The sequence below is a fragment of the Martes martes genome (genome assembly GCF_963455335.1).
Source record: "Martes martes genome assembly, chromosome: 8".
In the NCBI taxonomy this organism is placed as follows: Eukaryota; Metazoa; Chordata; class Mammalia; order Carnivora; family Mustelidae; genus Martes; species Martes martes.
Window position 1 is genome coordinate 51,361,958 of NC_137895.1, and position 72,089 is coordinate 51,434,046.

Below are 72,089 nucleotides of genomic sequence, written 5' to 3' on the forward strand. Positions count from 1 at the left end.
AGGTTAGATTGACCGGTGGTGGCCAAATCTAGCTCAGTGTCAAAATTACTTGGATTTTTGTTTGTTTTAATACAGATTTCTGGATTCCTCAGGGGTGGGGAAACATCTGGGTTGAGGTATCAGTTAGTTTCCACCCAGCGCTGTTGGTCCCTTAGAGGGAATTGATTCACCTTCTTCCAAGAATCAGCACTGCCTAAAGGAAAACTTGGATTGTAGCAGGAATGCAAATATTGAGTAACACTCAACTCTCTGGTTTTCTTAACTCCAAGATTGTTGAGGCCCCTTGGGTGCAGAGTGGGGCTATCAGATAAGGATTGGCAGTGCCAGAAAGGGTGAGGAGGATGGGATGGAGCATGACTTTTCAGGTCATCAGTGGGTCCGACCAGAGATGAGCTCCAGGAAGAATGTAGACTCAGGTTCAGGAGATGGCCAGCTGGGAACCTCTTGAAAGTTGATCCCACCCAACAGTCTCCCAGTCCCCACTCAGCCCCCATTTGATTGAGCACCACTGCCTGGTTCTTTCTGCCTGCTTTTCACCACCATCCAGTAAGGGCTTCTCATCCACAACTGTATCCCACTGGCTGACTTTGCTAACTTTAAACTTCTTCATGTGGGTAATAGATAACAATCATTTCAATGGGCCACTCATGGGCCACTGCATTTCCATCTTATGGATGAGCCATAATTCACCCAACCAACCACTTCCCCCATTCTCAAATGTTTACATTCTTTCCAAATTTCTACTAGTGAATTTACTGCAATGAAAATCTGCACATAAACTTTTACTGCCATCACTTCCAGCTCTAAAATATCTAATACTCTTCGATGAAACCTGGTAATGGTTATTTTCTCAAGTTCAAGTTCAAATCTCAAACACCACTTTCTTCTCTGAGCAGGCAACTGGACATCATTTGAGAAAGTTCAATACAGTTAACCATTGAGGAATGGGAGAGTTAGGGGCACAGTCAAAAATCCACATATAACTTCTGACTCCCCCAAAAACTTAACTACTATTAGCCCACTGTTGACCAGCAGCTTTACCAAAAACATAAAATCAATCAACATATATTTTGTATGTTATATGCATTATATACTCTATTCTTACAATGAAGTAAACTAGAGAAAAGACAATGTTAGGAAAATCGTTAAGAAAAAATGTATTTATGGTACTGTATTTATCAAGTAAGTCTACATATAAGTGGACCTGAGGAGCTCAAACTCCTGTGGTTCAAGGTCAACTGTACCTAATGAGGACTTTTTAAAAAACTCTTAGCAAGCAAAGAATAATCGGTACTTTCTTTAACCTGATAAAAGATACCTCCCAGAAATCTCAGCAAACATCTTACTTAATGGTTCCCTTAAATGTCAGGAATGAGATATGAATGCCCATTATCACTGCTTCTATCAATACTGGATGTCCTAGAAAAAAAGATAAAAGAGAGACTGCTGCCTCACCCAAGGGTGGAGAGAAGCAGGCATTCTCATTCACAGCTTGTATGAGAAGGTCAGCCTTTAAGGGTAGCAATTTGACAATACAGGACTTAGAAACGTTCATACTTTCTGACCCAGCACCACCACCTCAGTGCACAGACCCGGAGGAAACACTTAAAGCTGGTCACAAAGAGGTAAGTATAAGGTGTGCTGGCTCAAAGAACCACCTGTGAACGGGAACGACCCGTCTGACAAGGTACTGGTTATGTGAATTCTGGCATGAACACGGGATGGTCTACTAGTCACTGAAAATGCCACTGTGTAAGCGCATTTACTGGAAAGACAGCTTAATCTACCTTTTGTCTGCACACACACATACACACAAACAAGAACATACTGGAAAAGCCCATACCAGAATACTGATGATTCCTTATGCTCTGGTTTGCAAATTTTCTTAAAATACACACTACTTTTCTTATTAGGAAAAATACTGTATTTTAAATACTGCCTCAAATGATTGCTGTAGACAGCAAAAAGAAAAGGGCTCAGAAAGCATAAAGGGGGACTTCGTGAGGGGGTCAGGCTGCAGCTACACACTTGATCACAACTCTCTGTTCATCTAGAATCCATAAGACCAGGAAGCTAAATTGCATTCTTATTGTTTTGTTTTATTAAAACAAAGGAAAACGACAAATCTAAGGTTAATTTTATACACACACGAACATTCACACACACATTCTTAAATAAACTCTCCATTTACTCATAGGAACCCGCTATTCTGCCAAGTTCTCCAAAGGTCACAGGCCACCTTGCAACCCAGTGATCAGACTGGAGGAGATGGAGCTTATGGGGCGGGTTCCCTGGATGGTGTGACCACGGAGGGAAAAAGGCTGGAGAGGAAGGGAAATGTCAAGGGCACGACAGTATTCTACGCATGCGCTCTGAGAGAAAACGGCACAACAGCTACAACAATGAGACTCTTTATGCACATATCTCTGTAATCAGTACAATTCTTCAGAACAACAGAGACCCAAAAAAGGAATACAATATTTCAAACACTGACAGCCCAGAGGTCAACATTACAAACTAGGGTTAAATCATCTGGAGGCTTTTGTAAGAGGTCTGAGGTGCAGAAGCATCGGAAGGAGTCGACTCCCCGCGCAAGTGTTGACAGGGGACAGATGTAGCTAGAAATAAAGAAACCGCTACCCAGTAAGTACTTCTGGTAAGTAAGTACTTCTTGCATACAGCGTCTAGTCCACAGGGACGATAACAGGTCCAGATTGGTCTTTGCACCTGCTGTGTGGTAGAGGCGACGGCACCTGTCTTCATTTTCAGAAGCAGGCACGGCTTCAAAATTGCCCGATTCACATCATGAGTACATGGTACAAGGCATGCATGTTATCGGTACAGAGAGCGCTTCAACAGAAATCCTCCGGTTTTTAAAATCCTGACAAGGTCATTTTTACCTCAAAGGGCTATTACAGTTTCACATCTTCGTTTCTTCATTTGGGGTCAATACTTATTCCCAAGCCTGTGCTGGCTCATCCAACCCTTTCTTAGAAAGACCAGCGCCAGGAATGGGCAGGGCACAGGTTGGTAATGCCAAGATGCTTTACAGGCAGCAAGAGCGGCAGCCTAAGGATGGTAAGCAGCCTTCTCCCCAGACCCCACCCCCCGAACCCAGATCCTCAGGGAGCTGCGAGCTGCCTCGAGAGAAAAAAGAACAATTCTCTATTGGAGTCAGACATCCCTCAAAGGGATGAGTCTGTTCTGACTCATGCAGGTCGGGGGAGGAGACAAGAACCTAAGGTGGAATGTTCTTGTCTGTCAAGTTTTAGCAGATGGAGGAAAATCATGTCATTTGCTTAACTTTGGAAAATATAGTGGGTCTCGTCCCCCCGAGGGTGGAATGCAAAGTAAGCCCAACATTCCACCTCCGCTCTTCCCAAGACAGAGGTGGTGGGCAACGCTGCTTTTTAAGAAGCCGCATGCTAACTTCAGATGGCACAGAATTCAAGACCAGAACCGCAATGACTTATTCGTCACATTTTCCATCTTTAGCCCCTTTGGCGGTAAAAATACCACAGAAGGAATAAAATGGCTTTTCTCGCTGTATGTCCTTCTTGTGTTTTGCTGTTCCAAAGAGCCCACACAACCACATTCTCTATTACAAAAATTAATACCTCTCCTAGTAAAAGCCCTCTCTAGAATTACAGCTTTGGTTTCAGAATTGGCAACCCAATTAGCTCGAATTAACATCGAATGCATCAACGATATGCCAGCCAGCATGGCCAAGGTCTTTCAAAGATGAGGGTAATGATGCCGCGTCTATTCTTCTAATGATAGTAGGAGAAGGAGACTGAGGAGTGAGCCTTTGTTCAGAGGAATGACAGCTGCATGAAGCATTTTTAAAATAAACGACTTTGGGGGTTTAAAAGGTTAGTGCTGGTTTTGTGAAATGCCATCACAGGGCTCTGAAGCATCTGAAGGGATGTCTTCTGAGTCAGGAGGAAGCAGAACGAATGGCTTCCCGGTGGTGGTTTTCAGAACCTACGTACCAATGCATCTGTGTACAGGGAGCATTAAATCCGCCTCCGGAGACGTGAGGGAGTCACACCAAATACCAGGAGAATTCACCTTGCGCGTCTGACCTGCTCCTTCACCTCTGCCGTGGCTCAGAGTTCCCATCTGCATAGTGGAAAAACAGGTGTCGTCTCTGCCCGCGGGGACCGGGGGCCAGGTGGGGAAGAGAGAGCTAGAAAGCACGAGTGCCTTCTCCAAAGAAAGGCAGGGTTCAAGTAGCAAAGAACTCAACAAAGCACTTCGATCAAAAAAGCACAAAATTCAAGTAACAGAACCGCAGGGGCCCCGCTGCAACCCGCGAGGAGAGCTGGTAGGTGAGTGACTATGGGCCGGAAGACGCAGGACAAGCTCCGTGGAGCCCGTCACGTCCTCCCCCCACTGAGGACCGGAACTCTTCACCAGAGGAGAGAAAGCTTCGTGGAATCAGCCTGCTGTTCGGGCCCATGGTTGGATGCCCATCCCATGTGTGTTCTCTGCATAAGATCTTCAAGTTGTTGGGCCAACCAAAATTTCAGCAGATACAGGTTTTCTTCATTTTGCAGGTAGAAAGAGAAAGAATGGCTATCTACATTTTTCTCCTGCACTTTAGCGTAAGAATTAAAAAAAAAAAAAAAAAATCTTGAGCCTGGCTGAAAGAAACTACTGAAGAAAAACTCTCTCTCACACACAAACACACACACACACACACACACACACACACACACACACACACACACACACACACAAACATTCCCTCGGTGGGACTGGAAGAGGGAAATTGAGAAGTTTTTTGCAACAAAGAAATTTACTTCCTTTTTACAGTTTCTGTTCTAGCAAGCTAGCGTGTGCGTGCTCCAGGGTCGGAAACACCCAGGGAACCAGAAGATTTGAGGGGAGGGTGGTCACAGGGACCACTGAAGGTCCTCAGAACAGGAAGAAGGAAGAGGGGTTAACAGTCCAGATTCACAGTCTTGTCTAAACACGTCACAATGAAAAATTGGGAAAACGTCACACTTTAAAACTACAATATTTATTCTGCCACAAGAATTCACTGGATCCGTGATCAGTAGGTGGGGAAGATATACCCTTTCTAGCTCCCATTCTCAAAGTTCTAGTTCCCAGTTTCACAGCCTGGTGTTCATCTCTGAGCCTATCTACTCGTTTTCACTGGGCAGTCAAAACACTTTTGGAGCCATTCAGCTGGAATCCTTAGGCCGTCGGGAGAAGGTGAACGGAGATTCAGCTACCAAGGGCCATCATCGTTTCTTTGTACCACTATTTCCACCCCCCGATTTGCTGAAGCTCCTGCTCATGTGAGGAAAGTGCACGGTGGGGGTTCTTTCGGTAGGACCATACAATCCCAAATTCCTGGCGGTGGCTGACTTCCGCAGCGGTTTGACGCTGGGGAAAGGGCTGAAGATGGGTGCTTTCGGGTGGCTGCCCTGGGGAGGCTTGCTGGGGGCTCTGTTTTCACCGGGGGCCTCAGGCAGCTCTGGGAAGGGTGGTGGGCAGGGCTGGTGTGCCTTGGGCTCTGGGCCCACAGCTGCATCCCTCTGGCTCAGTTCCAAGGCTTCTAACTTCACCTGGACCTCAGATACGTCGGCATCGGCCTCCCCGAACACGGGCTCTGGGGACTGCCCTTCGATCGTCCGCCCTGTGCTGCTTCCGGAGCAGCTGCCCTCCCTTCCAGCGGCTGCCCCACTGGAGGAGGCCTCTGCTGCCCCCGGGCTGTTAGTCTTGCAGCCCTCATTCTGCTCCTCGATCAGCCCGACGGTGTCCCCACAGCCCAGCTGACTCCTGGTCCTCGTCATGGTCTTTTTGTGGACTCGGATGTGAGTCCGCCATGGGGAATTGAGCTTTGTCTTCAGGTCTTCGTAGGGCACAGGAGACATCTTGCCTCCCGTGTGACCGGGGATGTGGATGACGGCATTCTTGGCAGGTCTGTTTGACATTTTCATCTTCTTTCCTAAAAGAAGGTGGTTGATAACTGGAGAGTTGTTTACCTGAGACGGGAGAATGCTGGTCACTGGCCCTTTGTCTGAAAGAAATGGTGAAAGGTTGAATGAAACGTACCACAGAGAAACCAGCCATCACAGTCCAAGAATCACATAGAGCTTGTCCCCCAATCTCGCCCATGTATTTCCCAGATTTGGGCAGAGCCATGTGACTGAAGGTAACAAAAACTGAATCAACCTAGCCCGGCGGACCTGTCCCCTCCTCTTCAGAGAGAAGGAGACAGGAGACTGAGAGTACACAAGAAGCAGACTCATTGGCCCCTTGTTGCTAATTCATGGGCAGATGCCCTGTTTCTTCCCAAGAGTTTTTGCCTCCGAGAAACAACCTCAGAGGTCTTGTATCTAGAAAATCTTAGAAGACTTTTTAAAAATAAGTCAAACACTATGACCATTTGGATGATCAGCTGTTAGCTTCCGAGAGGTAGGAAAAGAACACACACCACGTATTATGAAGTGAGAGACGGCAGGATGAGAGAAGTGATTAGGAAGGTGGTAAAAACACAGTGAAGTCACTGCTCCCCGATGCCTGGTCCTAAGTATGAAAATCCATCCCTGTGTCCTCAATGGACTTTGAAAGCAAACTGAAGACTGGAGAGCACTAAAAGCTGTGTTCTCCTGGAGGGCACTGTCAGTAGTATTATTGTCCTCCTCCTCCCGTCGCTAAAACCAAGCCTCTCTTTCAGATGATGCTCAAACACACATGGCCCCAGGGAGAAGGCCCCACCATTGTCGTGTGAACGACCTTTGTCCTGATGTCCATGTCATCTGCTGAACTCACTTCTATGCTTCTCGACTATTGTCATCTACCTCTGGTCACACTCCAGTCCTTACTGAAGATGCTGACGACTGTCTCCTCTTTGCTCCATATCCTATTACCCACCCTCGGTCGCTTGACTGTTTCTCTGACTGACCCATCCGCACGCTTCCTTCTACCACCCCAATTCCATCCTAAACCTCATCACTCAGATCTACCTTCCCTGAAAAATATTTAACTCTCCTATTCTTCTCTTTGACTCTTCTAGCTCTCTCTCAATATAGCCATCAACGGTACTGGGCCAAAGAGACTTTGGGTCTTTGATCTTTCAACTTCCCATAACCCCTCATCTGTCTCTGGGTCACTCACACCCCTACAGGCTAGATGCGTGGCTGATCACTGGGACTGGTGCCTCACCAATAACCAGACATTCCCAACATCCCCATGCCTTTATGCCTGGCAAAATCCTAATCCTGGAGCCACAAATCACATTATCTTTTTTAAAAGTGGGGTGGGAGGTGGGATCACACAGACATGTGGACTGAAAGCCCTTCAGATTCATTAACTTCTTATTTTATTAGGTCCTCAAAGACACTGAACAATCCTTTTCTTTCCTTCTTCCATTCCATCCCATGACCTTTATCCAAATCTTCCTTACTTTCTCTACTCTCCCACCTAGTCCCCCGACTTACTCCCAAGCAAATGACTTTTCCTCCAATTGCTCCACAAAAACAGAAGCTATCAGATCCAAAAGGCCCTAACTTCCTGTCCTCCCTAACCTGGGAGGTTGGTGCCTCAACCACCATGCTCACCACCTTCCTTTACATCTCAGGAGCTGAGGTCAGGTGCAGCCTCTCCTGCCCACACTGCTGATCCCACCTTATGCCATCGCCTCTAAAAGCTTGCTACTCAAAGCGGGATCCCCACCCAGCAGTACTGGCATCACCCAGGAGCTTGCTGGAAATGCCCCACCCCAAACCTGCTGAAACAGATCCTTCATTTCTAACAGATCCCCAAGTGATTTACATGCACCCTGAAGTTTCAGAAGCAACGCTCTAGAACATTGCCTTTGAGCAACAATCTCTCCCTAAAAAGAACCATGTAAACTGTGATCTAGAGGAGTCAGCCAACTTTTCCTGAAAAGGACCTGATTCTAGGCAATTTTAGACACTGTAGTGTATAAGCAGTCATAGACAATATGTAAATAAATGGGCATGCCTGTGTTCTAATAAAACTTTATTTACAGAAACAGGCAGCTAGCAGGATTTGGCCTGTGGAGCATAGTTTACTGACCCCTGACTAGAGCTCAAGGCACTGGGCTGACCTAATAACCACTGGAAATACCAACTGTTCACCATCCCACCCAGAGATGTGTACGGTGCAGCTGAAAAAGGACGATACAAGGAATCAGAACACAGGGATCTAGCCCTGGCCTGACCACCCACCACAGCTACGTAACTCTGCGAAGCCTTCCTGAGACACCATTCCCTCATCTTTTAAAAGGACATAAGAATATCCATCCTTACCTTCCTCACAGATCTGCTTCAAAGACAAAATGAGGATACGCATGAGCCAATACTTTGAAAATTAAAGTGCTACCTTTGTTTCCTTTGCGCCTTCTTTCTTAAGGATTCAGGTTGAAGTGAGACTCTTTGGGAAGCAGTCCACTCCTCCCGCACAAGTGTAAGGTAAGTTCAGTTTTTGTGTAAGATCAGTCACACGCTCACACAAGCCTCTTAGAAACATGGCAATTTCCTATTTTGATTAATACTGGGCAGGCATCATAATCATTAGGATTTCACTTGGAACAAGACAAACCACTTCCCAAATCAGCATGTATTAAATAAAAAGCAGACTGTTCACTGGGATTTTTAGAATTAAAAAAAAAAGAGAAGAAGGCAGTTTGACAGTCCTTGGAAAAGAGCATTTCCAACTGTACTCCAATTACATTCTTCTCAGCAGACCCCCAAGACACTGCTAATCCATCAGTGAGGCACAGGGATAGTTTTTTTTTTTTTTTTCCTTTTTGTCTGACCATGACTACCGGTTATATTACTACCTACATGGCTGGTGGGTAGCTTCATGTACTAGCCCACAGAAGAATAGGTTCCAGAGGCAAGAGCTCCAAAATGTCTCAAGTCCAAGGACTGCTAGGCATTTGCAACATTTTCATCATTCGGCCACCCCTCTCCACAAGCACACAGAGTAAAGATGTGTTTACTACCATCAGCTGCCTGGTTCTTGGTACCTAAAAGGAACCCGTGGCCTTTTTCTTCTGCAGAGCCTGACAAAATAAAAAATGAGATGCCAAATGTGCTGTCCACTCAGGCCAGCCGTGTCTGTGGCTGCTGAGCCACAGCGAGCTGCCATGAGGAGGCCGTCCTCCGAGCACTCGTTCTTTCTTCCACAAGGTGACACAGACTTGAAATCGATTCCTAGAACCACATTACCTGCCCGGATGTACACCTGGTGGACCTGCTGCTGCTGCTTCTTCTTAATCCGAGAATACTGCTGCTTCAGCGCGTTGATATCCGTGGTCATGCGCTCCATCATCATGCTGTTGAAAGCCGCGTGGTACTCACTCCGACAGGAATTGATCGCTCCCGGACTCAGCTCCGCAATGTTGTTAGACCGCAGACTCTGCTCTTCATTCGGTTCTACTCCAGGGGAGAGTGATAAGGACATCGTGTCATGCGGGAGAAAGGGATTAATGAGCACAGGTGACACTATGCCCCAGGGTTCGAACCATCAATCAATCAATCAATCAATCAATCAATTTGCTACAATTTGTCTGATACGTGTTTTCCTTTGGCTCTGAAAATGGGTCTGCATTTTCTTATTCGCCTAACTGTGGATCTAAAACAAGCTGGGTGGGTTCACTGTTGGATTTTTATTACCACTTTGTTCATTACGTAGACCTAAGATCAACTGTTTCCACGTTAAGTCACTGCCATTTCCCACAATTCCCTCAGGGAAATGGAACTCCAGGTGTCTAAAGTGGGTTTAGAGATTTGCATGTAATTGTATGAGGACTTACAAGGAATTGATTACAGAGTTTAGTCAGTCATTAGAAGTGAGTTTTTCTTAAGTTAAAAATAGCAACACGTTCTATAAAATCATCAGAACTTCAGATCACTGCATCTCTAGCAACGAATGTTTTTTTTCATGTAAAAAACATTTCCTGCTGTCTACTCTATGTGTTTTGTCCGATGTGATTTCTCCTCCTATGATACCTACAACTAGTAGATTCATCTGAGATTACATCTAAGAAGCAGAAGTAAGTACAGTGTGAGGGCACACACACATATTGCACAAGCTTTTCTAGCACAATATAGAAAAGTGGACTGGGAACCAGCTTTTAAAAAATGATTAATGGGGGGGGGGGGCGCCTGGGTGGCTCAGTGGGTTAAGCCACTGCCTTCGGCCCACATCATGATCTCAGGGTCCTGGGATCGAGCCCCGCATCAGGCTCTCTGCTCAGCAGGGAGCCTGCTTCTTCCCCTCTCTCTCTGCTTGCTGCTCTGTCTACTTGTGATCTCTGTCTCTGTCAAATAAATAAATAAAATCATTTAAAAAATGATTAATGGGGCATTTCAATTATGTTAACATCTACTAAAAGTGTTATCCAGATAAAGCCTAAATATCAGATAAGCTTACTTACTTTTTCACAGAAAACACTTTTTTAAGGAGAAAAAAATTAAAACGGGCCTGCTAATCTGAACTTACTTAAAACTGACAAGAAAGGCTAATGATAAAACTTAAGAGAAAGTGATCCTATCATCCTGAAGCACATAACAGCTACCCAGACAGAAAAATAGAAGGGAAAAGCAGGGAGTGGGGGGGGGGGTACATACAGCCAGACTACAGCAATGCAGATGCAAAAATTTTGGAGTTAAAATACATACTGATTTCATGGCTACACACCAAAAGCTGAAATTCAGGTCACAGAGAGAAGGGGTGCAGGGCATGACAAAATCAAAGGACTCTTGCTGAGTTTAGGTGTTTTAAAAGCCATTTAAAGAGATGAGAGGAGAGGACATAGCAAAGACATACACGCAAAGTCACGCGAACCAAAACTATAAAGCAGGCTAAAACTCAAAACAAGCTAAGGCCTGGGGACCAGACTACCATGAAACAACCACAGGCAGAAGAAAACAGCCAAACAAAAAGAAACCTTCTAAACACAAATAACAAAAATGAGAAAATAGCCCCACGACTCTGAGAAGGCAGTAGGAAGCTAGCAGAGGTCAAAGAAAATGCAGAGGGCCTGCTAACTCTTGTCTCTGTCCTCTTTTGCAAGGAGAACAGTCTTCAAACTAGAAGACATAGAACAAATGTCCTAAAGGAGGAACCGCCACCCAAGATAGGAAAGAACACAGCGGGAGGATCACCAACTGCTTCCTAAGAGTTCATTCCATCCATGGTGTCCAGACCACAGGAAGTCCATTCTCCACAAGAAAAAAAACAAATGTAGCATAGCATCCAACTTAAAGGGGGACACCGCCAAACCGCAGGGCATTAAAAGGTGAATATACAGAATATTAAAAGTTCTAGAAGTCGTATCTTTTGAAAAACTCTGAACTGGGACGATAGGGAAGGATTTGGGGGACACGATGGCTGTTCTCAAAGATCTGATGAAATGTCCAACAGAAGAGGGAGTAGACTTGTTCTGTTTTGTTCAAAAGAATTATTAAAAGAACTGGTAGATGGAGATTATCTCTTCACAACTAGAAGTCATGGGCTGAGCACAGGATCCAGCAGAATGTCTTATGAGATAATGAGTTTCTAATCACTCAGATTCAAGTAGAGGCTATCCTAATGTTTCAGAGGACATTTCATTTCTATAGTGGAAAAGAAGCCAGTCTGTAGCAACTGAACTCAGATAGCATGTGGTACTAAGCATCTGTTCTATGCCAGGTTCTGAGCTAGGGAGCTAAGCATACCAAGTAGAATCAGATTAAGTGGGGGGCAAAACCCCTCAGAAAGAAAAAGAAAGATGTATGCAACACCTCACAGGGAGATCCTACTAAGTGATAAAGTAGGGATGCCTGGGTGGTTTAGACGGTTAAGGAACCAACTCTTGGATTTGGCTCCAGTGGTCATCTCAGGGTCATGAGATCGAGCCCTGCCTTGGGCTCCACAATCAGCACGGAGTCTGCTTGAGGATTCTGCCCTCGCCTGTGTGTGCACGCTTTCTCTCTCTCTCTTTCTCAAAAATAAATAAATCTTGGGGTACACCTGGGTGGCTCAGCGGGTTAAGCCTCTGCCTTGGGCTCAGGTCATGATCTCAGGGTCCTGGGATCGAGCCCCTCAGCAGGGAGTCTGCTTCCCCCTCTCTCTCTCTGCCTGCCTCTCTACCTACTTGTGATCTGTCAAATAAATAAATAAAATCTTTTTAAAAAAATCTTAAAATAAATAAATAAATCTTAAATAAAAGATAAAGTAACACAGAAGACACTTTTAATAAAGACGGGTAATCAGGCCAGGAAACAGCAGGCATTTATCCGACACAATAATAATACGTTTGCTATGGTGAACCAATACACAGAGATCACCTACACAGAAAGCCGCCTCTTTACCTTTGATCTGCTTTTGGTACTTCTGCAGTTCAGGCACCAGGAGCCCACTGAACGGCCCAAGACACCCCACTGCAGTAGCAATAGCATCTTCATCGTCTGGGTCGTTCTCCTCATCACTGTCTCTGACCTTCCCATGCCGTCTTGGAAAACAAAGAAGAAGAAGAAAAATACTCAAGGAAAATAGTGGTATTTTTAAAAAATAAATGATACAGTCACATGGCTTAAATGACATATACATGAGTTTTATATAGAAGTGGACATATAACTTATCTATAAAAAGTCTCCCTCCCCTCCCTGTCCAACTTCAGCCCCTGCCCCACCTAATTCCCAAAGGTGACCCTTGTGACTAATTTCTGATGTGTTCTTCAGTGTTGTTATGCATACGTAAGCCAATGTAACTATACAGTCTTATTGTTCTCTTTTTGAATAAATATCAGCATACTATCTACACTGTTGTGCACCTCACATCTATTTACCTAAAAATCTCTCCAGATTCACACGTAGAGCTTCCTCACCCTGTTTTTATCGCTGCATTAGATTGAATGCATGTGGCTCATGTTATGGGACCAGGCCACACACCTGAGTGGTCTCCACTCACATACTGTCTTTAAGCAATGCCGCTATAAATAACCCAATACATACTGGGTTTGGGCAGGTGTAAAAATATATTTGTGGGGTAAGTCATAAAGGTAGAATTCCTGGGTCAAAGGAAGTATGTACTAGTAATCTAGGGAAATACTGCCAAACTGCCTGCCACAAATCTTGTAATAATTAACCTCCAGCCAGCAATGTGCAAGAGTGTTTGCCTATAGCCTCATCAACAGAGTGCACATCAACCTTTTGAATGTTCATCAATCTGACAGATAAAAACAGAGTCTCAATCTAGCTTTAAGCTATATTTCTCTTAACACCAGTGATGTCATTCCTTATGTAAACTACCTATGCCCATTCTCTCATCATTTTTCAATTGGGTGTTCATTTTCTTATTGATTTCTAGGAGCTTTATATATGCAAGATATCAGTTACAAATATTTTTTCACAAACTTTTTTTAATTAATTTATTTACTTTAATAAACATATAATGTATTTTTATCTCCAGGGGTACAGGTCTGTGAATCGCCAGATTTACACATTTCACAGCACTCATCATAGCACATACCCTCCCCAATGTCCATATCCCCACCACCCTCTCCCATCCCCCCTCCCCCCAGCAACCCTCAGTCGGTTTTTTGAGATTGAGTCTTTTATGGTTTGTCTCCCTCCCGATCCCATCTTCTTTCATTTTATCTTTTCCTACCCCCCCAACCCCTCCATACCACATCTCCACTTCCTCATATCAGGGAGATCATATGATAGTGTCTTTCTCTGATTGACTTATTTCGCTAAGCATAATACCCTCTAGTTCCATCCACGTCATCGTAAATGGCAAGATTTCATTTCTTTTGATGGCTGCATAGTATTCCATTGTGTATATATACCACATCTTCTTTATCTAGTCATCTGTTGACGGACATCTAGGTTCTTTCCACAGTTTGGCTATTGTGGACATTACTGCTATAAACATTTGGGTGCACATGACCCTTCGGAGCACCACGTTTGTATCTTTAGGATATATACCCAGTAGTGCAATCGCTGGGTCATAGGGTAGCTCTATTTTCAGTTTTGTGAGAAACCTCCACACTATTTTCCAGAGTGGTTGCACCAGCTTGCATTCCCACCAGCAGTGTAGGAGGGTTCCCCTCTCTCCGCATCCTCGCCAGCATCTGTCATTTCTTGACTTGTTAATTTTAGCCATTCTGATTGGTGTGAGGTGGTATCTCATTGTGGTTTTGATTTGTATTTCCCTGATGCCGAGTGATGTGGAGCATTTTTTCATGTGTCTGTTGGCCATCTGGATGTCTTCTTTGCAGAAATGTCTGTTCATGTCCTCTGCCCACTTCTTGATTGGATTATTTGTTCTTTGGGTGTTGAGTTTGCTAAGCTCTTTATAGATTTTGGATACTAGCCCTTTCTCTGATATGTCGTCACAAACATTTTTTTGTGCCTGTTTATGGAGGTTTGTTTGGTTTGGTTCTGTTTTCAATCATGCAGAAAATTATTTTTAAAAGTACTTAACTTTTTCCCTGGTGTTTTTTAATCCATGATTAAGGTCTTCCCTTTCCAAAGAACTAAAGATATTTTCCCACATTTTCTTCTGTTAATTTTATTATTTCATTTTTTCCATTTAAATAAAAGTTTCACTATTGATTTGATATGCTAAGTTTTCAAACACTAAATTTCTATACATATATTTTTCAATGTCCGTCTTTACATTTCAAAATAGTTCATCTGTCTCTTCATGTACCTGTTCTATACTATTTTAATTATTAAAATGTTTAATATTTGATACTGTTAAATAAGTTTCTAAATATTCCCTTAGTTTATGCTTCAATCTTCTTTGGAAAGTACAGTTTTAAAAATCTCTCTCTTGAATGTCAATCAAAACCTTTGGGAAAGAGACATTCAGATTTTAAGCACCAAAATACTTCGGAGAAAAAAAAAATATATATATATATCTGGGAATTAACAAATACAAAGTTACAATAACACATTAAAGTACTAAGCCTCCCATCATGAAAACAAGAAGGGGGGGATAAAAAGACCTTACCCAGAAACAGAGGTGGGTTTAACTGTGGCTGGGAATGGTGTAATGTTGTAGGTGTACTTTTCCCTCAACTCCGCCAACTGTGGGAAAGGGAATGGGGCCATAGAGTAAACAGTCTGGAAAACAAAAGCAAAAATGCCAAATCTGGAACGGTGGCCTCAAACAACTCTTATCAATCCTGGGAAGACATTAGAGTTTTATGATTTGGATGTGAAGAAGTTGATTCTGCACCTTACCCAGCAGGTGGAGAGATTCTATTCAATACCTGCTTTAGAGAAAGCCAACAGTACTGATAAAGACAGGGGTGAGTTCTCAAATCAATCTGGCTGTCACTGGGCATTCCAAGTGGTGAACATGGGTGGCAGATGGGGGCAATCTGACTTCCCCCACGCCCAATGACAAGTGGGTTAATTCAGAAATTCACAGCTCCCTATTACTTTTTTTTTTTTTACTGAGGGCCCGAAATCACAACCCCTAGATGAAGACCCAAGCTGAGTTCAAGAGTCAGATGCTTAACCAACTGAGCCACCCAGGAGCCCCCTATTACTTCTTTAATAAAGTACCCATCGATAATATTCATACTAGTGCTTATTTTTCAAAGCTTTGTTTGATGATTTTATAGACATTTAATGTCAACCTTCTGGACAAAATTAAATCTAGTGGATGATCTCGTGATCAGCTGCCCACTTTCTCCAAAGATACCACCTTTTCAAATGCCCATGAATGAGTTCTAGGTGAAAATTGTTAGCTGTTATTTTTAAAGGAAAAAAAAAAAAAAAACAAGAAAAAAGTGACAGGGTGTAAAGCATAGGCTGCCAAAAATCTATAAATAAAAATGGGAAAAGCACCTGTGCTTCCTCCAGGATTCCAAAATTACATATCACTCTATCGGCAGGAGGAAAGTAGTCCTGTTTGCTTCCTTAATTGTATTAAAATTTAATTGCTCCAAACATATTACTTCAATCCTTCAAGCACATATTCACCAGAAAATGTGTATTAATCACAGTTTCATTTCTCCCAGGAAGCCATTAACCGAAAACTAACAATGTTATATGTCAACCATACCTCGATAATTTAAAAAAAGAAACCCATACCATTTGGATTCAACTTTAAAAGATGACGTTGTTAATGCTAGGAATTTCAAAATTCCTTATAAATGAAGTAAGACATCTCACTGAAGACAATTAGTAGGGCAACCAGCTAAAGATTCACTTGTGTTTTATTTTTGCCAGTCTTTATAAAAAGTTATCAAACTACTCCCTTCTCCAGCCTCATGAAGGAAGCTTGATAAGTAAGGAATGGGAAGTCCATCCTGCCCCGACTTCATCCCATCTTACCCCAGGGTAATTGGCCCGAGCTCCTAGAGATCTCCTTCAAGCTTCCACTCAGTTTCAGACACCTGAGCAAAAAGAAAACTGGCCCCACTGGTGTTTTCATTCTCTATTTTTGATCTTTCTTTCTCTATCCTTTACTTTCAGTTAGTCCTACATAGAAGACATCAATGCTCCTGAGACAAATGTGTTTATACTACTTCTTCTCATATGTTCACTCACGTATTTGAAGGTCTCACATCTGAAGGCAAGTTTATGCCAAGAATGCACACGACACATCACCACAGCCCTCAGAGTACCCGAGAAGCTCTAAGTTCCCAACTTCGTAAATCAGAGGTTTACAACAGATTCCAAGGAAGGTATGTTACAAGTCGCCTTACAGCCAAATATGGTACGCTAATAGGATCTTAGGGCTAGAAAGGAATGTAAACATAATTTCGCTAAACCTCCTTCTGCAACAGAGATTCCCTCCAGAACATCTCCTATAACAGATGGTCACAAAGGCACTGCTTACACACTCCCAATTACGGGCACACATTGTTTTGCAGAGCAGACGGTTACAATTTTTGACAGCCCTCATTAATCAGACATGATCCTTCTTTTGGACAAGCATCCACATTCTTTGTCATTTCCACACCATCACTGATGGGAATAACCGAATAGTCCAGGAGCAACTGGGTGGCTCAACTTGTTGAGTGTCTGACTCTTGGTTTCAGCTCAGGTCATGAAATCGGTGTCCTAGGATCAAGCCCCATGTTGGACTCTGTGCTCCCAGGGAATTTGCTTGGGATTTTCTCTCTCCCTTTCTTTCTGCCCCTCCCCACCTCTCTCTCATGTGCGTGTTCTCTCTTTCTCTCTCTCAAACAAATAAATAAATCTTTAAAAAAGGGATGAACAGTCCAAGGGCAGATCCCATGTGATGGCACTGGAGCGCCCCCGACAGGTAACAATCGTTACTGACAAGCACTTCCACATATGTTTTCCCAAGCACCTAGAGACCCTTCTAACAAAAGCACCTAATTTTTCTCTCTGTTGCCCTCAAGGAAGTCATGAGAGACTTCGTCAAACGTCTTACTGAAATCCATATATACAATTTCACCGGCATCCCCCCAATCTCTTTTCCAGACACTATCAATTTTTTTAAAAACCAGCCATTGCTAATAAAATTAAAAAATTAAAAAAGAGCGATGTGATTTACAGAAGGAAAAAAACGAGCAGATTATTCTGTGTGTGGCATTGAGAACTGAAAGAACGGAGGAAGACCACCAGGGAGAATCCTTCCACGTCTTTAGCTCGAAAATAAAGACCTTATACACAGTCCACATTTTTCATCTGGAGCCATTTCAGGTTTGCTGGCAGATTTATGGCCCACCATAATTGGATCCCAGCCACTGAATTAGTTTTTTTTTTTTTAAAGAGTGAATACAGGAAAAAGGGTGCCTTGAAATGACATTCACCATTTCTCTCTGTAACACCCTATGATGCCAAAGAAAACCAACAAGTCAATTTATGATCCAAACTATGGACGTGCACTTAAACCGGCATTTATATTTAGATACTGCTGGGAAAAAAATTTCTATGTCTTTTTTCATGACTGACATGCTTTACAAAAAAGCCTAAAAAAAAATAAGTTGTACAAAATTAAGCTCAGTTCATCTCCACCCAGATGTTTTCCTCAGCAGAAGAAAAGCCACTAAAATGGCTTCTAATCAGTCAAACCACAGCCTGCATTTTTTCCCCTGAGGATTCTCTGAAAGCAGGGGAATGAGGTAGTTCTCTTTTCTCCTAATTCCCAAGATTGGACATTTCTGTAGGACAAAGAGGGTGTATGTCAACATAGCTCTCCTTTGTTCTGGCAATGTTTAAGGGAAATAAAATGTTGCTTTATTTTTCTAAAGGGGAGTCCCGCTTTGAGAACGACATGGTTTGACTAATGCGGAAGCTGTGTGCTGGGCAGTAGGGGAAAAGCACCAGGCCAGGAGTGGAGGACTTGGCTCCCGACAGCCAAGGGAACTGGCCACACACTCACTCTCTGTCAAGTGAGAGGATTAGGGTAGTTGATATTTAAGCTTCTTTTGTTTTTCTTTGAAGATTTTTATTCACTTATTTGAGAGAGCGAGAGAAAGAGTGCAGGAGCAGAGAGGGCTGGGTAGGAACAGAGCTCTGACCAGTGCAGAAGGTTCTGGCCGTGAAGTAGTGGGAACACCTTGCATAGGTAAGGCCTGGGCAGTCAGAATGGGCCTCCGACACAACCTGTCTCCAAACAAACCCATCTTCCTCCCCCCATACACTTATGCTCACCTTCCTAAGCCAGAGACTTTTCGGTTGCCTTTGTTTCCCCATTTCTTCTTCCCTCACCGCATATCCATCTTCTATGGCCAAGTCCTATCAATTTCGCCTTCTAAGTATCGTCCCTGTTCCATCCTTGTTTCTACCTGTCACTGCCTCTCACAAGCTCCTGCTGTCAGACTTGACCCCTCAAGTCCGCCCTTCACAATGCTGCCCCCGCCCGTATCTGGCAGAAGTCACAACTCAGATCATCTTCCTTCTCTCCTGAGGACCTTTCAGGTCTTCTTTTTCCCTTTCCAAAGGCTCCACAGAAACCCTGGAATTCCAGCAAGCACAATTTCACAACCGCTGACCTAAAAGGTCAAGTCCAATCCTTACCACGGGCTGTGGTCTTCCATACCCACCCCCACTGCCAAACTCCTCGTAGTTTCCTTCACACACCACCAAGTTTTCCAGTGGCTATGACTTTGTGCATGCCACTCCCTCAACCATGAGTCCCCTTCCTGCTCTGCTCTGTACCACTGCCCTCGACATATACACACACACACACACACACACATACACACACACACTCTCACATGTGCAGACACCCAGGCGGCAGTGTGGACAATCACTCTGGCAGCAAAATGCCAACTGTATTAGAGCTGAGGGAATCTAGAAGGAGGGCCACCATCTGTGAGTGTTGTTTAATCCAACAAACATTTATTGAAAAAGAAAAGGCAGGAAACTAATCACAGACTCTAGGTGTTTGCTAAATGAAGTAATAAATTTATTGAGCCGCTCTAGTAAAAGGCAAAGTGCTAAATGTTTATGAGCAAAGCACAATCCCTATCCTCCAGGAGCTTAAAAATATCACCTAGGAAAGAAGATGGTCCTCAGTCAAGGTCGAATATGATGAATGCTCATGAGAGATGTACAAAGAAAATGCCGCAGTGGTCCAAAGAAATGGGAGATGCTTTTCTTTTTTGGGTGGGAGATGATTTTCGTTGAGACTTTCAGAGAATGTTCCACAAAGGAAATGGTATCTGACCTTTTCAGGAGGAGGCAGGCCTTGAACGTGTGGAGGTAGAAGGGAAAGACTGAGCAGCGGGGCGGGACACAGGGACAGAGGAGGCATATTCCCAGGGATTTCAGGGAGCACAGAAGACAGCTTGACTTGACTAGAGTAAGTCAAGGGTACAAAACACAAAAGCTGTGGCTGAAAAGATAGGTTAATGCTGGTCAAGAGTACTGATGCTAAAGCTGTAAAGTCCTGCTTCATTTTGTAGGCAGGACATGGAAGTAGCCACTGAAGTTGCACGAGTGAGGGAGAAGGGATGGTACCCCAACGTCCTGCCTTGGGCATATGATTCTGGCAGTTCTGTGGAACATGGAGGATCTCATACATGGAAAATGCCAAGCGTGGACCTCACACACAGAGCCATGTTCAATAAAAGTACTTCCCTCTGAGAGAGAATGAGCGATGATGCAGCCATGGCCCTGGCATATGTGAGGAGAGTCAGGATCAGAGCATCGAGGTCAGCCTCAGACAGAACCCTTCCTCCTCTGAGACAGGAGAAAAGGAAGAAGAGATGAGAATGCAAAGGAAAGTTGAAACAAAAACTATAAATGTTCAGGGAAGTTCTGTCGGGTGGTCACCATTATCAATGAGTCAGGCAGCTGTCTGCTAAACATCAGGGATTCTGAGGAGCTGGAGATGCCAGGAAATGAACAAAGGAAGAGAAACGCCCCACTTCTCCAGCCCTAAGTCAGGGTCTGAGTCTTCGGTTTCCAATCTGTTGACGGGGCGCAGCACCCAAACATGACCTCATGCATGGAACCCAGCATACGAGTACAAACTGAAACCCAGAAAAAGGAGAGAGAAATCACAGAGAAAGAAGGAAATAAAGCCAACGACAACCTTGGATAAGACCCACGGTTGGTCGGTGGGCAGAAGGAACAACCAGAAAGAGAAGCAGCAGTCGGAAGCGTCAGAGGAAAATAAGGGTAAAATTATATTATACAACCTAATGCAAGAGAGAATATTAACAATGTTGCTGTGATTTCTATACTATCAATTTTAATGCCTTCGTCAATATGATACTGAGATATAATAACATGCCAGAAAACAACAAAACCCTTCAAGTCTTTCACATTAAAACTTATGATTAATACATAGACCTCAGAGTCCTGGGATTGAGCCCTGCACCGGACTTCCTGCTCCCTCTCCCTCTGCACTGCAACCCCTGCCCCCCCACTGTGCTCTCTCTCAACCTCTCAAATAAATAAAATCTTTTAAAAAAAATACATAATGACATGAGTAGAAAATATGGATAAAACAAAAAAACTAATATGCTGATTAGAATAATCTCCTTTTTATCCAATAATCTCCTTTTTATCCTCAACAATTTCTTCCCCAAAATCCTTATGTTGCCCCACAAGTCTCCTTTTAAAAGGTTAAAAATCAGATTCAGCAGTGCCTGAGTGGCTCAGTCTGTTGAGCCTCCTACTCTTGATTTCAGCCCAGGTCATGAGAGGTCATGATATCAGGGTCCTGAGATCGAGCCCCACAGCAGGCTCTCTGCCCAGTGGGGAGTCTATTTGAGGATGCCCTACCTCTGCCCCCTCTCTACTCACATACTCTCTTTCTCTCAAAGATAAATAAATCTTTTTTTTTAAGATTTTATTTGTTTATTTGACAGAGAGAGAGATCACAAGTAGGCAGAGAGGCAGGCAGAGAGAGAGGGGCAAGCAGGTTCCCTGCTGAGCAGAGAGCCCGATGCGGGGCTCGTTCCCAGGACCCTGAGATCATGACTTGAGCCAAAGGCAGAGGCTTCACCCACTGAGCCACCCAGGCACCCCTCAAAGATAAATAAATCTAAAAAAAAATCAGATTTGGAAGTTTTGGGGTTTTGGGGGGGTTTTGGAGGTTGGACTCTTAGGCAACACAGCTTGAATGGAAGCATAATAAATACCCATTTTTCCTTTCTTCCTTCCTCTTGTGACAGATTTTGATCAAATTATATATAGACTCTTGGTCAAGTGAAAAACAATCTGAGGGCTGGCCAAACATATTTCCCTGGGTTCCTTGAGGTTGGGCCATGCTGCCCACTCACCTGCATGAGTTCATGGCTTTCCAGAAGGTCATTCTCTAGCATCTCCTGGGTAAGGCGCCCCATGGTGCTGTAGAATTCATCTGCTGTCTCACAGCATTCTATCTGCCTAGATAAAGAAAGGAGAGCAGAAGAAAATGTTTAGGCCCCCCTGTTGTTGTTTATCAGGTATATACTGCAGGTACAAAACAAGGTATTGCCTCTTGCCATCAAAGTGAGTAGTCAACAAAAATCACAATCCTAGACACTTGCCCATGCCTTGGATACAGTTTGCATGTCCCGGCTTGCAATTCTCTGCTATTTCCAAATTAACCCATTTTTGCTGATTTTTTTTTTTTTATAAATCAAAATCCTGGTACACAGTCTGCAAAAAAAACACCAAAGGCAGCTTAGAGGTACTTATTAGAGGATGAGCTCCTATCTTTCGTTTCTGCTTGCCAGCCTCACAGCCCCACCCGCGGCATCTTGCTTATTTTCATGTGACACGTTCTACACAACACACCCACCACCAGTCAGAACTAATAACCACAAAATTGGGCCCCGAAGAACAATTACCCCCCTGTAGGGAATCTGGGGCCACGATGGTGCTATCACCGATAGACTGAAACCAAACCGCAGTAGAAGTGAAAGATGAAAAATACAAGAACAAGAACAAGAACTTTTCTGCACATTTCACCATCCCCAGGACACTTTCACAGACAGAAATTTTTCGGTTCTTCTCTAGGTACTGTAGCCAGCTGGCCATTACACCGTGCTTCTTGCATTTGGTTCTACATGTAAATAAAGAAATCTGTCACCTGGCAACCTTTAAGGCAGATTAGACTTTCATCCTTCTGGGGGGGGGGGGGGCGCGCGGGAAGGAAGAGTCTCAAGCAAAGAGCACCATGAGCAGCTCTTCCTGCCTGCGGGTCCTGTGGCCGTGCTTTACTGAAACCACCTTTTTGGCACGGATAAATAAATATCAAATAATAAAGCAAAAACACTGTGCATATGTTTTACCTATTACCACGTTTTCTGTACAGTAGGATAATTGTATTTGCCCCCCCCCCCAATCTATAAGACATAAACTAAGGTCAGGGAATTTCCACGGGGCCATCCCAAAAAAACCATGATGATGGAAAAACTGCAGGTGCTCGAGTGCGCTCTTCAGTCCCCTTGCCATTAAGTGAAATAGCCTGTTGAAGTGTTATTGCAAAACTCCAGAGTAGCGTGTGGGCATAATTGAAAAAGTGGTTAAGTGTACCCTGGAGGGTGAGGAAAGGAAATAATGCTTCAGAAGAGTTCTGAAAAATATACTCCAGGCTGACAAGGAAGAAAAAGCTTTCCAAAGACATGGATGCAGGAGACGGCAGGCCCTTTCCAGGCTGTGGAAGGAGCTCCATGCGACCAAAGGTGGCCAGGTGGCCTGCATGGCCAGAGGGTGATGGAGAGAGCGAGGGTACAGAGCTGCAGACAGCAGATGGCAATGGCGTCACGTGCCTGCTGAGGCTCTTCGGGGCAAGAGTCACTGAAAGGCACTTCCCAGGGAGTGTGGGAACAGATGTGCCCTCGGCAATGTTGGCTGGAGGTTGCATGGCAAGTGTAGGGTATGATGGGAAGACCAGGGAGGAAACATGGCGCTAGGCCAGGATGACGTACGAGGGAGCAAGGCAACGCAGGGGGTCAGAGGAGAAAGGATACTTGAGAGACACCAGGGAAGTTGTGCTCAGGGTCCACAGCTTACGGATTCCCAAAGTACCCCGTGATGTGAGTGAAAAGAAGAAATGCCAAGTTGCAGGAGGAAGGGGAATGGAGAGGTCCCACGGAGCTGTTGTTCATGATTTTTCCAGCAGAAAGTTTGTGGGGAGGAATACAGGCGCTAGAGTCCGAAAGATCCAGGATTAAGTCCCAGCTCTGTGGCTGATGAGCTATGGGACCATGAGCAAGTTAATTCACCCTCTGGGGTAGCTTTCCCACTTGGAAAGGCAGGAGAAGAATCCTACCTACTTTCTGGGGTTATGCAGAGAACCAAATGAGACCAGGCATTTAAGCTGCCTGACGTCATGACAGCACTGTAGGCTCTTGGTGACATGTGCTGGCTGCCCTTCCTTTCATTTAATAAGTGGCATGCTCAAAAAAATGTAGAAGTGCAGTGAGCAAAGACACTGAAACATTTAAAGTACCACCAGTGTCATTCCTCTATCCCCTAAACTTCATAAACAATACCGGTTTATTGTCAGTAGATTCATGTTAGTAAAAGTGCAGATTCTAGGGGCATGCGGCTGGCTCAGTCGGGGGCAGAACATGTGACTCTGCATCTCAGGGTTGTGGGTTCGAGCCCCACATTAGTTGTAGAGTTTATGTAAAAATAAAATCTTAAAAAAAAAAAAAGTGCAGATCCTGGAGCCAGGATATCTGGGTTCAAAATCAGGCCCTACCACTTACTGAGTGACCTTGGGCAATTCACTTAACTTCTCTGTGGCTAAGTTCCCACATCTGTAAGATGGGGGTGAGAATAGTACCTACGTCATAAAATGATGGTGAGTACTAAACGAGCTAGTTTCACCTCTACAGTGCTTCGAGAAATGCTGGTCCACACCATGACTTCCCTGGGAAGACCAGACAAATTCTGATCCTACGGGTAATGGATAGGGGGGGAATAAAACCAGAATCTCTTCTTTTCCTCCTGCCCCATAACTAAGAACGAGCACAAAGGTGACTTTAACGGACTCAGCCTCAGTAAAGTGCTACACTGTTTTAATTCCATAAACTAGTTACCCGGTAACTGGACTATCCCACCCACAGACACTGTCAAAGTTCAAGGAGCTACGGCATAGAGTAGGTTGGAAATGTAGTACTGCAGAAAGATCTAGATATTGAGGGAAAATGAAAACATAAGTAAACAGCACTCCAAATCCCCAGCAGACTCATTTATTTGCCCAGCTGAGCAGCAGTATACCAAAAATCAAAAGCAAAGGAGATGGCTATGTGCTGTTTCCAAATAGTTCTACACAATAATGATCTTTCTAAATCCCTGAATTGATAGTTGGTGGATCTTTCTTGCAAAAAATGGGAAATACTGCAAGTCTCCAAGGAAACAACTTAACATAAATAGAAGGCTGGTTAAAAGGTTTTTGAAACAAAACACTGGCAGTGATTTATTAGTTTTCTGACATGTTGTCTATGAGTACTCACTCAAGTCATTTAAAACTCTAGGAAACAAACATTAAAAACTTCTCTGCATCTTAACTATAACAATTTCATCCTAATGTCCCTTCCATTACCCAAAAGGTAGAATTTTAACATAATAGTCATAATATATTAGAGATGGGTGAAAATACCCTCCTTTTCACAGTCCCGCTACTGGTAACAAATACAAGTAACATCTATGTGGTACTATATTTGGTAGTAACAGATTTCATCACAGAATTAAATCCTGATGAAAAACAAGAGGTTCCATGTGTTCTACTATTTTTTTTTTTTTTAAGTAGGATCCACACCCAAAATAGGGCTTGAACTCTCGACCCTGCGATCAAGAGTCACATGCTCTACTGAATGAGCCAGCCAGGTGCCCTCTGTGTGATCTACTGTTGACTATGTACTAAGCACCAGAGAGACCCTATACATATTAACTCATTTAATTTTATTATCGCCCTGAAGGGCAGAACTAAATAAATACTAAGGACTTAAACAGCATCCAAATCATGAATGTTAACCAACAAACCTAACTACTCCTCTCCCCATCTTCCTCTTCCATCTCAGCTCTCTCCCTCCCTCTCTCCCCCTCCCTCCCTCAACTAGAGTCCAGGGAGAGGGTGCAGAGTAAACCAGCCAGGACACTAGCACTGAAGTGGAGATCTACAGACCTGGAAAAGCCTGCCCCCCCTCCCCAACATAGATTCTATTTGCCCCCCAATAATCAAGAATCAGCCAACTTAGATTTCAGAAGGCTAAAGCAATTCAACGAAGTTCCCAACTTTCTCTTTTGCTCCTACTTAAATATAGATGCTTTTCACATTACAGCACAAAATTGCTTAAAGCCCCCCACACCACAGAACAAAACAGAATGCGGAAATCACTTACTCTCCCAGTTTTGCCCAGATGGCCAACGACACTCTCAAGATGATTTCCGAACCTTCAAAGAAGACTGAATCCCAGATCTTTAAGACCGTATGGTTAGGGAGGCACGTAGCGAAGAGAGTCAGAAACCACTGCATCGTGAAGACATTCGTGAGTGGGGGCTCATAGCCACCTGAAATAAAACAAATATTCTGTGTTTCTTCAGAATTGATGCAAGATATAAATTTGCCTTGTTCAATCATCCACATCCACCAAATATGTTACATTTCCTGACTGATTTCTTTTAGATCTCTACATTTTGGTTCTTTCCTTCCTTGTCTCCTTCCTTTTTTTGGAAGAACACAGGTGTGTTTGACCAAAAAATCTCGATAAGGGATTTTCACAAATTTTTTAAGATATTTCAAAAATCTTTTTTTTAAAGATTTTATTTATTTAGTTATATGACAGAGCGAGAAAGAGAGCACAAGCAAGGGGAATGACAGGCAGAGGGAGAGAGGGAAGCAGGCTCCCCGCTAAGCAGGGAGCCCAACGCAGGGCTCAATCTCAGGACCCTGGGATCATGACCTGAGCCAAAAGCAGATGCTTAGCTGACTGAGCCACCCAGGTCCCCCGATATTTCAGAAATCTTAACCTAAAACTTAATTTGGCTCTACCTATTTTGGGGTATTGAAAATTAAGGAGAATGCTCTCCTCACCAAAAACAGGATAAAAAGAAAGGATTTTAGCCTCTTAAAAGTAGAATCCAATTTTCAAAACCTCATAAAGCCCACTTTTATTCAAGGGCTGCTGATAAAAACATGGCTCTTTATGAAATTACTTGTCTACTTCTTAAATTATGCATAGCTCTCAGACCACAGTGGAATTAAACTGGAAATCATAACAGAAAGAGAGCTGGAAAAGCTCAGAGTATTTGCAGATTAAACAACATGAAATTTTAAAAATATTGTGAATTAAACAATCCACACAGCTCACACTGAAGTTTCTGAATTTACCAAAAACACAGAGCTCCCTCCTACTTCCTGTGATGGCATTAATTATGTATTTTATGAAACGTAAAAATGTAGGTATTTAAACTGATTCTCCCTCCAAATTAGGCTACACATTTACCCAAGCATAAGCCAAACAAGGTCTGTTTTCCTGCACTCATTTTCTCTCTTCTTCTGCAAAAACAAAGGAGCATCATGGTTCAGAAAATTAGAATCTGAGGGCAGCACTTATGGGCAAGTTCAGGACATTTAGAGGCAAAGGTGAACCCAGGAAAGCATGTCTGACATCAGACAGGCAAGGCAGTCTATCGGACGTATTAGGACACCCCAGAGGTGTGCAAGGGCACTGCACAGCCAAATTAAAGATTATTCAGGTGGCTGAGAAGGAAATGCTGAGAGACAGCCAGGCATCACTAAAATGTCCAGTGTCTTGTAATCACAAATTAGGTCCTCACATCCTTTCATATTTTCCCAGATTTCAATGCACGGGTGCAGAACTGGAAACCATTTCCAGGAAACACAACGAACTCCATTATTCTTTCTGGGACCCCTGCACAGAGCCAGGCAAGTGCAGGCAGCGGGTACAACCACAGCCTCGAGCTCGGGCGCCTCAGCAAGCGGGACGATGCCCACCAGACAGCGGCAACTCGGGGCCTCCCGCTTGCTGAGCAGAGGCTTCACCCCTCCCTCGACCCAGGGCCTCCCCCCCTGCAGAGCTCCGAAGCTTACCTGGAGGTCCGGGGAGCCCTTCTCCAGAAAGAGCAGACCCATTCATCTCTAGCAAACCTAAATATCCCTAGCACGGATAGATAAAAGGAGCACTGAACATCTGAACCCAAAAGACTGTTGGTTTATCTCCTAAAACTTAAGGGGGATGCATATTTGACTATCCACAGGCTCTATGGTTCAGGCAAAAGCACAATCTGTGTGAAATCATACAGTCGCTCAGCTTTAAAGAATTCCTATAGGTTGGTACGAGCTGAGAGCAGCTGAACTAGATGGTAAGACAGACTCTCCATCCAGGGAGTAACGTATCCTGTTAGGTGTCCATCCAGGACTGGTAAAGTACTCGGTTCTTGACGGACTTCCTAACCGGGACCAGTCAGAGGTTCAACACGGGGCCCTATGATTTTTTTCAGTTGTGTTTTTGTTCTCTAACCATCTATTTCATTGCACCAAACGTTCATGAACAGAAATACCTGAAGACAAGTATTTCTGCGCAAGGTCTAGGCTCAGGGGGGACAGTGGAATCGGGGAAGTGAAATATTTCCAGGGGTGTAACAGAGCCGAGTCATCACTACCTCCACTTTCCTTGTTTGCGGTTCTCTGAAGAGTGTCCAGGTGCTGAGATAACTCGGGGAGCTTCAGGCTCAAGAGATCCCTGAAGACAGCCATGTCCACGGACAGAGCCCGGAGGTTATTGACAAAATAGCTTTCAGGAAGTACCTTATCAATAAGGTAAATCATAATCTGAAGAAAAAGATAAAGAATAAGATCGCTTCCTAAACACTGAGATCCCAGCATGTCCCAAATAAAAGGAACGTATTAAAAAAATGCAGTTAGCCAAAGCACACCATCATTCCAACGTGTCAATACTGAATGTTCTGGACTTCCGTGGCTCATCTCCGTGCTGGGTGAGGAGCGAGAGGCATAATTATTAAAGGAACTCAGACCCACAGTCCACTGCTGTCTAAAGTTTCTAGATGGGCCACCAGACCTGAGTTTAGCGCCTAAGGAGCTGTGCTGGTACAAGGCTCAGCCTCACCCAGTGATGGAGCACGAGCTCCATCTGCAGCGAGCAGCCATCCCATACTGGCTCCCTGGTGGCAGCACAGTTTCACAACCTTCATATGAGAACCAAGAGCTGAACCATCATAAACCTCACCCCACCCCGCCCCAAATGAAAGCAAGTCTAGAGAGGCACTTAGCACCAACCCGGTTATTGGAACTGAGAGTGGCTTTCCGTCCACTTTCCTCTCCCAGGACAAGGCAACAAAGGTTTTGTTTGAACATGTGGTACTTTCAAAATCTGGATTTCTTTCTGTGGTACTTTCAAAATCTGGATTTCTTTCTGTGGTACTTTCAAAATCTGGATTTCTTTCATAAGATTATCTCACAAGTTCTTCAAATTACTATTTTCATTCTTACTTTTCTATTTGTGTTACCTTTGCTAAGATGTCAAGAACCACTAGAATGACCCAGCAAAACACACGAGTTCTGTGTGTCAATCTCTGGCCCTTACTCTGTCAGCTCGTATCCTCTGCTGTCCTCCTCCTCCCTAGAAGACCACTCACTCCCCAGAGTACAGGAAAAACAAAATTAAGAATAAAATAATAGCTGGCCCTATATCATGGTCTCACATTTTTAATTTTCAGTCTAACACAAAACTCTATTTCCCAAGAAAATGATCTCCCAGACCTGACAAGGGCCCACCTTTCCCTCATCTCTGGCTTCCAATTTCTACTTTTTAAGGTCATTGTGTTGACTAAGCCAATAAGGGCTGGGCCATTCTCTCGAGAGAGTCCCTCTGAGACCTTTATTACAGAGGGAGCTGAGCAATAAAAGGAGAACAGTAGATTCAATCTGTGTGGAGGAAGGAGGTCCTGGAGGGACTGGGGCCAGCTGATGAGGGGGTGCAGATGTCCAGCAGAGAAGACTGCCCTCTCTGAGTAAGGAGAAGAGGGATGGACAGGCTCACAAAGGCAATATTTAAAGGTAATGGTCTATTATGGCACTTTTTATCTAAGGATATAATACTGAGAGAGATACTTCAGCTTTTCTGAAGAAATGATGATCTCTCAAGATTACATGAAACAAGAAAAACAAAAATTTTCAGTTATCATAGTAATTCCTGTGACACACTGAAATTCTCTGTCCAAAGGTATCTCAAAGTCTCACATAGGGCATCAGAGACAGCCGTGTGTTGTGCTAGGTAGGTCACTCCACCCACTGATACATTTTGAAGACCACACATTAGATCTTTTTTTTTAAGATTTTATTTATTTATTTGACAGAGAGAGATCACAAGTAGGCAGAGAGGCAGGCAGAGAGATGGGGAAGCAGGTTCCCCACCGAGCAGAGAGCCCGATGCGGGGCTCGATCCCAGGACCCTGAAATCATGACCTGAGCCGAAGGCAGAGGCTTTAACCCACTGAGCCACCCAGGCGTCCTCACGCATTAGATCTTTAAAAAAATTCAGATAAATAATGGCAATAGAGCAAAAATAGTGTCTCCAGTAAATGGTGCTGGACCAATTGGACATCCACATGCCAAAAACTAAATCTAGACACAAACGTTACACCTTTCACCAAAAAAGGACTCAAGAGAGAATGCAGACCTAAATGTAAAATGCAAAACTATAAATCTCTTAGAAGATAACATAGCCTAGATGGCCTTGGGTATGGTTATGACTTTTTAGATGCAAGAGCAAGGACACAATCCATGAAAGAAACCATTGGTAAGCTAGATTACTTCAAAATTTAAAACTTCAATTTTGTGAAAGAGAAAGTCAAGAAAATGAAGGGACATGCCACAGATTGGGAGAAAATATTTGTCAAAGACATATCTGATAAGACTGTTATCCAAAATATACAAAGAATTCTTAAAACTCCAAATAAAATAATGTGACTAAAAATGGACCAAACAAGTACTTTGCCAAAGATGCATTCAGATGAGATATAAGGAAAAAAAAAAAAAAAGATGGGATATAAGCATATGAAAGAATGCTTCACATCATATCTCATCAGGGAAATTCAAATTAAAACAGGATACCACGGCACATAACTGTTAGAATAGCCAAAATCCAAGGGCGCCTGGGTGGCTCAATGGGTTAAGCCTCTGCCTTCAGCTCAGGTCATGATCCCAGGGTCCTGGGATCGAGCCCCGCATTGGGCTCTCTGCTCGGTGGGGAGCCTGCTTCCCCCTCTCTCTGCCTGCCTCTCTGCCTACTTGTGATCTCTCTCTCTGTCAAATAAATAAAATCTTTTAAAAAAGAAAGAAAGAAAGAAAGAAAGAAAGAAAGAAAGAAAGAAAGAAAGAAAGAAAGAAAGAAAAGAACAGAACAGCCAAAATCTGGAATGCACACAACGCCCGATGTTGACAAGGACGTGGCGCAACAGGAACCTCACGCATTGCTGGTGGGCATGCAAAACTCTACAGCCACTTGGGAAGACAGTTTGGTGGTTTCTCACAAAACTAAATATATTCTCACCATCTGATCCATCGACCGCACTCATTGGTATTTACCCAAAGGAGCTGAAAACTCATGTCCATACAAAAACTTGTGCACAGATGTTTATAGCAGCTTTATTCATATTTGCTGAAACTTGGAAGCAGCAGAGACGTCCTTCAGTAGGTGCACGGATAAACCGTGCACACCCAGACAGTGGAGTATTATTCAGCACTAAAAATAAATGAGCCACCAAGCTACGAAAAGACATGAAGGAACCTTACATGCTTATTGCAAAGTGAAAGAAGCCAATCTTAAAAGGCTACGTACTGTATGATTCCAACTATATGACATCGGGATAGAGCAAGAGATCATAAAAAGATCAGTGGCTGTGGGGAGCAGGGCGTGGGGGTAGGGAGGAACGGCAGGGGGATAACCAGACAGAGCACAGAGGATTGTCAGGGCAGTAAACACACTCTGGATGAATTTTTTTTTTTTTTAAAGATCTTATTTATTTGACAGAGAGAGATCAGAAGTAGGCAGAGCAGCAGGCAGAGAGAGAAGGGGAAGCAGGCTCCCCGCTGAGCAGAGAGCCCGATGTGGGGCTTGATCCCAGGACCCTGAGATCGTGACCTGAGCCGAAGGCAGAGGCTTAACCCACTGAGCCACCCAGGTGCCCCACTCTGGATGAATATTATAACGATAAAGATATGTCATTAAACATCTGTCTGATCCACACAATGTACAACACCAAGGGTGAATTCTAATATAAACTATGCAATTTAGGTGACTATGACCTGTATCAGGCAATACAACCTGTGGATTGTAATCCATGTTACAATCATGGATTGTAACAAATGTATATTTGGTGGGGAATGTTGATAGTGGGGAAGCTGTACATGTGTGGGAGCAGGAGGCATATGGAAAATCTCTGTACCTTCCTCTCAGTTTTGCTGTGAACATGAAACTGCTCTAAAATTACATATTTTTTTAAAAGTAAATAATGAAGGAGCCTAAACGTTTTAACAAATAGTTAAAAACAGTTACTAAGAAAAAACAGTTAAGTGCTAAAAAGCACACAAAATGGTTTACCTACTTCTCAAATAAATTATATATTTGCTTAATAATTAAAACTTGCAGGGGCCAAAACAGCGGCTAAAAAACACTGACCCCAATATTTTCTCTTGCATCTGAAGTGATTCTTCATGAATCCAATCTTCCTCTGTATATTCAATGTCTAACCACAAGATTCTGAAATGACGATGATGTCATTTCATCTCACGGAGTTCGTTTTCTTAGAGGCAGAAATATAAATATTCAGTTCCGCAGCTTTATCTTATCCATCTTTTTTATGTGAATTTTTAGTTTGTCAAGGAGTTTCTTTCATGATTTGAATGGCAAGTATGTCCCCGCCCCCAGACCTCTCCACCTAGCTCCTAACCTGAATTGCTTATTCCAACTTTTCAACAGTTCTTTTTATAGTCACAGAAATTACGTCTGAAAAGAACAAAACCAACTAAAGCTGATAGACTGAGAAAACAAAGGCTTAATAAAAATGTTTTTAACTCATGTATTTGATTTGTCATTGGCTCCCCTCTCCCCCACTTAATGTGACGAAGAGTTTCAGAGCTGTTTCCTGAAGTACAGGAATGGAAAAAATGAAAGGGTGAATACAGATTTAGACCAGGTCAGGCTGGGTTTATAATTAATTCCACCATGATGCATATAAAACCTGGAGGAACATTTGTTTGTTTTTCCGTATGACATTAGTCAGTGCCCGGGAATATCACTAAGGTATTTACCGCAGTCAAACACAAGGCTGGGGCTGGGGGAGGCTCCTGCAAACAAAGACTAAGTATCCATCCCATCCATCACAAAGCACTGCAACTAATAGCAGTTTGAGGGTTCAATTATGAATTAGCAGTCCCATACTGCCCCAGGCTAATAAGGAAGCAGCCATCCTGTGCATGTGAAAAGCTTCGTTTCTCATAAAGATTATTTCTGGTGACTCACAGACTCACATTTCAATTTATTAGCTTAAATTGTTTATAACCCGTCTCAAAGTGTTTCCAAAATGTTTTTAGTGATAAAGGTTCCAGCCATCGAAGATTAAAAGATAATAAAATATAATTCACTTCCATAACTTTTTCCATGCAAATACCTTCCATCGTATACATGTACTCTCAGCTTACCTCCTCCATACCACTCCCCATCTATGAAATAGTAAAGCAACCCAATAAAAAGATCCAACCAGAATTAAACATAACTTGTGGAGCAGGTAGCTTCTAACATGACTACCCTATGACCTCCACGTCTTGGTAGTCACATTCTTATATGAGCCCTTCCCCTTGAGTAAGAGCTGGACCCAATGACTGGCTTCTAATGAACAGAATATGGCAAAAATGATGGAATGCAGCTTCTGGTATTAGGGTACAAATCTGCAGTTTAATCTCTCCTGCCTTGCTCATTCTCTTTTACTCTCCTACTCACTCTGAGGGATGCCAGCCACCTTGTTGTAAGATGGAGACATGGCAAAGAACTAAAAAAGGTCTCCAGCCAATAGCCAACCAGGAACCTAGGCCCTGGGCCAGCCACCTGTGAGGAATTAAATCTTGCCAACAACCACATGAACTTGGAAGTGAATGCTGTCCCCAACTGAGCCTTCAGATGAGGCTGCAAACCCAGCCAACAGTTTGGATGACACAACAATATGACTTAGAGCCAGCTACAGTGCACCCAGATTCCTGACTCAAAGAAACTGTGAGGTAAATCATGTTTGCTATTTTAAGCAGCTAATTTGTTACAAATCACAAAAATTTAATACAATTCATATTCAACTTGCTTTAAAAATGTGATGTTTTATCTATGGGACCAAAAACAATCATTCTCCTCACATCTGGCAGATATGTGAGTCCATCACTTGACCTGGCTTTAACATGGGGGAAGTGGTGATTATGGGTCATTACAAGGTGTAGCAAATGGTCATCAGGGAAGAGGAATGACAGTTCCAGTATTTTACCCTCAGAAGAATTTCAACTGCCCTCTTCAGAGCCCCATACTCACCTTCAGTGCATCCCCTTCATTGCCTTCCACTACTTCCAGAATTAGAGCAGCCAGGATGTTAAAGCCTTGGCAGTACCCAACATTCTTGTTCCATCGGGCATAGGCCAACAGGACCCGTTTTAACACAACCCTGTCCTGCTCAGCCTCCTGGCCACAGTAGGAACTGCAGCCTGTGCGGTGAAGATCCTGAAGAAGGCAAACAATATTTTTTTTAAATGTCTCCTTATAGTCTCTCCAAAAAATGCCTTTAACTTTGCCTCAGCATTAAATAGAATCAGATTATCAGCATGGATTTCAGCTTTTAAAAATATTTATGTACCCTATATACACAGGCCAAAACAATTTTTAAAATTTTCTTTTTCCTAATGTTTTCTAATATGCTAAGATACATTTTTTTCCCAGTTTTATTGAAATGTAGTTGACTTAGAACACTGTCAAGAGCTATTTCAGTCAGGCAAATTTTCTAATCTTCTTCAGAATTTTCTGTCAAAATTTAAAGTATTTCCAGAATTAATACAAAAGTGACTCAATTAACAGAAATTACATTATATTTCTATATAAACTGAAAGTTTCTTTTAATACTATGTCTCAGATAAAATAAGAGTCACTTCAATATATGCGTGATCGATGCTAGTTTTATTCCTTTCTCTGAAACAAGATGTAATATTCAACTATCAAAACTCTAAATAATATTAAGGAACAATATCAAAATAGCAAAAAATGCAATACTGTAGAGAGACAGGAAAATTATTCTGTCCAAGAAAGAAAAATCTATCCAAATTATTTTATAAATTTGTACAAAAAATAAACATCTGTCGTGCTTTAGTATTTAATGAGGGCAATATATATAATTTAATAACTAAGCAAAGACTATGATTTTCAGGAGCTAATGTCATTTTACTGACACAGCATTCACTTCAATGAGAAAAATTAAAGATCCTCTTAACATGATTGTTATAAAATGTATACTGCCTTAACTCACAATTTAAACAGAAAGAAAACATTTCAAACATGGAATACTTCATCCCTGAGAAACATTCTGAAATTCCAAATAAACAGCTAAAATATGGACAGTGCCCAGGCTTTAGAAACATACAAAACAGAATTTCATCATTCTTTTTAACATTTGTCTGAAACGGACTGAGTTAGATCATAAAGCAGCTCCTTTCATAGTTAGGACTTCATGAAAAAAGTATCTTCAAATCTGTCAAAACCTTAGCCAAATTCTGGTGGCCAAAATTAATGAGAGACAATTTCCCTTTTAAAACTCCAGCTTAGGGATGCCTGGGTGGCTCCATTGTTAAGTGTCTGCCTTAGGCTCAGGTCATGATCCCAGGGTCCTGGAATCAGAATCGAGCCCCTCAAGCCTGCCAACCCCCCCCATCCCCACTTCCTAACCCCCCACCCCATCCAGGCTCCCTGATCTGCTCCCTGCCTGCTTCTCACTCTCCCACTCCCCCTGCTTGTGTTCCCTCTCTTGCTGTCTATAGGTCAAATAAATAAATAAAATCTTTTCAAAAAATAAAAAATAAAAATAAATAAAACCCGAGCTTAGCATTATACTGTAATGAACTCATATAAAACCAAAAGTCATGTGTTAGAGGCTTATGTAAGAGAACAAGAGTGGGATCAAATTGAATCAGCAACCTTGGCTTTTAGCAACAGACCCTAATCAATCGTAATAATCCCAGTAGGCAAACCACAGCTGTCTCCACAGCTGGCTTGAACCCTTGACCATCTGGTTTTAAGTAGACCCATCATTCAATCTATCTTCATAAATTTGCAGTTAAGAAATTATCAAAGATCCTAATAAGAACCCACTCTAACATGAAATATACTTAACTTTAAATTTCACAACCTGTAACTTTCATGTAAAAATCCAGCTAAGAGCACTGACCCATGCTAAAGAAAGAAAAAGAAATTTCAATCTCCTATCAAGTGAGCAAGTAAATAGAATATGAATAGGAACATTTTCTTCTTACTGCCAACATGCAAATTTATGAAAAGAAGACAGAGTCGAAGTTCCCATTAAAAGGCTGTTAACTAACGGAGTAAGAAAGCAGAAAATATACGGACAGTCAGACCATTAGGTTTGATCCTCTATGCAGGGATCATCTGTCTCTTAGAAACCTCCTTCCACGTCAAGACAACAGGTCAAACTCAGGGGCCTTACCTTGACTATCTGAATTCCCATCGAGTCATCATCAGGATTACTCCTTTCATTGAAAGTGAAACGCATGGTTTTGTCCCAATCAATAGCTATACTGTGCAAATACTGATCTGCCAAGGTCAACCAAACCTAAAATATTAAGAGATAAAGAAGAATCCTAAAGTAAAATATATAATTTCACCTTTCTTTATTAAAAAAATAGTTATTGCAGCTAACAAGAAAATGGGAACAGATCCACATGTAGAAATCAACTTTTCACTGAAATGTTTGCTATACTGAATTGCACCAATTAGGGTCTTTCATTTATTCTTTCCATTAATATTTGTTGAGCTTCTATTATGCACTAAGCAAAGATTCAGCCATTAGGGAGGGATACTGTTAAGGAAACAAAAAATTTTTCAACTCTTATCTCAGTTCACTGGATTAGCTATACTATCTTCTGAGCTTGTTATACTTAGCTTGGAATCACTCTCTGTACTTGGACATTCATGGAGAATGGGTCTTTTTTCACCATGGAGCAGCCTCTGCCTTTAAATCATCCCTCAGTTTCTCTCACACACACAAAACTGACAGATGGGGTCCCATAATGAATAACTTTTTTTTAAAAGAGTCACTGGATATTTTTATTCCTTTGATGACTTTATTCCAAAAAGCTGTTCCTGTAAAAAACAGGGGAACCCCCAACGTTCAAATTCTAAAGGTATTAAGACTAGGTTTATACTGAGGGTTGCTAGAGGGGAGGAGGATGGGAGGGATGGGGTGGCTGGGCGATGGACATTGGGGAGGGTATGTGCTATGGTGAGTGCTGTGAATTGTGTAGAACTGATGAATCACAGACCTGTACCCCTGAAACAAACAATACATTATATGTTACTAAAAAAGGACTAGGTTTATAAATTAATATATTAAGAAAGCACTTCAAGTTTTGGTATTTGAACATAATTTAGCAGGAGGAACACTGATCAATATCCCCAGGCAGATTCTTCTCCCAAGCATCAGAATCACATACCCTATATTCAATCTAACAGGAATCCATGTCCACTTAGCCTTCAAAATACATCTAGACTCTGACCCCTTTTCTCCATCTCCACTATGGCAACCCTGATCCACCTCTTGCCTGAATTACCCCAAGTCTGCCACTGATCTCTCTGCTTCCGCCCTTGTCCTTCATATTATCAAGCCAGGGAGGTCCATTTAAAATATAAGTTTTATCATGTTACTCCCCAGCTCAAAACTTCCCAACGCTTCCTGAGACTGGGCAAAGGTCCTACTACAGTCTCTAATGTCTACATGACCTGCCATCTCCTGACCCCCATCACATTTACCTCTATGACCCTCTCTCCAAATGCTTTCCCCTTGGTTCACTGCGCTCCGCACCCCCAGTGCCTTCCTTGTGCTTGCATACTCCTGAGATGATCTCGTGGGAGGGCGCTTCCGTCCCCCAGGTAGCTCCCCTCGCCCCTGCTCACCACTATCAGGGCCCTATTCAAATTTTACCTGCTATTTAAAATTCCACCTCCTTATCTCCATTCCCCCACCCCCACCGGCTCTCCTTTCCTTCTCTGCTTTATTTTTATGCATAGCACTTATCACCATCTGACATACTTTATGTTGTATGCATTGTAAACTCCGTGAGGACGAAAATTTTGGTCTGTTTTTTTTAATCTTCCCATTCCTGTATCCTCAGGACCGGAACAGTACTTGGCATAGAATCAATAATCAATAAATACTTACTAGATGAATAAATAATGAAGAGAGACAGCTTTCAAATTACTAAATCTAGAATGTTCTTTTGGACATTTCAGACATTTTAAAGAGGAACAGAGTGCTGATCCTTTTGTATTTTAGCCCTCTGAATCCTCCTTACCTTTCTCCTCCATTCCTTTGGTATACCTGTTGACAGCCTGGCAACTGCCTTCAGAGCATCATACCACTAGGAACACAGAAAAAACATTGGCAAAGTGATAATATTGACCTGGATAAGCACTTTTCAACCTTTTTCCTATTCTGACATCCAGAAAGTATGAGAAAATTTGTACAGCACACTGAGGTAAACAGAGCTTCTTTCAGCCAGGCTCCAAGGCCTGCCCATCCCCCACCTAAAGTCCTCTTAATACACCTGAGACCCACGTCCACACACAATGGCTGGGAAGCTCTAGTTCAGAAACAAAAACATGTATTATGGATTCAAAATAATAGATATTCCATTTTTTAATTTTTTTTCACACCTGCACCATTAATAGCAAGTACAAAATTTTTCATTGCAGGTATAAACACAGGCCATTTATAAGCTCATAAGTTAATTTATCTATAATTTTAAAAACTGACTTGCCTCATGTGTATTAAAGTATATATTAGTTTTCCTACTTCGAGAATATACTCTGTATGCCTTGTAGATTCCCCCAAATAAGAGTATTTTCAATAACCAAAAATAGTTACCTGCTGAAAACCATTTTGACCTAAAGATGGCTCAAGAGTGAACTTCAACTTTGTATCAACTCCTAAAAGAAAAATATATAACTGTTATTTTGGAAGAAAATACCAAACTAGATCAAAAATAAAAGTAAAAATTAATCTGATTCTACTGAATCATCATAAATTTTTAGAATATATTTTTTGCTAAATTTTAGTCAATTTCATTAAAATAGAAGGTAACAATATTGATTTTTAAAATAGAAAAATATCCTGTGGCCACTAGAATGAAGCTTATCACATAGAATGGTGGCTTCCACAGCTGTCTGGAGTAGTTAAAAAAAAAAAAAAAAAAAAAAAGACACCACAGACTTGGAGGGAGAGGGAGAGAATCTTATGTAAGCCCCATGCCCACAGCAGAGCCCAGGCGGGGCTGGATCTCAGGACCGTGAGATCACGACTTGGGCCGAAACCAAAAGCCCCTCAATTCTTTATCTTTAAAATGAGGGTAATAATATCTATCTCAGTAGACTGAGTGTTGTGATGATTAACTATAAATCACCTAGCACAGTATAATTTATATCTATGAAATTTAAGAAGATAATTCTCTACTTACAGAATTTGTTTTCTAAGACATGCATGAACTAAGTCTATGGAGGAAACCTCAGTGAAATATTAAAAGTTATTAAAATAATGTCACTGCCTTCTCACTTGTGGAATAATCCACGTTAACAATCTTAGAGATTTTCATGTATCTTAAAATTCTGTCATGATACACTTGCTCATTGAAGATAAAACAGTTGGTATGTTTAATCATAGACTACAAGCTAAAAATATAACTGAGCTCTAATTCCAAGTTGTCTACAACTTTAAATAAACTTCTTTGATTCCAGTCCCAAATCTAAGGAAGAGGAGAAAATAAATAGAATATATCAAGACAATGTGCTTATAATATACAAAGACTATATGCAATATTCATATTGGGCTCTTATTCAGAATCCCATGTTAGATGTATGTGCTGTTGTTCCTGAAGGAAATTACATGACAATTTTTATTCCCATGTTTATTTTATTAAAAATAATATCAAGGATGCCTGGTGGCTCAGTCTTTAAACATCTGCCTTCGGCTCAGGTCATGAACCTAAGGTCCTGGGATGGAGCCCAGTGTCAGGCCCCCTCCTCAATGGGGAGTCTGCTTCTCCCTCTCCCTCTGCCCTTCCCCCGCTGCTGGTGCTTGCGCGTGCACTCTCTCTCTCTGTTGGTGCTTACTCTCTCTCTCTCATTTGCTCTCAAATAAATAAAACAAAATCTTTAAAACATAATAAAATCAAATCTGAAAATGTTACTTTTTTCTACAGTTTCAAAATCATATTTCAAGTCATTTTTTAAACATTATTACTTAAAAGTTCAAGGATCAAGATATATCAAACATTATTAACAGCATTTCAGTTTTAAAATTTATGATTCTCATTTATGACAATATGTTTGCTTCTAAGATGCTGACTGCAGATTAGGCATACCGAAAACCTCCTGACACCTTCCACTGCTTAGGAGTTGGTATGTAGATAGAAACTATCTTCAGAATTTAGAATTACAATAATAAAGTAGACTTGTGGACTCAAGAAATATACGATTTGCCCAAGCCCATGACAGTGTGCAGATCCCCTTCTTGGAAGTCCTAGAAGAGTACTGTGAATACAAGACTTGGGTCCTAGATTTCTAAAGTCAAGCTGTGTTACAGAATCCCAGGCATGCAGTCAATGCCCTGATACGTCTTTTCAAAGCTTCAGGACCACAAGCATATTCTGCCTGAAAAGATTTCCTTCACCAAGGGAAGTACCCCCTCAAATTCTAATCTCTCTGAGATGATTTAAATGAAGTCCTGCTTCGGTGCAGAGCAATGACACAATGGCCACATGATTGCCTCCAGCTGGGGCGAATGATTTAAGGCACTATGAGGAACACACTTCGTTGTAAGGTTGCTGTCCAGATGCGGAGTGCTGAACGGAGGAGCATGTCGTCATGACTTTTGCTTTATAGTAACAAAGGCAAGAAAATTCCGTCCGCGCAGAGTTATTTCAACCCACCTAAAATCTCTGGATTCCCTGACCGTATGTCCGAATATGCTCCCTTTGCTTTTTCAGAGCACCTGCTGGGCATCAGGTGCTGAAAACCGGCTGGGGTCAGTCTAAACCACAACTATTTTCTCACGATCTAAAATGAGTCACAGGATTTAACTGGAATTGATCATTCACCACCTGCATGCGATAGCTGAAATCAGGTCATTTTCCCTCCTTTCTTCTAACTGAGTAAGGGAGGGGAGAAGGTTTATGTTTCATCTGATAGTCACGGCTGTTCCGGATTCAGAAATACAAAACACTTTTAACGTGGGAAGAAGCTTTTTTTAAGGGTAAAGGAAGATGGTGAATAAATACTACAGTCTCTGCAATTAGACACTTCCTTAGGGAGAAAAACAAAGAAACCACAAGGTTCGTAAAGGCAGTCACGCGTTCCACCCTTTGGGGTTCTGCGCCTCGTCATATTCTCGCCGGCAGCCTCAGGATAGCAGGTCCCCGATGGCGCCGGGAGGCAGGGGCTCAGGGAGGACAAAGTCGTCTGGAACCCCGCTGGGGCGACGCTGGGGACAAGCGAGCAGCGCTAAGCACCGCTGAGAGTGTAGCCGGCTCCCTCTGCGGCCACCCCTTGCCAGAAAGCTCTCTGCCTAGGCGCCCGCGCCAGGGCCGGGTCCATAAAACCCCAGGGAGGGATACTGGGCGGTGGAGCAAACGCGGAGTTATGCAGCCTAGAGAAGCAGGGATGTGTAAACACAAGCTAGCACCATAAAGGGCCTAGCCTAGCAAGCAAGGCGAGCTCCCGGACTTTGGCTCTAAGAAAGAATCTCTACTTGCAAGAGTGTTTCCTACCCGTTCCCCACACGGACACACAAATTAAAGGCTCCAGGCGAGCTGACCCTGACACTCACGCCACACAGATCCTCAGGAAAATGCCCCCAATTTTTCCTTCGCAGCCCCTGCCTTCCCGTCCGTCCCCAAGTATCAAACCTGTGCCTTTCTCCACCTTACGCACCTCTTTCAAGATCTGGCTTCCTGTAAGCCGAGAGCACAATTGGTTGCGCGGCCTCTGGTGGCCCGGGTAGCCGCGGACACTTCCCCACCACGCGCACGGGGCCGAGCGCGCCGCTCGCCCGAAGCCCCCGGCACAAACAGGGCTAGACCGCGCACAGGCCGCGGGGTCGGGACCCGCCGGCGGCATCGGGTCCTCCCAGCCTTGGGAGGCCGCTGCCCGCGCCCAGGCCTTCGCCCGCGCTCTTCCCTCCCAGACCGACCCAGCCCCGCCTGCGCCAAGCCGCGGTATCCTGCACCCAGCGGCCGGCAAGCGCTCCCCGGCCTAAGCGGAGTCCAGCTGAGGCAGAGGCACCAGTTCCGGGGCGCCACGCTACTTTCCAGTGCCCCATCTGCAGCCCCGGGTCCTCACCCGGCTCCAGGGTGCAGAGCAGCCGGGGCGCGGTCCGAGAAATGCAGCTGCGCTTTTTGAGCACATTGCTCAGGATGGTGCCCACGCCGCCACCGCCGCCGCCGCCACCCTGCCGTTTCAGGCATCTCCCTCCGCGCCTCAGGGAGCCGGTCAGCTTGTCCTGCCGCATTCGAGAGCGCTCCGGGCTCCGGCGCGGCCGCCGTCCGCCTGCGTCCCCGCTACCCCGCCGGCGTAGCGGCTTCGCGCGCGGGACTTGGCGAGTCCGCTTAGCCGAGGGGCCCTCCGGAGCAGCGAAGAGTGCGGCCGGCGCTCGGCGGTTGAAGGGACCTGCGGAGTACCGCGGAAGCCGCCGAGCGCGGAGCGGTCGGCAGGCATCTGCAGTGCGGAGCCTGCTCGGCTGAGGCAGGAGACGGCTTGGGGCGGGGAAGAGGGCGGGAGCGAGCGAGCGCGCGGGAGACGAAGGCGGCGCTCCCGCCCCCAATCCCGGCATCACTGTGCGCAGGCGGGGCGGCCCTAGCTCCCCAGCGCCCGGCGGGCTCCTGGCATCTGCGCCCGGGAGCCGGGAGCTGCGGAGCCTGGAAACCCCGGAGCCCGGGAGCCTGGGAACTGGAGAGCTGCCGGGTGAACAACTGCGCCCAGGGACCCGAAGCAGCGGGAGATTGCTGTGCTCTTCCCAAGATCTGGGAGGAGCTGGAGGGGGGCACCAAAGTGGGCAAGTCTCAGGTGCAGAATATCAGAGATGCAAGTGCCCACCTAACCAAACAGTGTCAGAAGAGACAGCGGCCCGAAGGATGAATGTGGCAACGTGGCAGAGAAGCTGGCAGATGGTGAAACACAAGCTTCATCCCAAATTGTGTTAAACTCTTTCCTAGCAGCTTAGACAGGCAAGGGAAGCACGTAAATAATAATAATAATGGTTCTTTCTTTGGGAAGAATAGCCTTTAAGAAAAAAATGTTCACATTTAAAAGCAGTGTTGTTGTTTTTTTTTAAAGTGCTTCCTCCTCTCCCCAGCCGGAGATTAAGTAGTTTAGAACTACTATCATTACTGTTTTTTTTAAAAAGTCATTCTTAAACCATGACATTAACCAATCGAATATTAATCATAAAAATGAATGAGGAATAAGGAAGGAAAGGATGTGGAAGGAAATAGAGACATTTGTATTTGCTAATATTTAGAAAAGGAACACTACATGGATAAACCAAAAGTAAAAAGTATTTATATGGGAGGGAACAGTGTGGAATAAAGAGGAATGGAAAACTGAACATGTTCTAGATGTTCCTTACATAGTTTTGACTCTGGAATAACATATTAATAAAAAGAAAAAATGAAAATGAATGGAAACAAATGAACCTAACTGAATATCCTGTTGATGGCACAAGAATACAGGAAAAAAATTAGTAAGTTGCTTTAGAATACAGTATTATGACTGTACATCAATGGTGATATATATTCCAACAGCAAATTGAGCTGCAAAGAAATCTTAAATGTCAACAAGTAGCATTATTGTTATTTGATATTGATTTCTTTTAATTCTTATGTATGCTATGGGATAAAGCAAATAATTGTTACTGTCAAAAAGAACCAAGATCTTTTCAGTGTGACAGGAAATACAAGCATACAAAGAAATTAAGGGTTTTTAAATCCTGCAATATTATATTTAAATTGGAAATACTAGTATGAACTTTTTTTTAATGTCTCGAGACATTTGTCAAATGTCTTTAATTTTTTTTTTTTTTAAGATTTATTTGAGAGGAGAGAGAGAGAGAGCCTAAGTGGGAGTAGAGGTAGAGGAGAGGGAGAAGCAGACTCTCCACCGAACAGGGAGCCCTACGACAAGGGATGGAAGGAGGCTCCATCCCAGAACCCGGGATCATGACCTGAGCCGAATGCAGCTGCTTAAGGGACTGAGCCACCCAGGTGCCCCTCTTTTTTTTTTTTTTTTCCCAAAATACATACACAGTTGATCCTTGAACAAGGAACAAAGGGGAGTTAGGGGGGTCAACCTCCCTCCCTCCCCTCCCACAGTGGAAAATTTGCAAATAAATTTTAACCTAATAGCCTACTATTCACCAAAACCCTTACCAATAACATAAACAGTCCATTAACTCATATTTGGATGGAGCACCTGGCTGGCTCAGTTGGTAGAGCATGCAACCCTTGGTCTCCGGGTCCTGAGTTCCATGTTGAATATAGAGCTTACTTTAAAAAAAATTAATTCCTGAAGTGCCTGGGTGGCTCAGTCAGTTGAGCGGGGACCCTTGATTTTGGCTCAGGTGATGATCTCAAGGTCCTGGGATCTGCCAGGCAGTGTTGGGGGTCTGTGCTGAGTCCAGAGTCTGCTTCATATTCTCCCTCCTTCTCCCTCTCCCTCCACCTCTGTCCCTCCCCCAGCCCACAAGCTCTGTAAAATAAATAAATAAATAAAATCTTTTTAAAAACTAATTCCTATGCAAACTTTTGGGGTACCTGTCTGGTTCAGTCAGTAAAGCATGTGACTCTTGATCTCTGGGTTGTGAGTTCGAGCCCCACATTGGGTGTAGACAGTTACTTAAAAATAAAAAAATTTAAAAAAAAAAAAACCACTTTGGTGTGTTTTATGTATTAAATATGTATTCTTACAATAAAGCTAGAGAAAAAATCTTAATCATACAGAAAATGTATTTACAGTACTTCTTGAAAAAAATCCACTTATAAATGAACACAGTTCAAACCCATGTTGTTCAAGGGTCAACTGTATATCCCGAGTACAGTTAGAAGTAATGAACACCTACAGCACCCAGGTTGTGGTCTCTAAAAACTATTCCCCACTAAAAAGAATCAGGGCTTCTTTGAAGTCTGACTGAATCTAGGGCTGAGCCTGAAAAAAGTACAAGATGAGCCTAAAACATTTTTGATGAGCTAAGGAAGTAAAGAAGTGCTCCAAGACTAATGGGGTCATGTCAAAAGGACATAAGAGCCACATGAATAAGCTACTATTAGCCAAAGATGGACAATTTTGAGCCTCAAAACCAATGGCTGCTATTGATTGAAAAGTATTGAATATTTTTTAAATGCATTCCTAGTGAGATTCTACAAGAACTGGAAAAGAAGTCATTCTTAATGAATCCGGCAGACTTATGTGGTAAGCAGTACATTCTGGGTTTTGCGAAGTAGCCCCAGAATTTGAGGACAATGTCAGAAGTGACACAACTCTAAGCATGAAATGAACATTTCTCATGTAAGAATCTGTTAAAATGAGATTGTTAACCTGCAAAAGTAAACGCAGCTCAAACAGGATTTCAGCTACTCAGTTACACCTGCCCCACCAGAGGAAAAGTCCTTTGAAAAGGCATTACTCTGCCTCATCACTTGAGAAGATGAAGTCATTGTTTAACCTGGTCATGATTAACTGTTTGGCTTAGATTTCCCAACATTTTACACCAAGCTCGGGTACAAAAATCAATCCTTCATCAGCCTGATGATTTCATAGTTTCAGTCCATGTTCATTTCTTTAGCTTTCTCTTAATTTTAATAAAATTAAATTGATGTCCATTGACTATTCCAACCTATCTCAGCTATGCTGAGAACAATAACAGAAAGAGAATGATGTTTGGCTTTGGCCAATTTTTTAGAGGGGACCACAAGGCCCTGGGGGTGAAGACGGTGATTAACAGCCAGAATCAAAGGAAGGGAACCGGAAGGAGAGGGGAAATCCAAGAAAACAAGCTGGTGTCTGCATGCACCATCTCGTCTTCCAGAGTTCTCATCTGCTCAAACCTTAGAGGGTTTTGTGTTCTCTTTTAACAAGGGAAGCTATTCACACTCCGATTCCAGCACTGGGCCAGCAGGAAAGACAGCCTCAGCAGCCAAGAGGAGGAGCAGTGGGCGCTTCTCTACAACACTGTCTCTGGAGTGGAAAGGACATCCAGCTCCCACAGCTGGCTGACATACCCCGCTCAGACCATCCCCCTTCCTTTGGCTCAGATTCCATGCTCACCAAGCAAACACCGAATGTCATCTGACTTCCCCTAGATTTTGCTGCAAAGAAGAGAATGTACAGACCTATTAACAGCACAGTCAATACCCCTGAACCTGCTCATCTCTCAGGGAGCTGAGGAAATCAAATTTCTGGACTGCCAAAGCCCAAAGCTGAATCTGGACCCCAGATTGCCAAGCCACCTAGATGTTTCATGGCTGACAAAAAGCCCTCTCCTTGAAACTCTTCCTCAGTTACAATAGGTTTTTTGCCATTGGTAATGGGGGCTTGTTGATAAAAATTCCATTTTTACCTCAGATTCATCACAAGGAAAAACTGACTCTTTAAAAAGAAAGTCGGGGGGGGGGGGGGTGGCGGTGCACCTGGGTGGCTCAGTGGGTTAAAGCCTCTGCCTTCGGCTCCAGGTCGTGGTCCCGGGGTCCTGGGATCGAGCCCCGCATCGGGCTCTCTGCTTAGCGGGAAGCCTGCTTCCTCCTCTCTGTCTGCCTCTCTGCCTGCTTGTGATCTCTGTCAAATAAATAAGTAAAATCTTTAAAAAAAAAAATACTTTAAAAAAAAAGAAAGAAAGAAAGTCTCTGGGGTGCCTGGGTGGCTCAGTCAGTTAAACATCTGACTCTTGACCTCAGTTTAGGTTTTGATCTCAGGGTTCTGAGCTCAAGCCCTGCACTGGGCTCCATGCTGGGTGCAGAGCCTACTTAAAAAAAGTTTCCTTGAAAACTTCCCATTCCCATTCTAAACTACACAGAAATGGAAAACAGAAAAAAAAATTGAAAGTTTCTATTATACGAATAAGTAGTGAGGGAATTAAGAAATATTATTTTGTTTACATTGGAGAGGAAAGCCAAGATTGCCAACTTTGATAGCAAACAGATAATTAAGCACTAAAATACAATGGTCTAAAAGCAGTCATGGCACAAGCCTAGTATTAGGCTTATTGTATGACTCATAGTTTCTTATTCATGTCTGGAATATTGTTTTCTAGAAGCAAAAGATGTCACCTGAAGTCAGCTTGCAGCGGAAACAATGCCAGCATGGACTTTGCTTAAAGCTCTCGGGTGGTGAGATTTCCAGCCAAGGCCAACTTCACATCCCTCTTTACTAATCGAGTGATCTTTACTAATCAAATAACAGTGAATTCACACTTGGGCAAATCGTATCTTGGCCCAGTCCAGACACTTAAAATTGAAGCTGAATTACAACTGAAGGCTCAGTGAACACTTCACAAGGATTTTCCTTGGATTGCTGAAGGAACACCCTGCATGTCCCAGACAGTCCAATCCCCGCGGGCCATTCCCAGAGAGGGAAGTTCCCAGGCGGACCCAAGAAGTAGGGACCGTTGGGCTAACCCGGCACCTTCAGGCCTGTGAGCTAGGAGTGAGGCTTCCTTGAGAGTAAACTCTCCCTTTAATGGGAGAAGGGGGAAGAAGTCAAAAGGAACTGAAGGCCCAACTTAAGGAAGAAAAGCTCTGTCCCAAGGGGCTTCCAGGTGGAAATCAGGTCTGGGACTCCTGGATTTCCTAATGCTGCTATTTTTATTTCACAGTAAAATCTTAAAATAAAAAGGGCCTATGTGCTTATCTTCAGGGACTGCACAGAACAAGTGGTGACAAGTACCAAGAGAAAAGGCCCTGGAAGCCTGCTTTGAGGAGAGAGAAAAACCGCAGGTTGCTGGCTTGCTCTGGGGAGATGGGCCTGGAGCTCATCCTCCCGGAGGCAGAGTCCCCTGGCAGTTGTTCCTGACTGCACAGGTCTCTGAGGGTCAGAAGAGGTCTCGGCAGAGAGCAGCTCTAGGGTGTCTCCCAGTGGGTAGAGAATGGGCACGATGTCTTTGCACTCCTGCTAATAAAAAGGGTGGGAGTCTGGTGGCATAAAGCCACTAGTCTCCCCTCTGCTCTCCCCACAGCTTTTGAAGGTCTGTGAGCAACTTCTGAATAGCAAAAATAACATCTCCCCTAAAGGGACGGTAACTGTGGCCAGAACTGTACAAAGTTGACCCTCTCCTCAGACCTCCCTAAAAGGAAGGCCATAATAAGTAGTTCCCTCATCCTTATCCAGGATGAAGCCCACACACTATGAGCTCATGGTGACGAGCTTCATAACCATTTTCCCCTCATGGAGGAGGCAGAGGAAGAAGCAGGAAGAAACTGAGGGAAAAGAAAAACCTTACAGTTATCTGACACATCACCTTACATACATGGGAACATTTCCTTTTCTTTTTGTATGATTTTCTCCCCTCAGTCATAAAAACTGATTTCTCTATTTAAATACAAGCATCCTTGGGGCACTTGGGTGGCTCAGTAATTAAGCATCTGCCTTTGGCTCAGGTCATGATCCCAAGGTCCTGGGATCGAGCCCCATATCAATCAGGCTCCTTGCTCCACGGGAGACCTGCTTCTCCCTCTCCCACTCCCCCTGCTTGTGTTCCCTCTCTCACTCTGTCTCTCTGTCAAATAAATACCTAAAATCTTTTTTATAAACAAATAAATACAAGCATCCTTGAAGACCATCAGGTGTGGCTTTTGTATTTGGTTTACTTCAGAGAACGGATTCTATCAAGCATGAAACAGAGAAGCTTTTAAATTCCAATACCAAATCAACTCAGCACCTCCTTCTGTCTCGTGAGAGTCCCTGTTGATGCTTTCCCAGGGCCATTCCCTTTAATCAGTTATTTTCAAGAACAAAACCACTCCTCACATTCCCCCCAAATACACTGAAATATTTTGGATGAAGTATTTTAAGAATAATCCGTTTTATCTACAGACCAGAAATTTTCAGATCACAAACTGATATAATAATTTAATTCATAAGGTGAGTAGAAGCCCATTTCAGGGTACCATACCGGAAGTGTACTTAAAATCCTGCAGCCACGTAGGTCCATGTAACCTCAGATACACAGCCAACCCAAAATTTTAGAAACCATCATATTATTCCTCTTGGTCTGTTATTTTCTGTGAAGTATTTTCTTGCCTCAAAATAACTGAAACTGATGTAATACTATTTCAGGTAGGTGTATGTGGCCCATATAAAAACATCTTTCTATTTCTTTTGTTTATTTAGTCATTCATGAAATAAACATTTATTTGTCAATTGCTATTGGAAAGGCGTTATGCTATGGTCTGTGGGAAATAAAAGTAGGAATTTAGTACATTTTCTACCCACAAGAAACTTATAGTTCACTGAAGGAGAGACAAAGTGGATATTGATAAGACAGTGTGACGGGTTTCAAATACTACTATGAGAGGGCGCCTGGGTGGCTCAGTCGGTTAAGCCTCTGACTCTTGATGTCAGCTCAGGTCATGATCTCAGAGTCTTGAGATTGAGCCCGAGTTGGGCTCCTCGCTAGGCGTGGAGGCTGCTTGGGATTCTCTCTCTCCCTCTCCCTCTGTCCCTCCCCTGCACTTGCTTGCTCTCTCCCTCTCTCTATCTCACAAAATAAAAAATAAAATAAAATACTCTGTGAGTATTTAAAATACTACGTGAGTACTCGGAAGGGTAGCATTATCTTTACCTCCTCCTAAGGATTATATATTCCAATGTTTTCCTAGGCTTTGTTTCACCGAGCTATAATATTTCAACTGAAAATAAGCCAAGGACAAAGCTCATCTCTGCTCTTACAGTTATGATATTTGGCTCTCTGCTTCCACATCAAGAGCAGCACTGAAGACTTGCACCATTGCTTTAGAAGATGAAATCATGGTTCAAGCTAGTCATGATTAACATTTTGTGCCGAACCATTCTAAGATTCCTCTGATCCAGCCCAGGGATATGAAAGGAGAGGGTTTCTATAGTTGTAAGTTAGTATGGTTTAGAAATACATGTTCAGAGAGAGGAGAAGGCTCATGCCTTGGAAAAGAACTTGCTTAATTTTGATGGTGAGTAGAGAGGAGTATGGGAAGGAGAGATCAGAATGGACATTAATGTTGGCCCGGCTGGCCTGGGAGGCTCAGATGACTCAGAGGGAAGATGCAGAATGTGCGGACGAATGAGGGAATGTGTGAAAGCAGTCTCTGCACCTCCTACAGCTCTCTAGGAGGCAGTGTGGTGGGTCACAAAAGCACCACCGCTGAAGGCAGGCAGACAAGGTTAGAATTCTAATGCCCACACTCACTGGCTCAATGTCCCTGGGCAAGATCATTAATTCCTGGGTTTCTGTTTCCTCACCTTTAGAATCAATGATACCAATTTGTGTTCTTGTGAAAATGCAATGGCGTGACAAGTCAAGAGTCTAGCACACAGTGGTGCAGAGCCGGCATTCAATACATTTACTTTTGGTGTCCTTTTTTTCTCAGTGCTTGTTGTTAGTGTTGTTACAGGATAAAGGTTAGAACAGCTAGAGGGTGGTCCATCCAGATGTCTGCCCAGCAGAGGACCCAGGACCGGGTCCACAGGAGAGTCTGACTGGCCAGAGCACCTCACTCAGGTCCTCCCCAGTCATTCCTCTTTTGCCTTCTTATCCTACTGCCCTCACTCACCCGCTAAGAATACTGAGATTAGCCTCATGTGTACTCCAAAGGACCAAATCAGTCACAGGGAGGCAGATAGCAAAATTAAGGAACACTCTAACTGTACTGAAACATTGAGCCTCAGAAGGTCTTAAAAGTCCTGTCCTTTATAGCTCCCAGCCTGCACACCCAGCACTCAGGAGTACCCTGGAAGGACATGGAAAATAAGGTAAGTTTCAATAATCAATACCAGTGTAATAGCTTCAACTCAACTGATATTCAGATGCTATTATGCTGTAAGAAGTCCTCGATCCAATATGATTACCGACTGTGATGCATAGAGAATACAATCTGGGTTGTTATATTTTCAGGTAAACTGAAATTTAAGCAAAAAAAAAAAAAAGATCCTTTTGGATTCAGTCCTCATTAAGAATACCTTTTTTTTTTTTTTTTTTAAATTTGACAGAGAGAGCAAAAGCAGGGGGAGCAACAGGAGAGGGAGAGGGAGAAGCAGGCTCCGCACTGAGCAGGGAACCTGATGCCGGGATCATGAACTGAGCTGAAGGCAGACGCTTAACCAACTGAGCTACCCAGTTGCCTCAAGAATACCTTAAAATGAATTATTATACTTTCTTGACTTAAAAAGAATGTTCTAAGCAAACTGAATTTTTATGTGTTTATTAAGAATCTTACATTATCTTTAGATCATTATTTTTATCATATAAGAGTCTAAGACAGGTATTAGAAAGGAATTCCAAATCCTGTTAAGAAGTACATTAAAAGGAAATTGATTATTCCCTGAATTACATGGGTGACAGGTACTTGGGAGTAAGAGGAATTTTATGGTATATCAAACAACCCAGTCCTCAGTGCAGCCTATCTGGTGATTTACATTCACTTTTAGCCCTACCTTTATAAAAGATTTAGGAATCCAGCAGTGCATCCTTGGGAATGGTCATATATGTGTTCTAGCTTTTGAAAGTCAACCTAAAGTTTTGGTAATAGAGAGAAACTCTTAAAGAAGCAGACAGCTCTTAATAAATACACTTTCTCTGTGCTCCTTCTGCTCTTGAAGTAATACAAATGTGGCCTATTATACTCTTGTACTTGATACAGCAGTGCTGACACCTTTAATTACCATTGTCTCTAGTCCCAGCTTACACAGAGAGTCACTTGGCAATATGTCATTCTGGCCTAATGCCAGAATCAATCAGATATGCCAGTTCCTAGCGAGGGAATAGATTGTCCTAAAAAAAGGAAAGTTTCCTCTGGTTTCTCTAAATTTTAAATCTTCCTTTTCCTTGAAAACTAACTACCACCATGTATTTTAGAAAAAGTCTAAGTAATTTTCTAGCACAGGGCCTTATACAACATAGGCACTCAGTAAACATTGTGGGTTTTTTTAATTGCCTCTATGACACACAAAGAATATCAGACCACGGTCCTGGATTAAACTTTTAAAAATGGTACCTGCATGAGGATCTGAATGGACATTTTTCCAAAGAAGACATCCAGATGGCCAACTGACACATGAAAAGATGTTCAACATCACTCATCATCAAGGAAATGCAAATCAAAACCACAATGAGATACCACCTCACACCTGGCAGAATGGTTAAAATCAAACAGACAAGAAATAATGAGTGTTGGCGAGGATGTGCAGGAAAAGGAACCCTCGTGCCCTGTTGGTAGGAATGTAAATTGATACTGCCACTGTGGAAAAGAGTATGGAGGCTCCTTTAAAAATCAAAAATAGAAATCCATACAATCCAATAATTCCACTACTGGGTATTTACTCAAAGAAAACAAAAACACTAACTCAAAAAGCTATAGGCACCTTTATGTTTATTGTACCATTACTTACAATAGCCAAGATATGGAAGCCATCTAAGTGCCCACTGATATTCAAATGAATAAGGAAGATGTGGTATAAATATACACTGGTCCATTACACAGCCGTAAGAAGGGATGCGATCGTGCCATCTGTGACAACATGGATGGACCCAGAGGGTGTTACGCTAAATGAAATAAGTCAGGCAGAGAAAGACAAATACTATATGATTTCACTCATTTGTAGAATCTAAAAAACAAAATGCATGAACAAACAAACAAAAAGCAAAATCAGAACTATAGAGAATGGATGGCTGCCAGAAGGAAGGGAGTGAGGGGAAATGGGCAAAATGGATGAAGGAGAGGCACCTGGGTGGCTCACTGGGTTAAAGCCTCTGCCTTCAGCTCAGGACATGATCCCGGGGTCCTGGGATCGAGCCCCGCATCGGGCTCTCTGCTCAGTGGGGAGCCTGCTTCCCCCTCTCTCTCTCTGCCTGCCTCTCTGCCTACTTGTGATCTCTCTATCAAAGAAAAAAAAATCTTAAAAAAAAAATGGATGAAGGAGAGTGAAGGATGCAGGTTTCCAGTTATAGAGTGAATAAGTCATGGGAATGAAAGGTTCAGCACAGGGCATATCATCAACGATACTGTAATAGCATTATATGGTGGCAAATGGTAGCTATATTTGTGGTGAGCACAGCATAATATACAAGAAGCTGGGACGCCTGGGTGGCTCAGTTGGTTAAGCAGCTGCCTTCGGCTCAGGTCGTGATCCCAGCGTCCTGGGATCGAGTCCCACATCGGGCTCCTTGCTCGGCAGGGAGCCTGCTTCTCCCTCTGCCTGCCACTCTGTCTGCTTGTGCTCACTCTCGCTCCTCTCTCTCTCTCTCTCTCTGACAAATAAATAAATAAATAAATCTTTAAAAAAAAAAATATATACAAGAAGCTGAATCACCATGTTGTACACCTGGAACTGATGTGACATCATGCACCAACCACACTCAAATAAAAATTTTAAATGATAAAATAAAAATGTTATTTGCATATTGTGGTAATGACTTCACAATATATACATATACCAAATCAATATGTTGTACACCTAAAACTAATACAGTGTTATAGGTAAATTATTTCTCAATAAAAATAAGTAATTTTTTAGAAATGGTACCTGCTTTAATACCTATATTCCATATGACACACTTCTCCCAACCCCACAGCTGATTCATCTATGTGTTTGAATTATTTATAGGCAGATCTTTTCCTCTCGATAGATCATTAACTCCTTTAGTGTAGGGATGAAGTCTTACTCATTGTGGTATCTCTCCCCTCCCCAGCCTGCAGCGAGCCTGGGACTCTATACACATTTGGTACTCAGTACATGAATGTTAAAAATAAATATCATAAATTCATCATGCCAAAAAGAGAGCTATACCTTCCCACTCATTGAAAAAGAGCTTTTTATTCAACTACAAGAGAAACAAGCAGCAGATGTGTTTATAAACAGTTATTTTGACTGACATTTGTACAATGTACAAAAAAATCCAAAAACACTATTCTTAGTCTCCCTGACAAGTTTCCAAAATATGTGATGCTCAAATGTCACACACTTGTTCTACATATCAGGTGAAAGATGCTCTTGAAATGCTAGATATAGGGGCGCCTAGGTAGCTCAGTCAGTTGAGCGTCTGCCTTCAGCATAGGTTACAATCTCAGTATCCTGGGATCAAGCCCCACGTCAGGCTCCCTGCTCAGCAGGGAGTCTGCTTCTTCCTCTCCCAATGCCCCTGCCCCCCGCTCCTTCTTTCTCAAATAAATAAATACAATCTTTAAAAAAAATAAAAGTGAGAAAAGCAATGCTCTAAGAATAAGGGGGGGGGGGGAACTTAAAAAAAAAATGCTAGGGGCGCCTGGGTGGCTCAGTGGGTTAAGGCCTCTGCCTTCAGCTCAGGTCATGATCCCAGGGTCCTGGGATCGAGCCCCGCATCGGGCTCTCTGCTCCGCAGGGAGCCTGCTTCTTCCTCTCTCTCTGCCTGCCTGCCTGCCTCTCTGCCTAGTTGTGCTTTCTCTCTGTCAAATAAATAAAATTAAAAAAAAAAAAATGCTAGATAGGGGCGCCTGGGTGGCTCAGTGGGTTAAAGCCTCTGCCTTCAGCTCAGGTCATGATCCCAGCGTCCTGGGATCGAGCCCCACATCGGGCTCTCTGCTCAGCAGGGAGCCTGCTTCTCCCTTCTCTCTCTGCCTGCCTCTCTGCCTACTTGTGATCTGTCTGTCAAATAAATAAATAAAATCTTAAAAAAAAAATGCTAGATATAATGGCAGTCAGCGCAATATAGTAGCTAAAAAGCACAGACTCTAGAACCAGCTGCCTGGATTTGAAACCTGGTTCTACCACTCCGTAGCTACGTAACTGGGGTAAACTCATTGTCTCAATTTTCTCATCCACAAATGGGACCATTAAAGTACCTACTTCATAGGAGTTATTCTAATGATCCAATGATACAGGTAAAGCACTTACTACACTGTCTGGTCCACAGTAAGCTCTATATGAATATGATCAATTATATTGGTTTTTTAAAAGATTTTACTTATTTATTTGAAAGAGAGAGACAACTTGAGAGAGAGAGACCACTAGAGAAGGAACACAAAAAGGGGGAGTGGGAGAGGGAGAAGCAGGCTTCCGGCTGAGCAGGCAGCCCAATGTGCGGCTGGATCCCAGGACACTGGGACCATGACCTGAGCCGAAGGCAGACGATTAACAACTGAGCCACTCAGGCTCCCCCTATTATATATTTAGTATATAGTACAATGGGGGTACCCGGGTGGCTCAGTCAGTTGAACATGAGACTCTTGATTTCAGTTTAGGTCATTATCACAGGGTGGTAAGATTGAGCTCTGCAATGGGCTCCCCACTCAGGGAGAAGCCTGTCTCTCTCTCCTCCCTTTCCCTCTGTTTGCAGGAAGTGTGCACTCACACACATGCTCTCTCTCTCCCTCTAAAATAAATAAACAAACAAACAAATAAAATACATCTTAGAGGGATATATAGTACAAAAGGCACTCCGACGATCTTTTTTTTAAGATTTTATATTTCTCTATTTGAGAGAGAGCAGAGGGAGGAACAGAGGCAGAGGGACCAGCAGACTCCGCCCTGAGCCTGAAGCCCAAGGCAGGGCTTGATCCCACAACCTGAGCCAAAATCAACAGTTGGCCACTCAACTGACAGCCACCCAGGTGCCCTGAGATTCTCTTTTAAAAGAAAGACATTTAAACTAATTCATCAATATTGCTATCGATTACAAGCAATGCAACCAGCACACTCCAGCATCTTTGCTCTTTTATTATGTCACTACCCATTTTGGAATACAGATTTTAGTGCAAAACTAGTCTAGGAAGCCCATTAAAAAAAGACATCATTTAAATTGACAAGTTGCCCACATTTTTCATCATTCTGATTTTTTTTAACATGTTGAGGAGAATTCACTTCAATGCAGACAAGCTAATCCTTCCCTGCTCTTCGTGAATTAATAAAGTCCCAGCATTAATTACCCAACAGCCACTTGCTCTGCAAGATCGCTACAAGCAGGAAATCAATCATTCACGGCATAATTTAAGTAAGCAATTTTCTTCTCAATCTTTCCATTCCACCAATATTATAACTTTTTAAATAATGTATGCAAGTCTCCAAAAATTGGCTCAATCATTTCATTTTAAAGGGTTCCCCAAATGTAGACCATCATTTATTCGAATGTTCTGGACTTTTAATTAATTTTGATTTGCAATATAAATGTTTTATGGTGTATTCCACATTCTTACATGTATTCACACTAATTCCTTGAGTTAAGGGTAGCAAAGACATCCCAGAAGGAGAAATAGCTTGTCCAAAAAAAATCATTTTTACAAGTCTGTCAATTTCCCAGGATTATATTTTCTAAGGCAGATACACAAAGAAAGAAGCAAGGATAAAAGGAGATGAACAACTAATAACAACAACCATCACATACCAATTGTCTACTCTGAGTCTCCACTAAGCTAGGTGCTTTAATGATCTCATTTTAACCCAGAAAGGCAGGTATTATCTTCCAAGAAATGGGAGTAAAAGGAAGTACATGCATACATTACCAGGATAATTTTTGCTAAGCATTGGAAACAAATGCCTAAAAGAAAAATATAATCCAATACCATTAATTCTGGGTAGTGAGAATATAGGAGCTTCCTGTGTTTTTCCTTGTACTTTCCTGACTTTTTTTATTCCCTAAGAAGGAACCAAGGAAGGAAAGAAAGAAGGAACAAACAGAAAACAAACAAACCAAGAGATGAAATAACTTTCCAAAGATCACACAAATAATAAGTGGTGGGGCTAGGATTTGAACCCAGGTCTGTCTCACTCCAAAGCCACACTCTATCTGCTATGCCAATAAAATAGAACCAGACATTTTTTTAAAAGATTTTATTTATGGGGCACCTGGGTGGCTCAGTGGGTTAAAGCCTCTGCCTTCGGCTCAGGTCATGATCCCAGGGACCTGGGATCGAGCCCCACATCGGGCTCTCTGCTCAGCAGGGAGCCTGCTTCCTCTTCTCTCTGCCTGCCTCTCTGCCTACTTGTGATCTCTCTCTGTGTCAAATAAATAAATAAAATCTTTTTTTTTAAAGATTTTATTTATTTATTTGACAGACAGACATCACAAGTAGGCAGAGAGGCAGGCAGAAAGAAGAGGAAGCAGGAGAGGGGGAAGCAGGCTCCCTGCCGAGCAGAGAGCCAGATGCGGGGCTCGATCCTGCGACCCTGAGATCATGACCTGAGCCGAAGGCAGAGGCTTAACCCACTGAGCCACCCAAGGGCCCCAGAACCAGACATTTTTTATCTGAGTGGGATCAAAAACATTTTGGAAGTTCTGAAAGACTTGTTCACAGCCCCATTTATGTTATCCAAAAGTGAATAAAATACCCATCGTTTCCTCAAACTCCCCCTGTTCTATTTACCTACTAAAACAAAGTGTGGTTGGAGATAACAAAGGAGCTGCTTCAGCAAAGTCATCTTAGCCCAGCCATGAACAACAACAACAACAAAAATCCCATGATGCCAGAGCAAACGAGGGAAGTTCTTAGGCTAGGATTACAGAAAACCAGCTGTATGTTCTATGACAACACGATGGGGCATGCAGGAGTTAATTAGTGCCCTCAGAGAGGGAGGCTGGGTGGAGACCCCATGGGGCATGTCTTTCTGCATCAGCTCATCCCAGAACTCATCCAAGGAAAATCTGGGCCACCTTGAAGTCCCCCCAAGAAACTGCAGATATGATTTATCTCTAAAAAGAATTTGCCAAATGTGAAACAGGAAACAGGAAGCTAGTTTAATTAGCTGAGAAAGCAACAACCAAAGACCCTCTCCATAGAGAGCCAGTGGTAAATGACGCGGACTCAGGGTATAATCAGTCTTGAATGATGCTCGTGCCGTTGTTGCATTCCCTCATGTGCAAGGAGCAGCTGTTGTAATTACTACATCTCAGAGTCAGGATAACATCTGAGATGATTCAAACCAAATTGCCCAGACTTTTAAAAACGTGTTTGAAAACTCTTGTGCAATATCACACACGGTAGCAAAATCTCATGGATGCTGAAGATTGGATGCAGTGAGTCAAGACCTCAGATGCTCCCTTGCCATATGTCCAACAATTGCATTACAAAATTTGATGTACAACTTGACTCAAGATGATCTTTAGTCAAAGAGAAGTGTTTAGGGTGCTTTCCACCATCCCACCTGATCTCATAGAGGCAGCAAATTCCTCTATGACTGACTCTTCCAGGAGGAGAAGTTAGATTAGGCCATTGATGTGAGTTTACCTTCCACCCCCTAAGTCTTCTGGCTTCCTAACAGTAAGGACAGTTGAACATTAAAATAGATTACTGGGGGGGGGGGGGGGAATGCACCTGGGTGGCTCAGTTGGTGAAGCGCCTCCCTTTGGCTCAGGTCATGATTCTAGGGTCCTGGGATGGGGCCCTGTATTCAGAGTCCGGCTTCTTCCTCTTCCTCTGTCCCTCCCCTTCCACTTGTGCTCTGTCTCTCAATCTCTCTTGAATAAATAAATGAAATCTTTAAAATAAAATAAAATAAATAAAATAGATTACTAGGGCCTAACAGAAATGACTGTCAAAGAGCAGAACACTTAAGAACAATATCATTTCAGACTTAAATCAATAGCCAGCCATTTCTTGTGTCCTTCCATGCATGGTGTAGCTTTCTTCCGTGTTTACGCTGGAACCTTCAGCTCACAACCAGCCTCATGACAGTGGTACTTTGGGGAATGACAGAGGAGGAACAGGTTGAGAGTGAAGCGGCGGAATGAAGAGGAAAGATGCACCACAGGGGCGGAGAGCACATAGCAGTGGAGAAGTCAGATGGCTGAATCAGAATAGATCTGAAACACTGCTGCCCCCGCCCAGATCCCCTAACAAGGGCTGCGGGGAGCAAGGACTATATTTTGCTATTGGTTGTCCCTAGTATAGGAGGTCGCTTTTCATTTCTCCCAGGCTTTGCAGTCATGGGAGACGTGGGGAGAGGGAGCGGCAGGAATGTAGAGTAAGGAAGGGGGGCTTCATGCGGAACAGAGCATGGGAGAGCTACTGCCAGAGAATCCTCCTTTCTCTGATGAGAGCAGCTGGGAAAAGCAGAAGGGAAAGACGTGGAGGAAGGAGAAAGTACAGGAGGAAGAGGGAGGGGAAGACTTTCCATCACAAGATCCCATACCCCGTGAGGTATATAGTAGCAAGTCTTCAGACTAGACCTGCAGTATGACTGACCTGAAACCACAAACAAGTGGGTGGGTATGAATCACAGGAGCAGACGGAAGCCATAGAGGCAATTTCAGGTGAAGAAAAAACAGTCCCAAGATCAAAGCTGGGGAGACTGGAACAGGACAGAAAGCAGATGGATGGAGAAATATGGTTCGGGATGAAGGCTACAAAGAATTCAGAGTAGGGGCGTCTGGGTGGCTCAGTCAATTAAGTGTCAGACTCTTGACTTCAGCTCTGGCCATGGTCTTGGGGTCGTGAGATTGAGCCCAGTTGGGCTCCACACTCAAGAGTAGAGTCTGCTTGGGATTCCATCTCCCACTCCCTCTCCCCCTGTGCTCGCTCACACACTCTCTCTCTAAAATAAATAAATAAAAATTTTTTTTAGTTAAAAAAGAATTCAGGGTGGGCACCTGGGTGGCTCAGTGGGTTAAAGCCTCTGCCTTCGGCTCAGGTCATGATCTCGGGGTCCTGGGATCGAGCCCCACATCGGGCTCTCTGCTCGGCGGGGAGCCTGCTTCTCCTCCTCTCTCTCTGCCTGCCTCTCTGCCTGCTTGTGATCTCTGTCTGTCAAATAAATAAATAAAATATTAAAAAAAAAAGAATTCAGGGTATGAAAGTATGAAAGTGTGTTTTTGATGCCATGCTGTATGAATGGCACAAGGACAGGTTCGCTGTGTTTATAAAGTCAGAGCTACTCTGTTAGCAGCATTATTCCCAATAGCCAAGGGGTGGGAGCACCCTAAGTGTCCGTCGCCAGATGAATGAATACACAACATATGGCATATACATACAGTGGAACATTATTCAGCTTTTGAAAGGAAGGCAATTCTGCCCTATGCTACAACATGGTTGAACCTTGACAACGTTATGTTAAGTGAAACAAGTAAGCCTACGAAAAGATAAATACTGAATGCTGGTTGACAGGGGCTGGGGAGAGGGAGAAATGGGAAGTTCTTGTTTAGTGGGCATGGTTTTGCAGAATCAAAAGAGATCTGGAGGCAAGTGATGGTGATGGTTGTATAATATAAAGGTATTTAATGACACTGAACTGTACCCTTTAAAATCACTAAGATGGTAAAGCTCTTGTTATGTGCATTTTATCATAATAAAAAAATGAGAGGGCACCTGGGTAGCTCAGATGGTTAAGTGTCTGCCCTCGGCTCAGGTCATGATCCCAGGGTCCTGGGATAGAGCCCCATGTCAGGCTCCTTGCTCAGCGGGAAGACTGCTTCTCCCTCTCCCTCCGCCTGCTGCTCCCCCTGCTTGTGCTCTCTCTCTCCCTCTCTCTCTCTCTCCCTCTGTCAAATAAATAAATAAAATCTTTAAAAACAAAATGAGAGATGCCCTTAAAGGAAAAAAAACCAGAGAGTTGCAGATTGGCACTTGGTGTCAGGCAATTTTGAATATGTGTCCCTTATAGCAAGGTATTCCAAGGTATGGTTCATCTTTGGCAAACATTTTCCAGCACCTACCATATATAAGCGGTGTGCTAGACACTGGAAACATCAAATCCAGTGTGAGATACAGACCAGGAAACAAAGTACAGCAATTCCATGTGGCCAGGATGACCCTGAAAAGAGTGAGCATCTAATTCAGACTATGTGGACAAAAGTACTTTGCAGGAGACCTGATGGCTCAGCTGGACCCTAAAAACAGAAATTACCATATAGGGGCACCTGGGTGGCTCAGTCAGTTAAGTGTCTGCCTTCAGCTCAGGTCATGATCCCAGGGTCCTGGGATCGAGCCCTGCATCGGCCTCCCTGCTCAGCGAGGAGCCTGCTTCTCCCTCCCTCTGCTATTCCCCCTGCTTATGCTCTCTCTGTCAACTGAATAGATAAAATCAGGAAGGAAGGAAGGGAGGGAGGAAGGGAGGGAGGGAGGAGAAGGAAGGAAAGAAGAGGAAATTACCCTGTAGAGGTGGTGGAGAAAAGAGAAGCAGGCAGGGGAAGTTGCAGTGGTGGAGAGAATAGGGTGAGTTTTCGGCACTGCATTGTAACTCACGCTGCCTGGAGCACAAAGTGGGAAGTGGTGTGAGGGAGAGGGGGTAGAGAGTCAAACAGCATCCACATATCAACAGTGAAAATTATTTTTCTGGATGGTAACAAACCAATCGAAGGAAGGATGCTTTAGCTTCTGATCCACGCGTAATTTTGTGGGGAAAGAAATGCCCTGAATGGCATTTTAGGACAAGCACAGGACAGGAGGTGGGAGGAAATATAGCACCAACTACCCATGTAGCCACAGGCATTTGTGGGTGTGTACATACTAAAATACACATAACATAAATTTACCATATTAACCATTGTAAGTCTACAGTTCTGTAGTGTTAAGTACATCCACACTGTTGCACAACCATCTCCAAAAATTCATCTTCCCAAACTAAAACTCTGTACCCATTAAACAATAACTTCCCATCCTTCCCTCTTCCCCACCCTGGCAACCACCATTCTACCCTATGTCTCTATAATTCTGACGACTCTAGGTTCCTCATGTAAGTGGAATCATAGAGGATTTATGTGATTGCATTATTTCATTTCGCACAACGTCCTCAAGGTTCGTCCCCATGTGGCCTGTGTCAGGAAGGCTGGATTATGTCTCACTGTACTATGGCGCGTTCTGTTTATCAGTTCTTCCACTGACGGCCATGTGAGTTGCTTCCCCCTTTTGGCTATCACGAATAACGTTGCTATGAACATGGGTTTACACATGACCTTGCTTTCATTCTCTGGGGCACGTACCCAGAAATAAAAATGCTGGATCATGGGATGCCTGGGTGGCTCAGTTGGTTAAGCATTTGCCTTCAGCTCAGGTCATGATCCCAGGGTTCTGGGATCGAGTCCCCCATCGGGCTCCTTGCTCGGCAGGGAGCCTGGTTCTCTCGCTGCCTCTGCCTGCCTCTCTGCCTGCTTGTGTGTACTCTCTCTCTCTCTGGCAAATAAGTAAAAATCTTAAAAAAAAAAATGCTGGATCATATGATAATTCTAGTTTTAATTTTTTAAGGAACTATCATACTATTTTCCATAGTAGCAACACTATTTTACTTTCCCAGTAACAATGTACAAGGGTTTCCATTTTTTCCACATTCTTGTCAACATTGTTATTTTCTGTTGTTGTTGTTGTTGTTGTTGTTGTTTTTATAGGGACCTTCCTAATAGGTGTAAGGTGGTTGTAAAGATCTTGTTTAGTCCCTCTGGGCCTTCAATTTCATCATCTGTAAAATGAGTACATTGCATTAAATGATGCCCAAGGATCTCCAGTTTCATCAATCTATGAAGTGAGGGGAGAGTTAGGTTGACATCCTGGGAAAACTCAGGTCATTTAATCACTCTGAGGCTCACGTTCCCTAACTATATTCACAGCAGTGACACACACTCTGGATGTGGTTTCAAGTAAAACACAGACTGAAACTCAAGTGCAGGGCAACTTTAAGAGAGCCAGGCCCCAGCGCTCCACAGAGAGGGCACAGATAGCACCGGATACTGAAGCTGATGGGTCCACACAGCTGGAGCAAACTTTACAGTTCACCCCCAACACAGGTGGGGTTGCTTATTAGCAATGACCATAACAGACATGCCTTCTGCTCACTGTTCAACGTTCATTTATAGATAGAACTTAGGGGCGCCTGGATGGCTCAGTGGCTGCCTTCAGCTGAGGTCATGATCTCACAGTCCTGGGATTGAGTCCCACATCCGGCTCCCTGCTCAGCTGGGAGTCTGCTTCTCCCTCTGCCCTTCCCCCTGCTTGTGCTCTCTCTGTCTCTGTCTCTCTCTCCCTCTCTCTCTAATAAATAAATAAAATCTAAAAAAAAAAAAAAAAGAACTTAGAGATAAAATTGCAACTAAATTTTAAAAAATGGCCATGCTGGGATAGCAGAGAGAAGAAGTCACTACCCTCAAGAAATCTGTTATGTTTTCTGGTGTGGCATGAATCCTCCCCACTCCCAAACACAGCAAGTAAAACTTCAAAAGAGGAAACACATTTTCTCAGTGAGGCACCGTGGAGAAGAGCCACCAGTAAGGTCCCAGGAAGAACACTGTGCTTACAAACAGGCAAGCAGGATGATCTGCCGAAAAAAAACAGTAACACCAAAAACAGAATCCAGGACTCCAGAACTCAGTCCAATATGGTGCACAATAAATTTAGCTCCTCCTCTAAGAGGGAGGATTATTATTATCACATCTTTCCAAGAACAACAGCAACAAAACCTATGAATGTGGATGTGTACAGACTGTTTAGCTCCATAAAACTTTTCTGTAGGACAGCTGAAGTATTGAGGACCTTGGTGTGGGAATCAAACACGAGAAGCCTCGTTAATGTTCTTTTTTAAAAGTTTTTTTTTTTAATTTTACTTATTTATTTGAAAGAGAGAGAGGGAGCAAGAGCAAAGAGGAGAAGTAGCGGCAGAGGGAGAAGCAGGCTTTCTGCGGAGCAAGGAGCTCCCTGTGGGACTCGATCCCAGGACCCTGGGATCATGACCTCAGTTGAAGGCAGGCTCTTAACTGACTGAGCCACCCAGGTGCCCTTTTAATGTTCTATTAAGAGTCATCATCTAACACCTGAAAACCATAAGGTTCAAAGATTGAGTACCTTATACTTTCTGTGGCTGATCTTGGGAGAATTAGGGCAGAAAAACTCAGAGAAGGCCATCAACATGGGCTGGAAGAGATCGCCCCAAGAGTCACACTGTGTGGAGAAAACAGAGAAATGACTTGTGTGCCTTTTTTTCCATTCGTTTTTAATTATATTACATACTGATTCTAGAAACTGTGTGGTCTGACAAATCAGAAAACTGCTGGATATGAGAAAGACCAAGCAGGAAGGAGAGGGGTGGAAAGGTGGGGCCGAGCCCCAGATCAGGGAAAGGAGCAAGCCTGCCCTCTACTGGCCAGTCTGCAGAGTGGCAGCAAGACCTGAGAATGAGGATGCAGACAGGCAAAGAACCAAACCGTCCACCTACAAGTTTCCCACCTATCAGAAAACTTATGGGAGGGATCACAGGCCAGAGGGCAAACTCCAACGTTGTCTTAGTGGAACCCCTTTTTGCAAATGGTGTTGAGAAGGCGATGCTGGATGAAACCAGAAAAGAGCTCTGTCTGGGGTGCCTGAGTGGCTAGTCGGCTGAGCAGCTGACTCTTAGTTTCTGCTCAGGTCATGATCGCAGGCTGAGAGCATCGAGCCCCACATCTGGCCCCACACTCAGCACAGAGTCTTCTTGAGATCTTCTCTCCTTTTGCCCCTTCCCCTGCTCACATTCTCTCTCTCTCAAATAAGATAAATAACTAAAATCTTTAAAAAAAAAAAAAAGAAGAAGAAGAAGAAGTTCCATCTAAAAGGCTAGGCATGGGTTGTGATATGCATTCATTAGAAACTATTCTTTCCCAACATAAGATAACAGAATATATTTCTGGGGTGCCTACATGGCTCAGCCCATTAAGCGGCTTCCTTCAGCTCAGGTCATGATGCCAGAGTCCTGGGATCGAGCCCCACATCAGGCTCCCTGCTCCTCTGGGAGTCTGCTTCTCCTTTTCCCTCTGCCCCTTCCCCTCACTCATGCTCTCTCTCTCTCTCATGCTCTCTCTAAAATAAATAAAATCTTTAAAATATATATATACACATAGGCATATTTCTATAGAGTCTGTTGCTAACACCTACCTGTTCATGCAATTACCAGGAAAAAAAAAAATGATGCCACATTACCCTTCAATGATGCATAATCTATCAAACATAAAAATCATGACAAAAACACCAAGAAGCAGGCAAGGGGAAAAAATCCAACATCCTGGAGAGGGAAATAGAGTCAGATGCCTATTTAGAATCAGGTAAGTAAACTTTTACAATGCTGTTAAGGAGATAAAGACAATGCAGCTGAACTATCTGTATTTGCTATTATCCTGCTGCCTGATGTATAAATTTTCAAACAACTTTTCAGACCTTCTTTCCAACCAAACTGATATAACCTAATTTTTCTCTAGTCACTCCTTCATCACATAGAGCTAAGACTGCATTAATATCATCAATTAATAAATACAAACTTGCCAAATAGCCAAACTTCCAAATAGTTTTCAATGTCGCTAGGAAGGCAGTTCACACACACTAGTGTCCTGTGTTCAATTATAGTGACACTGATTAATTCTGAGGAAACGTCTAGCTCCAAAATTCTAAGATTTTATAATTTTACAAAATTTCCGCACATTTACTAACTAAAAAGTTCCAATCTCAGCAATCCTAATACCGCTCCTTCTTAATCGGTCCCTTTCCTGTTTACCAAAGTGATGATTCCAAACAGGCACTGTTGTTCACAAGCTCTGAGCCTGCTCTGCCAGTCTCTCTCACTTCCATTACCAAGTCGCCTCCCATGTGCACAGCAACTTTGATCCGACCTCTTAATTTATCCACCCCCACCCCCCCATCCATCCATCCAAGAGATCTTCAGTGAGCTCCACTGTAATGCAAAGCACTGTAACAGATGCTGAGGATAAAAAGGTGAATGATACAGCCTCTCTCCCCCAGGAGAGAGCGGTCTAATGGCAGGCGGAAGGAAATAAAGAAACAAATTACCACCATAAATTTATATAACTATACATATATGTTATTTGTTACTGGTGCTTTGGTAGAACCAAGGATAGATAGGGAATAGCGGGGTTAAGAGGAGGAAAAGGTTAATCAATAATAACCAAAGAGGACACAGGAAAGGCTCCATACACAGAAGCCAGGACAAGCCTAGTTCTCAACCCATCTCATCCCATCACCAAATGCTTTGGCAGGAACATAACACCCCTGTGGTATAAACCAAGTGTAATGTGGCTTCTGTTTCCACCATTCGACTGAAACAGAAAGTCCTCTCCAACATTTAAAAAGGCAAAATTCAATGCCCTTTTCCGTCATTGTCCTATTTGACTTCTCTATAGTAATTATATGTACAGCCACAGGTCCCTTACAATAGCTCTTGAAAACTGTTCTCTAGAAGCTAAAATTCCTTGAAACTGTCTCTGTCCTCCAACAGCTTCCTCCTCCCAGCTCTCGTCTGTGGGCTCTTCTATGACCCAGGTTCTGTGCTCTGGCCATTCCACACTCCTCCCTAGCTGCCCACGTGGTACCCCTCAGGGGTCTCAGCTCTAAGCACTTACCGAAGCCCCCACACCTTACCCAGATCCTCGAGTCCCCAGGGGCCTCCTCTTGCCACACCATCCTCCCAGTCCTAAACATCTCACTGCCTTTTCCCCATTCCCAGGGCTCCTTCTCCCTGGGCCTACCAATTCTACTGCCCTATCGCACCGGCCTCCTCCTGATACACCTCATGTCCACTGACCCTCCCCAGCCTGTCCTCCTTATTCATGCCAGAGTCACCCTTGAAAGAAAAATCCAGCCACATCACTCTATAGGACACCATGTCAACTCCAACCTCAAGCTCTGCTACTTGCCTCCAGCCCTCAATTTTGTATGCAGCAACCCTTGAGTACTAAATGTCTCCCAAACACCTGATGCTCTCCCGGCCTCTGGCCCATTATCTCTGCCTGAAATGTCTCCCCACGAGGCACGTATGTCCCCAAGGCACATGCCTATCGTTCTTCTGATCCTAGTTCTTGGAAGTGTTTCAAGGTGATTCTCATCTTTGCTCCTATTGCAGAAAGGCAGTTGCCTCGTTTCAGATATAACATGCGTCCCCAAAACATGTTTACCTATCTTCTTACCAACTAAAACACATAAAAGAGGAGCAATCCCCTTGAACGTTTTTGGAGAAGAGTGAGCTTTTCTTTCCAAGAAAGCTAAAAAAATGTAAAAAACTTAATGATGATTATTTGCTATCTCCTCCTCCAATAGCCCCATCCCATCGGGGTTTTTTTTTTAAGATTTTTTTACTTATTTGAGAGAGTAAGAGAGAACACACACACGAGTGGGGGAGGGGCAAAGGGAGAAGCAGGGAGGTCAATGCAGGTTGGATCCTGGGACTCCAGGATCACCACCTGGGCGCAAGGTGACTGAGCCACCCAGGCGCTCCCCACACCCCATCATTTTTTCTACATATGAGGAGCTTTAGAAACCTTCACAGTTGCCTTAAAAAGGTGAATATCCAAATGCTGATGGAAAAGGCAGCCTCTAAACCTTCCCACGATAATGGGCATAATAACAAATAATATAGCCAACACTATTCTAACCATTTTACATACTTTAACTCACTTAATTCTCGTAACAACGCTCTGAAGTAGGTATTATCATCCCCTGTTTACTGATGAGAAGACTCATCAGTAAAATGAAGCACAGGGGTGTTAAGAAACTTGCAGGAGACTGCATATCTAGTAAGTTGCAGAAGTGGGATCCAAGCCCAGACCACACAGAAACTCCCCCTTATCTGTGGCTTGGCTTTCCATCACCCACAGCCAACCATGGTCCAGAAGCAAATGATGTTCCTGATGTATCATATCCCTACTTCATCTCATCATACAGGTATTGTATCATTTCATAGCATCACAGGAAGAGTGTGTACAGCACAATCTGATATTTTGAAAGAGAGAGAGAGAGACCGCATTAACATAGCCTTTATTCTAGATTTTTTTTAATTTATTTGACAGAGAGAAATCAGAGCTAGGCAGAGAGGCAGACAGAGAGGGGCGGGGAAGCAGGCTCCCTGCTGAGCAGAGAGCCCCATGTGGGGCTCGATCCCAGGACCCCGAGATCATGACCTGAGCCGAAGGCAGAGGCTTAAACCACTGAGCCACCCAGGTGCCCCTTTATTCTAGTTTAATATTATAATTGTTCTATTTTATTACTGTTGTTGTTAATCTCCTACTGTGCCTAATTTATAAATTAAACTTTATCCTAGGTATGGATATACAGGAAAAAACACAGCATATGGAGGTTTCAGGACTACCCTAGGTTTTAGACATCCACTGGGGTTCTTGGAACCTATTGCTTATGGATAAAGGAGGTCTACTGTACAGAGAACATAAATTTAATACTGCTCTTAAAAAAAGCTTAGAAGAGAGTGAGACCTGCCCCTGCTGGCTGGATATATATTTTTCTTTTGTCATAACTGAGAGCAAGGATACCAACCAGGAAACTCCTGAGTCACCAACCAGCTGAGTGAGTTTTTTGGTTTGTTTTTTTTTTTTTAAGATTTTATTTATTTGACAGAGAGAGGTCACAAGTAGGCAGAGAGGCAGGCAGAGAGAGAGGGGGAAGCAGGCTCCCTGCCCAGCAGAGAGCCCGATGTGGGACTCAATCCCAGGACCCTGAGATCATGACCTGAGCTGAAGGCAGAGGCCTAACCCACTGAGACACCCAGGCACCCCAGCTGAGTGAGTTTTAGCAAAGCTCTCAACTTCCCCACACCTTACCCTGCTCAGCCATAAGGTTGGGAGTAAGTAGAAATCAGGTTTAAGTTCTCCTCTGGCGCTAAATGTTGTGACTTTGAGATTCATATTTTTTTTTTCTAAAAGCCATTTCCCTTTGTAAAGGCTCAAAGAAATATCTGCTGTTTTTTTTCTTTTCCCCAAAGCCACAAGAATCTCTCAGAAGTCAGAGGTTCAAAAGCTGTTACTATTTCAAATATTATACAAACGTACACTATGTGTAAGAATAACCAAATTAGGAGCGGCTGGGTGGCTCAGTTTTTAAGCATGTCTTTGGCTCAGGTCATGGTCCCAGAGTTCTGGGATCGAGCCCCATATGGGGTTCCCTGCTTCTCCCTCTCCTACTCCCCCTGCTTGTGTTCACTCTCTCACTATCTCTCTCTGTCAAATAAATAAAATCTTAAAAAAAAAAAAGAATAAGTAAATTAAGACAAAACAGAAAAAAAGGATCCTTAGCTGCAAGACACTAAAGAATTTAAAGAAAATGAGAGGAAACTGTGGCTAAAAATATCATAAGCAATTATAATCTCATTTCTTTCATCTAGTCAAATCCTTACTAAGTTACTTCAGGGCAGACCAAACTGCTAATTATATTCCAAAATATACCTAAATCTGTTATCAATATTAACAGAATGATGCCAAAATTCACAATCCTGCCACAAAGTTCCAAATATAAGTAGGGCAAATTTACCTTAATTTAAATGCTAACTTCCTTATATGTCAAATATATCTCACTAAAACTGGGGGAAAAGTGCTGATTGCTTTTCATTTATCAAAACAAATGAGCCCATTAAAAAGGAATGTGCACTGGATTCCTGGGTGGCTCAGTGGGTTAAGCCTCTGCCTTCGGCTCAGGTCATGATCTCAGGGTCCTGGGATTGAGTCCCACATCGGGCTCTCTGCTTGGCAGGGAGCCTGCTTCCTCCTCTCTCTCTGCCTGCCTCTCTGCCTACTTGTGATCTCTGTCTGTCAAATAAATAAATAAAATCTTTAAAAAAAAAAAAAAAGGAATGTGCACATCCAGGTTAAGAAGAAAGACTGAAAAAAGTTGCCTGTAATTTTGGCCCCCACCAAAACCACACTAAAAACACAGTACGGGGATTTTTATCATTACCTACAAGGACCAGGGAAAAAAGAAACAGACAACATCAGAATTTTGAAGCTGAAAAAGCATATGGACAAGTAGAAATTGACTTAGCAGATCCTATGAAGCCAAATCCCAAATAGACAGGGCAAGCTTTGTTACCCCACACAGTCCACAGAACACTCAGAGGCAGGCAGCCAGGTCTGAGGAGACGTGGAGGAGGCTGTTGGGAAACACTTGCATCCCTAGGTGCTCTCCTCTACTTCATGAGGCTGGGCAATTACTCCTCTCCCATCCCCACAAAAGTGCGAAGGTTTCGTTTCTAAAGAGGGATAAAGCAGGGAGTTGCTGGAGAGCCAGCTGAGGGCGAGAACCTTTCCTAAAACAAACGGATTCGGCGACTACCTGCATGCTGACTGCTGAATGCCAAGACCCCAGCTCTTATTCCCACTGACAGCTGCCATCCAAGCCGGAGGTCAGCACTCTACCCTGAGGAATCTGAGCAGTCCCGAAAGACCTGAAGAATCTTACCTGGGGGCCCACCCAGGTGACTCTTCAGTGAATCTCAAAATTAGTAAGCCTTACTGGACAGCTCAGAGTCCAAGTCATTATTCTAGACTCCCACACTCAATTATAAGCAGACAGTGAGGGACTACCAGATATCTGAGAAAGGACTCTAAATATCAGAACACTTCTGGAAATTTCTTTCCTCCCTGTGTAATCTCTTTCTTCCAAATGGTTGTTTTCTGTTTGTCTGTTTTAGTCTCTATCATTAATATGTTTGAGGCAATAAGAAAATATATGAATCTGTGAAACAAGAGTAGGATACTATATATATAAAATGAACATTCAAGTAAGTACTGAAAAAAAAGAGGTCTCAATAACAGGACTGGAAAATAAAGTTGAGACGGTCTCCAAAAAAGTAAATCAAAAACCAAAAACCAAAAACCAAAACAAAAGGGCGACTGGATGGCACAGTTGCTTAAGCGTCAGACTCTTGGTTTCCACTCAGGTCGCAATCTTATGTTGGTGAGATTGAGCCCCACGTCAGGCTCCACACTCAGCATGCAGTCTGCTTGAGATTTTCTCTTCCTCTCTGCTCCTCCCGCTCATGTGCAGTTATGCTTTCTCTCTCTAAAAATAAATAACTCTTCCAAAACAACAACAACAACAACAAAAAACCCACCAAAAACAGAAAGATGGAAAAGAAGAAAATAAAGAAAGTCCAGAAGTTCCAACAGCCAAAAAACAGAATTCCAGAAAGAGGGAAAAGAAAAGGAGGGAGGAAAAGCATCAAAGAAATCATTCACATAAATTTTCCAGGACTGAAGCATGTAAGTTGCCTGACTAAAAGAGTCTGTCTACACCCAGCACAATGGGCGAAAACGGATCCACACCAAGCAACGCAATCATGAACATGATGATTTCAGAACACTAAGAACAAAGTGAAGATTCCATAAGCTTTCAAGGAGGAAACAAAAAACAATCCGGGACAAAAGATGAGGAATCAGAAAGGCTCAGACTTCTCCAGAGCAAGAATGGAAGCAAGCAGTCAACAGAGTTAAGTATAGAGTTGTCAAAGTGAGGTTCTAATAAAGACATTCTCATTCCTGCACAACTTCCAAAATTCAACCTCATGGGCACTCTTGCTCAAGGGAATACAGGCAGTGATCTAAAAAGAATAATCAGGAAAGAAGAAAACATGGGACATAGGGAACTAAAGACGCAACCCAGGAGAGAGGCAAAGAGGGAAGGGAAATCCCAAGGTAAGAGCTGTGCACCACACTGAGCACAACCAGTCCTGAGGGTAGCAGTGTGGCGAAAGTGATGGTTGTGCTGATGGTAGTCAACACAGGATCCTTCCTACTCCTGGACCATCTTTCTAACTTGAGGACAGAAGGCCGAGGAGAGCTGGTCCACATTCTGATCTGTACTTGTTCATCTCACAATGTGCTGACAAAGTGCTCACTCTCTCCTCCCCTCCGTGTTCACAAAAGTGTTCTGCTTTGACCTACTTCTGTGAACAAGAGCAAGGCCACAGTCAGATTTGAATCAAAAATAAAAAGCAGGCCACCCTCCCACTTAGATGATCACTCAGCAAAAGATGCCACAGGGCTCATTTATAACCTTGATCCCTGGATCCCCCAGAAGGGGGTCCTGTGCATTCTCAGGGGAACCTAAGACCAGGCTGTGACCCAGAGACTGATTTATCTTTGGGGAGTTTTTATCTAACAGAGGCAACATGAATTACCCTTTCCCTGTACAACTAGAGTTGGGCTTGCTACTCCATTTCTCAAAATTATACATTGTTTAGGAAAGTATACAGGAGGTCAAAAAACTATGAAAAAAATATCAGGAAATGATTAACATAGATGTGAGGAAGAGAGGAAATTTCAACCAGGGAGGAGCACTCAGGAGCTTCTAATACGCTGGCAATTATTACTCAGTCTTGGTAGGTATAGATCTACTTACACAGAACTTTATTTTTTAAAATTTATTTCTAACACATATATGTATTAGAATGCTCTTCCTGTGAAGATATGTTCTATAATAAAAGGTAT

General features: G+C 43.2%; 1 protein-coding gene across 2 annotated transcripts; it reads right to left on the minus strand.

The window, feature by feature from the left end:
* Nucleotides 1-5,011: 5,011 nt before the first annotated feature.
* TBC1D30 (TBC1 domain family member 30) lies at nt 5,012-42,451 on the minus strand (the record flags this gene model as incomplete). 2 transcript variants are annotated; one of them, XM_080811585.1, is made up of 13 exons in its annotated part: nt 5,012-6,034; nt 8,990-9,049; nt 9,216-9,422; nt 12,345-12,484; nt 14,992-15,104; nt 21,704-21,809; nt 25,763-25,931; nt 28,047-28,215; nt 33,977-34,162; nt 36,150-36,275; nt 38,014-38,079; nt 38,586-38,647; nt 42,053-42,221. In XM_080811585.1, 13 exons carry the CDS (start codon nt 42,219-42,221, stop codon nt 5,253-5,255), a joined length of 2,355 nt encoding a protein of 784 aa, XP_080667711.1. In that variant the 3' UTR covers nt 5,012-5,252. The 2 variants fall into 2 exon arrangements, with proteins under 2 accessions (XP_080667711.1, XP_080667712.1); XM_080811586.1 differs by lacking the exon at nt 8,990-9,049 and having other exon boundaries at nt 42,053-42,451.
* Nucleotides 42,452-72,089: the final 29,638 nt, after the last annotated feature.